Consider the following 72,089-nt stretch of genomic DNA (forward strand, 5'->3'; position numbering starts at 1 on the left):
TTGACTTGCGAGCTGGAAAAACCAAAATCTGGTCAGGCCAATCACATCGTGTATAGAGTCGGTGGGTGGGCTTATGGCTGCTGCTGCTGGGAACAGCGGTCTTCTGGAAGACTTGGAGTTCAGCTTTTCTTTAAGAAAAGAACAAAGAACGGCACTGAAGTCATTCTTAAAAAAGGAAGATGTGTTCGGAGTTTTGCCGACCGGATACGGCAAAAGTTTAAAGTTTAATCTTTCAACTAGCTTCGCTACCTTCTTCGTTGCTCTGCCTGGTTGTAGCGCTATCCTATTGTGTGCAGAGGGAATTTGAAAGACAACCGTTTACCCGCCCCGTCAACGGTGAGTTCCCAGACCCAACATCTTGATGTGGGTCTGGCTTGTCAGGCTACTCCTTTACTGCTTCTGTCATGCTATTATAGCTCTGACTTCCCAGTGCTTGTTAGCAGCTCATGCCTTAATGTGACCACAGCAAACTGTGTACGCAACGTGACTAAGGGGCGTTTTCACACCTGTAGTTACAGTAATTTGATCTGATCCTAATCAGTTAATGAGTTTTGTTTTCCCCTTGGTTTGGTTTCATTTCACACGGAGAAAAATCCAAGAGTAGCAAAATGCATCACTACCAGCGCTTATTGGTCAGATCTGTCTGGGGCGGGAGCAAGAAAGTAAATACAGGAAGAAGGGCCTGTGTTCTGGACCTGTGCATATTTCATACATCTCCGTGGTCAAACCGGCTCATTGTGATAAAATCATTTTCCAGACATTTTGCGAGCGACGTTACTACGTCTGCTCTGCTCACCGAGACTTTGCTCTGCCGGCGACTGAAACGTTCATTTTGTAACCCCACCCACGATCTTTTCCTAACCCTAACTGTCTCATTCTTGTGCCGCATGTCAATTAAATGTATATCCCAACCCAGAGTGTCAAAAAGTGACGGCAAGAGTCCAGAATGTGTGAAAAATCCGTGTGGCCACCACGGAAAACAATGCCAATGTAAAGTCAATGAGAAGATGACGTAGCATTAAGAGCGACTACGGTAGTGAGTAGTATGAAAGGCCGAAATTCCTTGTAAGGCGGTTGATTGGGGTGGTGGATGGGTCAAACACAGGTCTTTCACCCAGGAGACCGGGGTTTGTGTCCCACATGTCAAGTATCCTAAAGTCGCTTTCTTCTTTTGGTCCTGTTGTTCTCGCGTGTCACGGAACCGTAAGCCCACCCACGACCTTTTCCTTAACTTAAGGGGCCGTGTTTATTTAACGGAATTCTTCCGTGGGGCCCATCACAGAATGTTTTGCAATTCTGTGAAACTGCCACAGATTTTGAGTTAAGGGGCCGTGTTCATTTCAGGGAATTCTGTGAGATCAGGTTGACAAGGCAGGTGTGAAAACTGTCTTAGAATCTAGTTTCAGGCAAAGGAATAAAAACAGAGGTACAGATATCTCCCTATACATACATACTACATATAATATTATCCTACATAATCATCACCAAGTCTGTCAAGGGAGCTATTGAACCACACAAACACGCCTGTATGAAGAGATGAGCATTAAGGCGTCTCAGACCGGAAGAGACAACATACACAGCTCCATCTAGTCTCTATGGTGAATCCTGGTGTGTCTAGAGCTACTGTCAAGGCCATAAAGTACAAACGCTGCATTTACTGTATGTCACAGCAAGCCTCTGATTCACAGAGCGGAAATCATTTGATCATCTGATTATTATGGATCCCCAGTTCCTTTTAACGTATCATTTCAAGCGTGTGATATGTGACTCTTTGCCTGTTCACTGATAGCCTCGAATAATCAAAGAGAGGGGCTGGATGTAGACATGACTCACAGACACAGAATGGATGAGTTGCCTGGTTCTGCTTATGAACTGTCACTTTGGTTTTCTGTATACCAACGTTTTGAGATATCAGACATTTCTGCCACCACCCCATAGCAATGGGAGTACTTTCTAAAGAATAAAATAGTTCTTAAGAAAACTGTTGGCAGCACGCTCGGAGGATTTTCCAGAGAAATGTTGACATTGACGTTAATTTCATATTGTTGGGAGCACCACAAAATTAATATTGGGATGGAGGCCAAAATCTGACATCTCAAAACGAAAACTATCCGGGAAGCCAGAATCTCTTTTTCTCTTTTTGTACAACAAAAGAAAAATATGAAAATTTTTTGTTTAGAAATATAAAATAAAAGACCTAACAGCAATACAGACAAATATAAGTTATATTAAAATAATTGAAGGTGATATGTCATTTCTGATTACATATTACATATGATTTCAGACTGTGGTGGTGCAGCATTTCTTTCTTTTTACACAAATATAAAACAAGGTGTGTGTGTGTGTGTGTTTATAAACATTTAATATCTCAGTTTTTGCATGCCTGCTTAAATCTTTAACCTTTTGATGTACACATGATTAAAGATGTAGGAGACAATACTTGCTCAAAACTGCAAAGAACTTTAGAATTCTTCATTCCTTGTGCTTGTGCTCTATTTCTTCTGTTGTTTCTGATGGACGCTGGTTACTTCTGCCTCAGGCTAGATGCTTATTCGAGGTAGACAGCTCAAGATGAGTGACAAACGCTGGGGCAGAAACCTGATCATGAGGGCGAGGAGGGGAAGAACTAAATATACATCCTTCCTCAAAGTGAAAAATTGCGAATCACACACTGGTGGGAACCTCCACTGGCACACAAACATGGCTTTTAGCCAGCTTGTTTATCATTTATGTAATAGCCTCAAAACAGCTGAGAAAAATGAAGATGAAGGCTATAGATGAAACTAGAGCAGCCACGGAGTCATTTGCATTTGCATCTTTTGATTGGCTGTGTGATGGTAAGTACTGTATTCCAGAGGGTTGCACACACCCAGAGCACAAGAACACAGATGTAAACCAGAAAGATACAAATGAGCCAATTACTGTGGTCTGCTGGTTTTACTCTGAGATATTGTTTACTTTATGGATTTGGAAGAGGAACAAGAGCCAATTTGTTTTGTGAATAAGAATGAAGGGTTTAGAAATTATGGAAAATGGATGCAAAAAATACTGGTGAAAGTTGATGACTCATTAAAACTTTCTTTCCGATCTTTCTTTCGAAACACGTAGTGTTATGTCCTCCCCTTCTCACATAAACCAGGCAGCTTGCCTGCAGCACTGTGCTGGCTTGTTCAGAGCCTCGCGTGACAATTAGAGAGAACAGTTAGCCTTTACTGCCTCCCAGAACAGCTCTGCCCATCCATATGTTAATACACCACACATCTCGTAGGTTAATTGTAATTTAATATGCCCCTTTCAAATGTTGTGTAGACACTATAATTTCAGTAAATAAGAACAAGACTAGAGTGAGTGAAAGGTGGTTAACGAGAGGAAGAAGGACTTAGAAAGCAAGACGGAAGACGGTGGAAACAGAAAAGAAAGAGTGATGAAAGGATTGGCGTGATCTCACCACTGTATATTTTTCTGTAGGCTTTCCTTTGGCTGCCTAAGGAATTCAAGTCATGTTTCATCACTCTCTCTCCCACTCTCGCACACACACACACACACACACACACACACACACACACACACACACACACACACACACACACACACACACACACACACACACACACACACACACACTCCCTTTTTTCTGTCAAACAGCTCTGGCTTGCTCTGAACAGCTTCAAGTGCCTGAGGTCAAAAGAGCACACTTCAAACAGAAAAAACGATTGTCCCCTCCGCTCATACGAGCTACTGTGATGCAGATAATCACACAACTGCATGGATACACTCTTAAGAAAAATCCCCAAAAGGTAGGTGCTTCAATTGTATTTCAACTGAGTTTTTGTGCATTCATTTCACTGTCCAGGAAAATAAACACATGCATCCTCATGACAAATCACCACAGAGCTTTTAAAGGCATAACGTAACATGTAGGCATTAAAATGTCTTAACACGACTACACATGTTATGTATCTTGTTAAGTTGTGTACATACATTATTCCAACAATGTTCAAACCATAGACTGTAAAAAGAAAACTGACGGAGCTTCTGGCCCTGAAAAGTGCCTTAAACCATCCATCCACTTCAGTGGTTACAAAAAGAAGTCTGCTTGTATAGAAGTCCAAAGGAAAATTAGGAGTTTTTACTCCTCACGTGATTTATTACCTCAGTAAACATATTTATAATGGGTTTATTGCCTCAATCACTAGTTTCAAGTCTTCAATACAGCATGATGTTCATTTAGTAAATTATGGTCCCATTTATTTTTAAATTGAGGATGGCCATACACGTGTCAATCATTAGAGGCTTAGCAATGCAGATCCATTTAAATAGCCATGAACTTGCTTTTAGGTGTTTTCATCTTAAACTTTGACCCTCTCACTTTGTGTTTCCACTTCATCGAAGTTAATTGGAACATTTTGGTGCCATTGCAACCATACACGACACTGGCTTGGCCGCGTCATCCTCCCCAGCTCCATCATCCCCAGCTCCACCCTCTGGTCCAAAAATCGCCACCAACATCCAAAATGTCAAACTATTCTTTTAATCTCCATTAACTAAACTGATGTTTCTACGTGATAGGCAAGTCATGATTGTATGCATTTTAAGTCAAATCCACACTTCTGAATCTGACACCCAGCCAAGATTTTACATTAAAGCCACACATGAAAACATATACGTACACTACAGTAAACCATACAGTGCAGTAGCTAATCAACATATCAATAACCTGCTTGCTCAGGCAGATTTTCTATAGGCAACACTGGGATCAATTGTTTCCGCTCTCCAGTTTCCTCTCACGGTTTTCTGTTTGCGCCGTTAATGTGCAGAAACAGGGCTATAGATCCAAGGTATGATACATTATTGATGGCTTATTCATGAGGGACTTCATAACATGCAGTTCACTCAAATGAACATTGCTTGTATTGCTGCAAATGGTTAACTGTTGCCCACGTTGCTGTTGAAGCTGCAGCTGATCTGACCGATGGTTGAGTGAGAGGACATCAGGGCCGGAAAGAAAGTGCAAGAATAATGGAGAGAAAGCCAGCTCCCTTCTTCTCAATTTTCTGCTTCTTTCTTCTCCTGTCGCTTATTATTCCGCTTGTAGCTGACACGGCATCCTCTGCTCTCTCCCTCCACTCCTCACGTCTTGTTCTGGAGTGGGAATTTAGAAATGCTGTTTGAGCTCAGGATGGGAGCGAGCCTTACCGTTCTGGGTCTGACAGGGCTTCTTCACTTCTCTGTACTCTGAGCTCATTAGCCAGCCATTCCGAGAAAAATAACTAGACAAACATAAAGGTTGAGGATATATTCGTTGTCAATAACATCCATTTTTTTCCGACATACTATACTATGACTTTTTAATCACTTTTTTCAACGTACTATCCTCAGACTTTTTTCTACACACCCTATTATGACTTTTTTTCAACATACTTTAGTATGACTTTTTTCGACATACTATACTTTGACTTTTTTATCATTTCTTTTGAAATACTATACTGACTTTTTATCACTTTTTTTTGACATGCTATACTGACTTTTTTTCAACATACTGTACTGACTTTTTTATCACTTTTTTGACATACTATACTATGGCTTTTTATTTTTAAGATTTTTTTGGCATTTTTGACATACTACTGTATACTTACTTTTTTATGACTTTTTCAACATAATATACTATTTTTTTTTTTAGACATACCATCCTGACTTTCTATGACTTTTTTACCATTTTTGTCGACATACAAACTGGTTGTGTGTTCAAACCTTATGTTTTGCATTGAGTTTTGATGTCCAATATACAATGTGAAAAAGATAAATATGCCCAAAACATAAACTTGTATGTCAGGTCCGATAGCTCAGGGCGATAAGAGAATGTTTGGGAAACAGAATGTTGTGTTAATATTAATGCTGTTTTTCAACATACTATACTATGACTTTTTCACAGTGGCAGACTGACAGAAAGACAAACCCTGCTTTATTTATTAACCACGGTTTTAAATATTCCTTCATTCAGTGCAGCAACAAATGCAGCAGTTATACATGAATTGTGACATTTCCATCTCTCTCTGAGTTATTGAAAGTTGATTTGTATTCACTGCTTTCTGCCATTTTTTAAACTGTGGCTGGCTAGCCGAGCTGCATCATTTAAGAGCAGCTACAGCCTGATAATATTACTCAACACTGAGCTGTTGTAACGTTAAAAGCTGTTGTTAGTTTCTCTGCCTTTCATTTTCTTTACAATTCCTTTTTGGGGGCTTTTAGTCGTCAACCTGCTGAGTGTCCAATTGTTGTTGGCTGTCACCCAAGCACTTGTGGCCCAGACTAACAAGAAGAAAGCAGTCCAGATTGAGTCCAAATGACCAATGCACGTACAAGCTACAATATTGCCGAGCCTAAAACAGATGACAGGAACAATCTCCAAATTGCTTGTGTGGAAAAATGTTCTCTCCTCCTTTTCCTTTTAAAGTAATTTTAGACAACACAACTGAAGAGCCTAAGAATGGTTATAGGTAGCTATGAAAGCACTGACTGTAACTGAGCGTCACCACCTTCATCATGATTGTGATAACAGGGACGTTGGTGTTTCTGATGACTCACTTATTTAATCTTTCTTGCATCCTCAGATGCTGTACAGTAGGCGTTTATCAAATAGAAATACACAAGAAGTGTTGGAGACAGGTTGTTTGATAACAGCAAAATGCCTGGTTTCATTTTTACATTTTGTGTGAGAGCAAATGAAAGAGAAATGGGCAACAGTGGAGGGACAGACTGATAAGCTAGACAGAGTCATTGTTGTCACAGTGAGGCAGACTGCAGGCCAGCTAATCCATTTCAGTTGTGACTGAAAAATCAAATAAGGGAGAATTAGCAGGCCGGTGTGTGTGATTAGTCTCAGGGTAACCAGCCGTGGGCAAATGCTCCGCTGTAGGCCGCTGTGTAGTGATTGAGGGATTCAATAAGGCAAAACTGTCTCTGTCCTCGTCTACTGTTAGCACATAGAGCCCTCACTCCTTCTTCTTCTTCTATGTTTCTCCCTCTGTCATAGAGACTGATTGCCTGCATTTACCTCTGGGAGTGATAGTATTGCTACATTCTCTCATCACCCAGAAACCCAGGGGCAGTTAGGGTAAAAAATGACCACTCCTCATGCGTTATAGCATGCTGACATGTTTAGAGGGGATGCTCTGATTAACAATGAGGGCAGCTGACTCTAACTCACCAGGCTGCCCAGATCAAACAAGCAAAAGTGCAAACACACCACTGGCAAGACACAGCGGCACGCACCACTTTCACTGGCCAACATGCTGATACATTAGCATAACATGACATGTGCAGACAGAGAGGTGTTTATCCATTGACGTTTCACACTGAATAGGTCCATAGCAAAAAAAGACAGATGACCAATATGACCCGCTACAAGGGTCAGAGATTGTGACTACATCAATTCACAACCACAGATCCAACCCACTTTCTGCATGAAATTCTATTGTGATTTGACTATTTAAATAAAGTTGAATTGAATTAAATATTCCATAACTGTAAACATTGTTATATTAAATGCCGGTTTTACTCTAGGCAAATATTTAATGTCTGGCAGAACGTTTTGTGAGATCACTAAAATTGCCTGGTAAATGCACCTCACTGCTAGTCTAGCTATCACCAGACCATGCTCCATCTTTTAAGAATTGAACATTAGTCTGGGGAGTCTGCTCTAGATTTTCTACTGCACAAGAGGCGTGATCAACGGGCATAGTTCAAATGACTCTATACGCAATTGGATAGTCCTTCAACCAATCAGACCAACGATCCAGGTGACGTAGCAGCGACAGCGGCATCAACGGGTTGCTGCGCTTCGGTGGCCGGCTTGTTGAATGTAAACAAAAAGCTGCTTGGTCGCTTCTCTAACGTCATTGTGTTAAACCCGCCAATAGCGCGCCAGGTGGATAAGCCAGTTTGTGATTGGTTCCCGCAGATTTGTAACGGAAGCAGGATAGATAAATGTAAAGGTCTGAGCTTCAGGGCGAAATCAAATTGCCGGCAGATCGGGTTGGGTTTACCCAGTCTACCTCACTGCATGATAACTGGTTAAAAAAATAACTTTTTGACTTCCCCCCCCAAAGTTAGTGTAGTATAGGAACTGGATGTGACCCAATCTTAACCGATTTTCTACTGGGCACGTCTGTGCCCGTCCTCCGTCATGCGCCATACCACACCAGGAGCTTCTCAGAAGCCTTGCCTGCCCAAATTGCAGATTATATTGTCTCTACAACTACTTTACAGAACAACTAGTGTTTATTAACTAGTATCTACCTTCCACTCCAGGCACTCCTACAGTTAAATTCCATGCCTTCTCTTTTCTGGCGTTGATCAAAAGATTTGTGATATCTTATTATTTTTTTCCCCCCTCCGAGATGAATCTCTTGTCGTCCATGGTGTTTGTAGAAAAGTCATATACAATATTGGGGGTTGTCATTTGGTAAATTGACGTGATACTCTCGCTATTTCCCTTCCTGCTCGGCTGTCCAAATGGCACACGTGAAAAGCAGCGAGCCGCTTCACGCACTTCGTGACGCAGCTGAGACGTGCCCAGTGGAAAATAGGGGTAAGAGTAACATACGCTGGAGAGTGCGGAGGTCACAGATGGAAGTTAGCCTGTAGCTATCCATTGAAAAGATTCGACAGGTCTACTGTGTACAACGTTGTCTCCAAAACGTGTATTGGTATCAAAGAAGTGGTGGTTACACCACAAACTACTTGCTACCCATGTGAGCTGACAGTAAAGTTACTGAGAGGAGCAGTCAACACAAGGCAAGTAGTCCTAGCATTAGCAGCTAATGCTACTTCCAAACGGGCTCAACTACTCCATCAGCAATGTGCTGTTTTATTTTATTTATTCATTTACTTACAGGAAAGCATGCCAGGCGCCAGCATGAAGTTACTGGACGGGGCTGTTAAAACTTGTGAGGGGGCAATGTTTTTCACTAAATAAAATTCTGCCTCACTTTGGAGCGTTTTACCCCCCTTGGTTGGTGGATTCCTTTAGTTGACTAGTTTTATATGATACCAACATATTTACATTAGCTTTACAACTGAGCCCGCACAGCTTCTTAAAGACAGTATGTCGATGGGTCGTCAAATCGCTACTAGGTAAAATGAAACCTAGTGGCACCGGTCCTGCAGGGAAATGTGTCCATACTGCTTTGTTAAAAATACCAAATTCAGAAGGATGACACTACCCAGGAACTGCGGTAACCATTATCTAGTCAGCTGCATTTTAATGTAAAATTCACCTTCTTTAGGGGTGTTTCTGATTGAGTATTTAAAACGGAATTCTATGAAATAGAATTATTTCAGTCACAATTCTATTAAAAAATAAAAAATTCTAATCCAATAGCTGAATCCAATTGTATGGGTTTGGCTTTGAATATATAGATCGTAAAAAATTCATCTGTGTTGTTTTTGTTTCAGATCCCACGGCGCGATACTGTGTATTCTGTTACTCGTAATAAGAAAGAGGAGAGAAGCATACCTGAGTGAGAACTTGAGAGTGTAATGAGAGTCAGCAAGGATTGAGTTTCTAACCACTTCTAACCACAAATGTGGGCAGTGGGATGGAACACACCTGGTAACCTGCGACCAGTCTGATTAAAGCTATAGTGCGTAGTTTCTGCCGCGCCCATGAGGAATTCTATGTAATGACAATAAAACTGTCGGTGCGTCCATATGATACAAGCCTTCCGTGACCGCGCAGAATGAGATAATTTATCTCACTTGGCGGTACAGATTTCTTTTTTCTTTTTTTTTTTTTTTTTACAATTTTTACATCTCTTTTGGGTGATGGCAGCTCCCTTTATGCCTTGCCTCAGTAAATAGTTCCTCACATCTTTTGTGCTTGTATAAAATGCAGCAGGTAAGCTTTTAGCTAAAAGCTGAGACACAAATTGAGTCTTCTTAAAGCTACCCGGCTTCTGAGAGAAAAAGAGTGGGAAGTGAAGACTTGGGATGGGTTGCTTAATATATTTCCATTTATTATAAGTGGATGTAAATGGGCCAGTACCACCATGCAGCACAGTTAAAGATAGTGGCTTAAGTTTGAATCTAAGTTATGCCATACAGAAACACATTTGAATCAATATAAGTAAATAAGTGACATAAATCCAGAAGAAGAGGTACAAAAGTATGTAAAACATGATTTTTGAAATAGATAGGATGGAACTAGGATAAAAAGAAGAAATTCAAAAAGAAACAGATAAGCAGACCACGTAGTAGTCTGCAGCCTGCTGTATTGGATTGCCTTTGCTGAAAGTGATTTTGAAGTCAGCGGGGAGCCTTGTTGATAAGCTGTGAACCTGCTTTGAATATGAATTATTATAGCAGCAAATACAACGCTGGCACATTTGGATTGATTTAGCCCATTGAAGGGCATGCAGTTTTGAATATTTTTACATTGACAATACCCATTTGGATTCTGTAAATCAACCATCGCTCATCATTATAAAGACTGAGGTTACTGATGATTATTCATCTGAATACTGCAATCCTAGCTCCAGTTCAGTTTTATCCAGTTTAAACTCAGCAATAGCCAACCAACTCTCCAGAATAAAACATCGATATTGGATCATTCTGCAAACCCAGGATTTCGTCCAAATATACTTGATTCAGATTGGCTGTAGGGTGTTCATTAAAATGTGATAAAGGAGACCTACGAGTGTAAGCGATAAAAAAACCATCTGAAATCTTATTTCTAACACTGAGTGGCAGAGATTGGAGTAAGTCACACATGGGCAAGTCACAAGCAAGTCTCAAGTCTTAACCTTCAAGTCTCAAACAAGTCCAAGACATTTTTTGTGACAATCAAGCAAGTCAAGTCAAGTCATAGCTTTGGTCAAGCAAGTCACAAGTCAAGTCATACCAAAGTTTCCATTTTTAACAAGCTAAAGACAGTGATTATGAACTGCTGGAGTTTTATTTGCATTTTTTCCTACTCAATATTCAAAAGACATTGCGTCCACATACATCTGAAGAGTTTAAATTAACACAGATAAAAAAGCACAGCCTAAAACTTATATTAGGCCAACAATAAATCAACATTGTTCAATATGCCCCAAACATGACATCAAATCATGAAATTCCTTCAAACAATTCAAGTATAATGGTTCCTAAGTCAAATAATATTCTTCAAACATGCCTCACTTTTATGAGACAGAAACACATCCTTTAACCTTTCCTTCTCTTAAAGAACAAAACACATTCTTTAAGAGTAGCTGAATCCCACCACCTTTGCTTATCACATGGAATGGAAAGTATATGTTGATATTTGTCAGTGTATTTGTGAGTGAATGTGTGCGTGTTTGAGGGAGAGTGAGTGAAAAGTTATTAATATTGGTGAGTGAATGTGCATGTGCGTGTGTGTGAGAGTGCAGAGTGTGTTGTATGTGTGCCTAGCTTTATTCACATACTTACGTCTGCATGTGTGTGTGTGTGTTTGTGTGTGTGTGTGTGTGTGAGAGAGAGAGAGAGAGAGAGAGAGAGAGAGAGAGAGAGAGAGAGAAAGAGAGAGCAGTTTGTGTTGTGTGTGTATGTGTGCCTAGTTTTATTCACTCTTACCGCCACCTTGAACAAACAGGGGAGGGTGTGCTTATTCATGACCAAAAACTGAAGGGAGTTCTGTCCATCACAAACGTCCAAATAGTGGTTCAGCTGAATATGGAGACTGGAACCCAAATCTCTCCCGGTTTGAAGTGTCTGATTAAATTCGACGTCGGAAATTTTTGTACTGCAGACCTTGCAAACTGCCGTTCGTTTCTTCTTTGCCTGGTCAGATGTGTAATCCTTATAGCCAAACTTTATTATTTTCTGTGCAGAGGGCTCCATGACGTTAAGTTACTAGCCATAGCCAGTGTCGTTTACTGCAGGTCTGCCGCTGCGCGCCGCGTCATCATACCTGCGCATGGAACAGCACTAAAATCGTAAAGTTAACTCCTCCTCAATATCAGAGGGGAAAAAAATATATTTATTAAACAGAAAATCAAGTCATTTCAAGTCATTTGACTCAAGTCTAAGTCAAGTCTCAAGTCATGAATATCAAGTCAAAGTCAAGTCGAGTCTTTTATGAATGTTTATCAAGCAAGTCTCAAGTCCTAAAATTTGCGACTCGAGTCTAACTCGAGTCAAGTCATGTGACTCGAGTCCCCCATTCCTGCTGAGTGTAACGTTAGTACTTCAGTGCCGTGTCCTCTGAACACTACAGGATGGCACCTGAAACACACAAGCTGTAGGTAAGTAACACTGCCCCTCTGAACTTAATTTGGATTACAGCGATCATGTCATCCCTTTCGCTGTTCAACTCGCTACTCCAGACTGCGGTTGACAGACTGCTGGTGCAGAATTGTTCCGTGGAAGTCTTGATTTTGATTTGTGGACAATGACATGGCTGGATAGCTAGCTTGTCTTGTTGTGTAACATACTTTCATATTATTTTTCAATGTTTGTCAACCGTACACAATGTTATTGACTGAATCTTGCTAACATAACGTTAGCTTTCTTGTATGTAGTTGGGATTCTATAAACTAAGCAGACTAGAAATACTGGCTCTCCTGTTGCTAGGTCGTTTCTAAGGTTCTTCCTATTTACTGGAGCAGTGAACAATGTTTCTATTGCATAAGAACCTTATGGGATGGTAATGATTGTTCCAGGTATTAGTAAAACCTTAAGGAAACGGAGTCAATGTTTGAAAAAACTTTTTGATTTTGATTGCAAGATATATATATATTTATTAAATTATTAAATTATTTGGCAATTAAAGGTGCCAAGATCCAGGACTTAGCCAAAAAATGTGAACATCGACAACTTCTCTTTTCTGCTAAAGCCCAAAACGGTCTCCTAAGCCCCTCCCTCCACAAGGGAGAATTAATGCGTGTGCATGAGCAGTGATTGACACGCAGTTAGACACGCCCCCTGGCCCTGATTGGTGCATGTGAACAGGGAGCGGTGGATTTTTGCAAATCGCACTACAGGATGTAGGTGGTGCCAGAGGAGCTGGATTTTTATTTTATTTATTTAAATAAAAAAATAAAAAAATGTTTTTACCTGCTTCATGTAGTTCTACTCAAACATAGGGTCAGTTTCAGCAAATATGACAGAAAGTTAGTTTTATAAGGCTTACCTATTGCACCTTAAACCATGGTATAAATGGGTTGATCAATGGACTGCAGCGGAGGCAACCGTCACATGCCCAGCCTCCCCGTCGTCTATTAATTCCTGATAATGGACACCTCGTAGGGCATTAAACCTAACATACAGTATGAACCATAAATTATGGAACAAAGCATGAAAAAGGCAGTGGCATTAAAGTTTTAAAGAAAGCATATTTCTGTGCATTGTCATGCCACCTCTGCTGGAGCCAAGTATGAGTTAAATCTATTCTTGTTTCCACATGCCAATTAGTAATACTTAATACTTACTTGCTCTACGTCCTTCAACAAATCTCTAATCTAACTTGGCAGGACAGGCAAACATGAGGAATGGTGGCATCTGGCTACGTGGAAAACATTAAAACAGGAGTTGAGTACTGTACTCTGCCTGAGCATTAACTGATTTCTTTGTTACGCTTACAACACATAGTCAAAAGTTTATCTAAAGCTAACATGAAGCTTCAGCTGTCTGAGAAAAGAAGTGTGTCTCTTCTAAATGTAGTCCATTTTTTCTTTTCTTTTTCTCCCGGAGGGACATTGACATCCACGATATGTTGTAAGAGCTGACTTTTTACTCTCTGGTAAAGGTGATTACGAATTCGATATGACTCTATAAACTCTCCAGACTATGAAAGCCATGAAACACAGAAGAACTATCAGGCAACAAGACAAAAAAATACATCCTCTTCTCCATTTGTCCATCCCTTTGACTTGATTTTCTAAGATCTTCACCTGCTTTTCCATTTGAACAATTCTAGCAGCCATGGCCCGGTCCTTCCACGGCCTGATGCTCAACAAGATGCAGACGCACCCGAGGCACAGCAGTCTAAATACCATGGTTTTTGGGTCGACACTGTCGTCTTTCAGGATTAGTCCAAAGCAGGCCAAAGCCACTCCCACTTTAAGCAGCCACCACAGCTTCCTCAGAAATAAGGTGACCAATACAAATGCAAGGGCGATCACACCGTAGCATATGAGAAGCAGAAAAACCCACTGGGCAACAAAGATGACCCCTTCTGGTGTCACTGTGTTGACAGGAAGGCCATCTGTGGAGACATGGGGGATGTTCATATTATTAGCTGGAATGAAAACAGGATGTCAAGTAAAGTAAAAAGGTGTACTGTTATGATTTGCAATAAATCCATGACCAAACTCTACCGACCTGCAGTGAACCTGGGGTTTTAGGGTCCATTGGGGTCTAAAGACGCTTCTGTAAACTCAAATAGAAAATATATCCCAATGCCGCTTGCACGTTGGGTCGACTTAAAGTCACTCAAGTTGGTTGAGCACACTGTGTGTGGTGCCGGGGAAATAAAATTGCCCACCACCACAGCGAAATGGACTCAATCACATCAAGCAGTGGAGCTTGTGGCAGGCCATGTACAAGGATGAAGTGACTGAGGGTGCTGTTAGAAATTGCGAGGGGGCAATTTCTTTTTGGAAATAAAATGCAACCATGCAATAGCTTAATATAATACAAAATTAAACAGTACATTTATTAATCAGAGCACTCAGATAAGAATGTAGCACTTCCAAAGCGCTCACATATTTTTGGAACCCATTCTCTGTTAAAATCAGCAGTGGGAGGCACGTAGAAACAGCTGCTTATAGCCCTCTCTTGTTGACTGTCCCTTAATTTCCTTCTTTCATTTCACTTCCATTTTCCTTTTGTCTGTGGATCGCTATGGTGGTAAAATGAAAGTAGGGCTGACAGTTCTATTTAAAACCACACACAACCATAAAACACGCAGGCTAAGAAAAAACTACGTGATGTGTTGTGTCTCCACGTAAAACACAGTGGGAGCGAGTTAGCGGTCCTGTTTGCCATGCGTTCCTGTTTGATGATATTGTATATTATATAGGTATGTAAATCACATAACTATGATAGGCTAAATATCAATAATACACATCACTTTTACAATATTTGTGTCACTTGCGCTTATCCTCCTGAGACCCAGCCCATTGACTTATGTCCACTGTAGTGGACATTTGAGTTTCATTCCTCTCCTTGGAATCTTTTGTACAAGTCTCTTAATTCCTGCTGTACTGTACAGAGGACATCCTGGGCTTTTCAGTGATGTGTTATTTGATTGGCTGGGAAGCCGAGAACTGCCTCTGTCTTTCAATCCAAAATGGACGGCATAGAAACAAGCACATTTTATGGAAAGATAAGAGATGAGTCAAATATTGTTTGTCTATGGTTATGTTACTATGATAATCATATATTTTCTTGTTCATTAAGGTGTTAGGAATCATATATTGAGTTCTGATAGCAAATACATTATGTATCTTTTGAAATATTTGCCATTTTATGAATGTCAATCATAGTGGACATCAGGACTATCTTCATGTAAATAATGACTCCACATCTACCAAATGTGTCTGTTTTTTGTACACCAATGATCCTGTTGTCCACTACAGTGGACATGCTGTAAATAAATAAAAATCAAAAATTTTTAATTGTAGGATGTTTTTTTAACCTTAAACAGGTATGGAATCACAAAAAATATGATTAGGAAAAAATTTATTTTCCTTGGTTCTGGTAGTGGAACTGTAATGTACTTTACCGGTGAACTGCATCTGTTATGATGGAAACTGTTACATTTACACATTTTATGATTGGAATCATTTCTAAATTAGCTTTACCTTGGATTCCAGTAGCCTGCAGGAAGTGTGTGACATACTGTAAGAGCCCATTCAGACCACTCGCCAAACTTCCTGCCACAACATTCGGAACCTGAAATAAAGCCTGGGAGATGGTTTCGTGGGGTTAGGTGCACAGATATGGAAACTTGATTTAATAGAGTGGAGTGCTTTACCTGTGGAATTATCAGATTGAAGTGAATATGAACCAGGAAGTCACTCATCATATTTCAAATGTTTTCTCTTTACTTTTGCACTGAAATAGCAAGCTTTCCCAGACCTTTACATATAATGTTTTCAGCCTTATAGGGACTACTGAAACATCACAGACACAATGCACACACACACACACACACACACACACACATGCTAATATTTTATGAAAATATACGTGGTAAATCACATTAAAAACAACATATATGTAAATAGTGTAAGTGCTAAATTTTTCTTTTTTTTTTTTACTAAAAAACCCCTCCCATAAATTTTTGGTAGAAAAACAAAGTCTATATAAAGAGGTAACACAACCTTTTTTAAACAAAAAAATTTAAATGCTACATTTCAAATGTTTAGAATCCATCACTTAATTCATTAGTATTAGTATAGTTATTTTAAGAATTATGCGTGACATATTTTTAAATTAGCATTTTTGCAAAAATGTCACGTACCTCCTGCAGTACTCTAAAGTACCCCTAGGGGTACACGTACCCCCATTTGAGAAACACTGTGCTAATATCCTAGGAGACGGCATATTGACACATTCCTTGGTTTCTGTATCATATAATTACATTACAGTAAGTGCAAAAGCAAGTGTAACATACTATATGGGATTTATTTACTACTTATATTGTAAAAGTTACATAATCAAACATACATTTTTTCTTGTATTTTGAGTTACAGTAATACATTAAATTGTTAGGTATATCTGCAAAAACCAATTCATATTCTGTGTAAAGATGAGTCTATTTTCTGTCTCTCACCTGTTTCATGTAGAGCTGCATCTGCTTCCTGCTCTCCTCTGCTGCCTCCTTGTCCTCAAACAATTGGATCAGTGAAATTATTATTGTCATGAGCAATAAGTCGAACGAGCCAACACTGCATACCAAGACGGGATTGCTCAGGTACGGGTTCACGTACACGTACAGCCACATTAGAAGCCATCATGATGAGAATTTTTGATCACAGGTATGCACGACATTCTTCTATATAAAAGTATAAAAGTTAATGAACACAGGCTGAATTGCCAGGTTTCCTTTATGTTGGTAACGTCATTAAAAATGAGCCGTCCTCACTATTTACAACACCCAGTGACTCATGATAGGATTAGGACCCAACTGATATGTCAGCAGGCCAATATTATCAGATCAAATTGGTTTATCACGGATATAGAAGTAGAGCAAATATTCATAATGACACTGATTAAGTTAATTTAATAGTGATTAAGTTATTTGTTTGTCATTTTCTCCCCCTCTCTGGGGAGCTAGTTGGGGGTTGGATTTTCACTATTTCACACAAAGTAGGTTGTGTTGTAATATGATTTAAGCTGTCTGACAGACTGGTTTTATTCCACATGAGTCACAGGCAGGGGCATCGGACTGTGGTTTAAAGGGGGACTGAGCATACCGGGTCCTCATGTGTGGAGGAGGGCACCACAAAGGTACTAGAATGAATAGCCATGGATGCAGCGAGGGGTCCATAGAGAATACCTATGTACAGAGTCGAGAATGTTGTGCTATACGCCCCTGGTCACAGGCAAATCATTTAAACAGATTTATGTGAATAAGATCAACAGTTGGTATAGATCTTTGCCCATAATTTGGCACTATATAAGGACTTCAGACAATAGCGGGTATAAAACATGGATCAACTCCAATCTGGGAAATGCAGAAAGATCTGTATCCGTCTCATCGATCTAATGAGTCATGTTAATAAACTCAGCAGTCTGACATGCAGCAACAAGTTAAGACAATAAGAGTGCAAAATCTGCGAAACATGTTGTGCGTGGGAGGAAAACTGTCAGCTGACGCATCTGAGATATCCATGAAGTGGTTCTGTAAGTCACTATGCTAGGCTAGATATGATAGAAACACACTGCGTATGACATGACAATAAATCTCCTTTGATTTTTATTATAAAAAGTCAGTCCACCGATTTGGTCCTGGCTGAAACATCTCAAATACTATCGGATGGATGGCCGTGACAATTTTAACAGGCATTCATGGTCCCCAGAATTTTCACTTTTGCTGTGGATTGGCACAAAATCTGGCACAGATTTCCATGGTGTCCCGGCAAAATACAGTATCCCATTCATCTTGGTGATCCCCTGACTTTTTCTCAAACACCACCATGAGCTTGATATTTTTCGTGTTTTAATAATATATTAGTGAGTAATATATATATTACAGTGTCCGATTTGCCGGGGGATGCGTGGAATTTCCCCCTTTCTGGTCTAGATATGTCTGCCTCTGCTGAATAATTTTTTATCCCTGGTGGGGACAAAATATACCCCCCCCCTTAAAGTGATCAATGCTATTTCACCAATAGACCATTCTATACTTAAAAAATTATTATTTTAAACTAAGTAAAGCGCTGTAACGTGAACGGTCTGTACTGCGATAGAACGATAAAATCAGAGCGCCAGTTGCTGGTTGTGTTTAGCCGCTACAGGGCTCCGGGACTCCGGCTACCAGCGGCAGTTGTTTAGCCGCCAATAGGTGACTGCGAGCCGGCTGAAGGCACCGCCAGATGACGGTCCTTTCAGGGGCCATGTCGTGGAGTTTAGCCAGAAAACGTTAGCGTCATGCATTTAAAACAGCAGCTATTGCATAAATTGTAATAAGTTTGAGCCTCTAATGTTTAATTAGATGTCCTAGATTGCGAATATGTTAATTAAACACTATAACTGCTAAACACTGACATGCAAGCATTATCATTGTGCGCATGTTTGCATGCCAATGTTAGCATGCAGCGTAAGGTTCTGGGGCCTCAGTGCACGCTATTATGGGCGGCCCTTTTATGTTTGAAAGCCAAGACTGCTTAGCCTGGCTGACACCAGACCCTTCTCAGGTGTAACTGAGAGTGGGTCTGGGAAAGCTTCATTGACAGTTCATTTCCAAAGGGGGCGTCACCAACGGATGCCACTCAAATGCCTCTGGGCGCAATTGGATAGTCCTTCAACCAATCAGACCAACGATCCGGGTGACGCTTTTCACATCCAATATCCAACTAAAAAAAAAGTGATTCTGGTTTTTGGTGTTGTCCCTCCACACCCTACTGTCTCCTTGCAGGTGTAGCATATTGCAAACTTGTTATCTTCTGTACACACGCTGAAGAATTTCCAAACAGCTGACATGTTGCGGGTTAATTCACGAGGTTCCCTGTGCAAGAATAGCGCGGACACGCGCTTCACACCGCGAACGGGTACGCACACACACACGGCGGAGAAGTTAAGAGAAAGGAAGAAGAGACAGAGTCCGTGTGTGTGCTGTGCGTCCTTGAGAAGAGAACTGTAACTCGTATAACTTCTGTTGTCAGTTAATTGTAGTATTGACCTGCATGGAATCGGCATATGTCAGACTGACCCGCGGGTCGCCGAGCACGTGAAGCACGGCTTCGGTAGCCGTCATGTTGAATGTAAACAAAAAGCTGCTCGCCGTCGCTGCGCTATCCTCGTTGCGTAAAGCCCGCCTCCACGCTTGTGATTGGTGTTAAGCGCGCCTCAGCGGTTGTGATTGGTGCCTCAATTTTGAGGACATTGGAAATGGGTTTGAATCATGGGCTCTTCGCCAGACTGACTTGCAGAGCAAATCTCAAATTTGCTGGAAGTTCGTCAGGGTTTACTCAAGGGGGTAAGCTTCGCTTCAGAACTCGAACCTCCGATGGCGCCATTTTGTTGTTTTTTTTACGTCACTTGACTGCGAATAACTTTACATCTGAAGCGTTTAAAGACTCCATTTGTCCATTGTTTAGTTCTAAAGAAACACAACAACGTATAAAAGGCTCCATTACCTTGTATCTCACGTTATGGCTTCGTAGCAGACGATTTTGTAAAAATAGGCTAACGATTGTGTCATAACCAAGCGACTTACTGTCGCACTGTAGAGGAATTATCGTATAGTACAGGAGAAGCTTGCAGGCAGTTTGGACTTACATTAGCTGTTTAGGTTTAATTACTAATGTTAACTATCATGTTAGTTAGCAATAATTAGCCTGTGCTTATGTTATCTCCTTACATATACCTACACTCTCCGTCTCTGTAAGATTGGGAATGATTGAGATTTCTCTTGGCACAGCTACCAGAAGACTTCACACTTTCAGACAGGTTGCTCACCTCACATTTACGTTGTCTGTCAGTTGGAGGCTGCACAGTAAAGCTAGTTATCACCAGAAAAGTGCTTCTAATAGCCTTCACTGGTCTCCGTCCAGAGCAACGGGCTCTATTGGTCCATTATATATATGTCAATGGGTTTACCCAGGCTAAAGACTGCTTGCTCGGATTGCGGATGTGATCATATGTAAGCATATAATATTATTATAAATTGCTACTGACTATTTCACAAAAATAAAATGAAAACCTTGACAGCCTTTTCGATGGGATATTTACTGTATAGCATATGGCCCCATTTTTAATTTAGCATGAATTTTTTTTAGCACAGTGTTCCCGCTTCACCATCTCTTCCTGCCCTCTACGAGATGTTTCCCTGCTGTCAACCTTTTATTCTCTTTTCCCTTTATTCCATTGTGCTGACTCTGATCATTCTCTGCCCTCTTTTTCTCTCAGCCCCTCTCCTTGCTCTTCATTCCATCCAGGACTCTGGTGGGTAAATCTGTGTCTTCCCATTGTCCTCTCAGAGAGCAATTAACTGGATCAAAACTTGCAAGTGCTGAGATCAAACACATTTCAGCAGGGGAGGGCGGTAAGAGAATCACACAGAGAGAAGAGGGACCGATAAATCAGAGGAGAGGCAGAAAGCCGAGTTTGGAGGTGAAAGGGAGGAAAAGTTGGAACCGACCATCAGGTGGGATCCTCATGTGGCCATCAGTGTGAAAGTGTTTGTTTCTTCTCCTGCATGCACCTCACACCACCGCTCATCGGACCTGGCTGCACACCAGCTGCTGCGATCTCATCTCAGCCCCTCTTGCCTGTGAGGGATTAAACTCTTAATCCGCCAGACTGAGGCTTGCTTGCTATTAGTACCGGCGTTTTTTTGCCTCATGTGTGCATGTGTGTGCTGGCATCGGGTTTATTGCACGGTGTGTGAGATGGCAGCTGCAGGTATTGAGTATGGGATTGTGTGAGATTATTAAAAAAAGAATGAGGCAGGGACACAGAGTGTGTGTGTGTGTGTGTGTGTGTGTGTGTTTTTTGGGGGTGGTTCAGTGTTGGAGGACCTAGGTGTTCCCTATCTACCACCTGTGCAAATATCCAGACTAAAAAACCTCTCAGTGGGTGTGTACCTTTTTCTTTCTGTGTCTATGTGTGTGTGTGTCTGTTTGTGATAAAGCATAAGAAAGTGACAGACAGAATTAAACAGAAATATTGCATTACTGTCTCAGTGGGGCAGATTGCAAGGCACCTAATCCATCCAGCTGTAACTGAAACGTCATGTCCTTTGTCAAAAGGAAAAAAAAGGACGACTGAGAACTAATAGCCCAGCGTGTGTGATTAGTCTCGTGTTGCATACGCTAACCAGCCTGGGCATATGCTGCACTGTGGGTTAATGATTGGGGGGATTCAATAAGCTGAACGTCTTTGTTCTTACACACATGCGCACACACACACCCACACACACACACACACACACACACACACACACACACACACACACACACACACACACACACACACACACACACACACACACACACACACACACACAGAGTTTCCATCTCTACCCTCACTAATGTGTTGTCTGCTCCGTTAGCAGCCATAAGGGCCTGGACAAAGTGTTTGCTTTTTTAGCAGTTACCTCAGGCACATGCCACCTAATGAGCTGCCTCTCAAGGACAAAGTGGGTGTGTGAGGCCAGCGACACAGACAAATTTGCAAGCATATTGATATTTTTTTTTCTTTGAACTTTCACCTTGTGCAAATTCCGGTTCCAGCGTTATAGAGGTTGACATACAGCAGGTGCTGATCTGGAAAAGTCAGTGTTTTCAAAGTCAGTACTGAACGCTGAGGTCTGTTTACTCAGGACACAGCCAAAAGTTCGGCCAGCTGTTCAATGTCACTTAGATATATCACTGCTACTTTCTACTTCTGTGGGACAGAGATCTATGCATACACATATATGTGTTTGTACTGTATATTTGGCATTCATTTAGTTTTTATTTCTGTGTCATGCCAAACACTCTCCCACATGACACAAGACGAGACATCACTATTGTACATAACATGCATCTTCCAGTAATATACAAAAACAAAAGGACAAAAAAAGAGCATCAGTTAGAACATAAATGTACTTCTATAGGCTTTCAAATAACATCTATGTGTAAAATTTACAGATGAACTGTACACTCAAAAGAACTGCTTTAAGCCTAAAGTTGACCCTGATGAAGGGGTTTCCCCCCTACATGTAAATATCCCAGGCTTTCTCCAAGTAAGAGGATAAGATAGAATAAGATGAGATAAAATAGGATAAGCCTGTATTGATCCCCAGAGAGGAGATGTGGGTGTTGCAGCAGCATGGGGAAAGAAATAAGCACAGATAAATAGAGAAAAGAAAAGAAAGAAAGAAATAATTAGAAATCAAAATAAAAAGATGCGAACAGTCTTTGAGCATTATATTGACAATATCAGTTTCAGTCTTTATCTTATTATTGTGCAAAAGGACATTCTAATTTCTATTCTGTATCGTTCAGACAGCACGTTGAACCAATCTGCTTTTCTTCATCCAGACTGCATACCGACCAGTTTCAATATTAAGGGGTAACAAAACCAGAAGTTAATTGAGCACATCTTTTCTTTTATATTTACATTGAGTGACATTATCCTACTTCATGGTGTTTTCTTTAATGACAGGATTTCACTATTTTCTGCCTCTTTTTCTTTGCATTGGCTTTGTTGTTAATAATGGCAGTGCTACGATATCAGACTCAAACTGTATGTAACATTGGTGCTTCCCAGCAGATTCGGAACCAACAGCTATCTGGGAGGCAAACGCGCCCCCTCAGGGCAGGAAACATAGTTAAGGGCATCTCCTCGGTGTCCTTGAATTTCACATTATCTATAAAAGGAAAAAGGGGGTGATGTCGTGGCAACACGGAGAGCCACACTCTCACTTACAGTTCTGCTAAAATGCCATCTCTGTCTAATCGGGAGCTCACATTCTCCTGGGCGTTATTGCGCCTGTCGTCACCTTTACGCATCTAGGTCTCCGCAAACTTGAACTTGGGTACCCGGAGTGAGTCTCCTCTGTTGCGCACCGCTCCGACTCCCCCTTCCCCTCCCCCCTGCTCCTCCTCCTCCTCCTCCTCCTGCTGCAGCAGCACCACCACTAACCGAGCAGTAACGGGACACTTTCAGCGCACCAAACCTTCACCATCTCTGCTATGTTCAGACTCTCTACGCGCCCTCCACCGGCTTGGATGATGCCGACGCCGGAAACATATTGCTGTTATAGTTATACCATTTGGCGGTTGGGCGTGATCGTTGACACCCTGGTTTGGTGTTGAATGATCGGAGGGACTGCAAGGGGATTCACAGCGAGCTGATTTGGCCGAGTGGACAGGAGAGCGGGGCTCAGGATGCTAAGCTGTAAGTTATACTGATGTCTGCGGGGCTTGGGTTTGTATCTGAATATTTGTCTGAAGTTGTAATGCTGTCATGTTACAATACTTAACATGAGGAATGCTGGGGTCTTTTCATCTCGTCAACACTGCAACATACAGTAGGATAAGATAAAAAAATAAAATAATAATAATAATAATAATAATAATGATGATAATTGTTACACAGTGTTTTTGATTCAGTAGGTGTTTATCAAAATGTGAAAGCAAAGTTGTTCCCATTTTACAGTGAAATGAATTGTTAAATAAGAAAGGGGTGTAATATTGCCCTTAAAACAACATTTGACTTTGACTTTGAAAGTCCCATTATTTGTATTTCTATTTCTATTTCAAAAAATCATCGAAACACAATTTGAAAAAAGGATGTAATTAATTGCCCAAGTAGTTAACCAAGCTTAATTAAAAGTCTCTGCTTGATTAGGGATGTGTGTGTGTGTGTTATATGCGTGCATACGAGAGAGAGAGAGAGAGAGAGAGAGAGAGAGAGAGAGAGAAAGAAAGAGAGAGATAGACAGAGAGAAAGTTGTCATATGCTACATTAAAGAAACCCAATCCATATGAGATGCTGGCAAATGCAGACACTGTTGACTTGCCCATGAATATAATATAAGCGCTCTGACTGAATGCTGAATACAGTATGACCCCAAAACAGGAAGAAAAAAAACAATATAAACAAAAATAAATTAAGAAAAGTATTGCTTTGACTTTACATGGCCAAATTTTTTTATCTAACTTTTAAAGTTGGTTTAGTTCAATACTTTGTGTTAACAGTGAATTCATCTTGCAAAAAAAGGTTAACCTTCACGTGTAATTACACTTCAATTAAGAATAAAAAAACAAACAAGTTGGCATTCCACTTTCTCCGATCTCCTCCTTGCTGTCGTGTCTGTCGCTTGTGTCCAGCGGAGAACAGGAGGTCGGGCAGAGCCAATAACACCGGTGGCAGTGTGCTGCTAAAAACTCCTCCTTCCTAACTTTTCCACCAAGAAAAAAAAAAACGGTCACATACAAATCGATTAATACATAGTTTATCATGCTCACTAGCAACGTGACACCAGTGATTTATTGGTTCCTCCAGTACAGGATCCTATCCTCCTGGATCTGAATTAGTGGCGCGTGTTGGAGCGGTCCAAGACTTCAATCTGTCAGTGCTGTCCAGTCACACATTCAATAAGCCTGTGGGCACTGTAGATTGATACTGAGCAGAATAATATCAATACTGATGATGATGTTCTTATTTTATATAGGCTGTAGTAAGTAAAATATGTAGTGCTACTGTGCATCTGACAAAGCCACAGGCCTGTAAGACTGTATGTCTGTATATGTTTTACAGGACACCATCGGGGCTGTGAGTCAGGGCTAGTCATGGTGAAAGATGAGTGTTGTATGTTGTACCTACATGTGTGTTTAGAAATGGGTAAAGACATCTGGAATTGCCCTTAGAGATTCTGGCTTACCTAAATTGCAGTGGCATGTGTAGAAAATATAATAAAGTTTTATATTCCCAACAAAAGCTGGCAGGAGAAAGGTGAAGGGCAGCCACCCACATGTAAGTCAGCTTTATTGTAAGTAGCTGGATACAAGAAGCAATATAACAGTAAGTCTCCAAAGATAATTCCAGCTGTTTCAACCTGGGCCTTATTATTTCATCATTTGCCGCCATAGCACTTAATACTTAAACTCTCTCAGCCACTGCCTTAACCGGTCTAGTGGCTTTTATCTGGAAAGTTTGTGGAGCTGGTTGAATGTATATCCTATATGTCACTGGTAAAATGTATAAAATCTATGTACAAAACACACCTTCGAAAAAACAATAATAAAACATTTTGAATTATGCAATTTTTAAAGGACAATTCCGGTGCAAAATGAACCTAGGGGTTAATAACACACGTGTACCAAGTCGACCGTTCTCTGGGATATGTTTTGATGGTAATCAAATGTGTCTCTAGCATAAAACAAGCTAGCACGAACAGCTGATTAGCTTAATGCTAGGCTTTCAGGGCACTGGTAGAGTAAAAATAAGTCGCTATTTTATACCACTAACAAGGCTCAAAATAGCACCACGCTTCTACGGTAGCATAATGAGGGTCCCTACATGTAAACCCAAGTATTTACAACTTTGTAAGTGTACAGACAGTTTCTTAAAAAGATAGATTATAAAGACATTACCTTCGGGTATACAGGCAGGCGCCATCTTGGGAATACAATCATGACCAGTCGAACGCCCTGCTAGAGCTATACTGGTTACTGGTTGCACGGCGTTCGGATTACCATCAAAACATATCCCAGAGAACGGTTGACTCTGTTGTATTAACCCCTAGGTTCACTTTGCGCCGGAATTGTACTTTAATATGACATAAGTGACTAGAAAAAGGAAATTAAAATACTTTTTTCACGCACACATTTTGACATAGCGACAATGCGATAACAAGTGCCTGAACTAATTGGCTAGAATACATCCTGTGCTCTTTCTTGCAATGATTGTCAAAAAAGTCAAATTGTCAGCTGTGAAAAACCTTTATTCAAAGATTTTCCACCCCTGCTGACAGTCTTTCTGACTTTTCCATCTGCTAATTGACCACATCTTTGTATGTATGGCATTAAGTAAAGAAAATAGACGAACTGTAAGTTAGTCGCAATGACTATGACGAATAATTTGAAAATAGGACCCAGTGCGAAATTAACCACAACTATTTAAGGCTTTGATACACAGTGAACCATTCTGGGCAACTGTGACACCTTACTGTGCCAATAAGTTTCAGGGCATTTGCATTGCCAAGAAAACCATTTTGGACCCTGCGTTTCACTGTCTGTTGTTAGGATTGCTGCCCATCTAACACACTCAGAGTGTGAATAACACCACGGACCTGAATGTTCTTTTCTACTTATTCCTTGAATTTTCTCACACTCATATTAAGTAAACCAGCCAGGCCATCCTTATTGGATGTTGTTGTGAGTGTAAATTCCTTTGCTATGTGGTCAAGTCCTGCTCTGACCACACTGGCCATTTATAGCAGCAGAGCTGATGTGTCTGTCTGACTTGTTTCTCACTGAAAGGAAGTGAAAGAGGAGGGTGCAGCCTACGTTTTATTGAGGTGTGCTGTATCTGTCTCTTCCTCACCCCTTCTCTGTCTTCACATACGTCTCTTTCCTCGTCTTTGCCCATTCTTTCTCTGTATTGTGACACCAGCCTTAATCTCAGTCCATCCTAGCTCCATTCTGACATTTCTCTTTCTCTCTCAGTGACTGCGTGATTCCTCCACATCTCTAGGCCCTCCCTAATCCTGATGCAGCGACACAGAGGATCCCCCTCAGTCCCAGGACACCTCCTGGACTCATCCGGCTCAACCTCTGCAGCTATCAGCCACTGATCAATCCTAACCCACTCTCTCTATTGGGCCTTTCTTTTTCCAGACTGTCGCTTCAAACCGGGATTACTCACTGATCTCATGCTGAATCCTGATATGTCAACTGAGTCTTCTGTGGACCTCTGAAGGAAATGTCAAAACTCACCCACATTCAGATGTGACAACAGGACTCCTGGTACTCCTTATTCCTCTCCTTTCTGGGTTTGTTCTCTGTCAGTTGGAAGCCAAAGCCATAGCTCGTCTGCCGTTGAGAAAGAGCTCCTTGTTATGAGGGGTTCTGAGGCCAAAAAGACAAAAATCGACAGCCATTTTTATGCTCCGCTTGTCTACAATGGACCTGGGCTGTGGCAGGAAAGCTTTTGTCATGTGCAAGCTTTAACATAATTTGTTGGAGGCTGAGAAAGGACTGCTGTGTCCTGGGACCGACGAGTTGAGCCTGGCGCAATCTGTATACGTTTCCTGCCTTCGATACCTGGCCTGAGCTGCCCAGTCCGCGGCAGCGTGCTTTCCAGATGCTGCCATGCCCATCATCAGCAACGCCAACCATGACTTCAGCAACCTGTCCGTCAGCGATGACAGCAGTCTCGACCGCATCTTCACAGAGATCCCCGAGACTGAGACCATCAAGGTATGAATGAGGTTGTCACTAAAGTGAAAAAAGTTAAAGGACTACGTCCAATAATAATATCAAATAGTGATCAGGTTAGGCTATTCATTCATTTTTTTTATTCATCCACTGAAACTCAAAACACTTGTTTTTCAATCTCCAGGGTGCGTACTACAAGAGGGCTCAGTTCATCCGTCGGCCAGAGGACCTGGTGTCCGTCGACCACACCCTGCTGGCGGTGATCAACGTTGGGGGAAATCGCTACACCTTCCCCTGGAGCACCCTGGAGCAGTTCCCCCTCACACGACTTGGCCGCCTCTGCGGCTGCCGGTCCCCCGAGGACATCGCCAGCGTCTGCGACGACTACGACGAAGCCCACAAGGAGTTCTTCTTCGACCGCTCGCCATCCGCCTTCAGGGTCATCCTCAACTTCCTGGCCGCGGGGAAACTGCGCATGCTGCGGGAGATGTGCGTGCTCTCCCTGCACGACGAGCTGACCTACTGGGGCGTGGAGATGACGTACATGGAGCGCTGCTGTAAGAGGAAGATGTACACACGCATCGAGGAGGTGAATGAGCTGGAGCGGCGCGAGGAGGAGCGCAGGCAGAGAAACGCCATGCAGCACGTGCCGGTGGAGGAGACGCAGTACCAAAAGGTGATGAACTGGCTGAGAGATATGGTGGAGAATCCGCAGTCCGGCTTACCGGGGAAGATCTTTGCGTGCCTGTCGGTGATCATGGTTGCGGTGACTGTCATCAGCTTGTGTATCAGCACCATGCCAGACCTCAGAGAGGAAGAGGGGAGGGTGAGTGAACCAGTGTGTTTGCATGTTGTGAATGGCAGCGCAGGGCCCCTGAACCAAAGTCAAACTGATACTAAATAATAAATTATAATACTTAAACTTATAGGGCCCATAAATTCAAGTTTTGTAGTAAGAGGTGTACAGCGACTGTCAGTGAGATTTATCATGAGTGGTGTGAGTGATTACAGCTGTCTCTTGTCACAGTTTTTCCCCTGCTCAAAGACACAGTCACCATGACGTAACAAAGCTGCTCATAACTTAACATGACAAACTGGACGCTCATTCTCTCCAACACTAACTTTGTTTCCTGGAAACTAACGTTGAATTGTAACACCCTCGTGTGCCTACAGTGTGTGTTTATAAATGAGACAAAACAGATGTGTTTTATTCATTTCAGATGGAGGTAGACATTGTGATGCTGCAAAAAGTCTGGCTTCCAAATTCGCAAATTCGTCGTCACACCCTCTTAAATATCCCTGTGGGATGCTGCCCTGTGTGTGTGTGTGTGTGTTTGTGTGTGTTGTCGTCGTACATGTCCTGTGATCTGTGTCTACCCATAGCAGCGTGAGAGAATGAAGCCAGCGCTGCTCACTGAGGCCTGTCCAGTAAACACTGGGGTATAATAAAATGGGCTTACTGCATCTCACACAAAAGACATGCGCACGCACACAAATGTGCACATCAGTAGACACACTCACAGTTGCACATATATGCATGCGTAAAAACACAAACACACTGTACATGAACTTGCAGTCACATGCCTACACACACACACACACACACACACACACACACACACACACACACGGTCACATGCACATACATTAGTAATGAACTCATCCACTGTAACCGATACGGCTCTCTCTATATTTTGCACACATTTACTCTCGAGTCGTCTCTTCCCTTCTAACTAAAATCTTACTGCAGCATATCCACGGTTCATTTATCAGTTTTCTGATTACATATACATTTTCACCAGCAGCCGAAGATTGTATCCTTCTTGATATTTTCAGCAACTATCCCCTGTCTGTCAATATCTGCATCAGGAAAAAGTTGCCCATCTTATCCCGAGGTGCCCTTACGTAAGAAATAGTCTATGTGTGTGCGTCCTGTGTGTGTGCATAAACTGGCTGCCGCACGAAAACTCGACACACCTGTTCAACAGCTGTTGAGAAGTCATCAACTACAGCGCCCCTGTATTGATTTTGATGTGAGCGCTCGCAGGCAGCCAAAGGATCAAGTGCAGGAGGGTGTGATACCGGAGAATTAAGGGATGCAGAGGAGAGCGCCGGTTGCAGAATGCTCAATGAGTTGAGAAGGCTTCCAGTGGAGTCGGTGTAGTCATAAGAACACAGATGGACGGGGCTGGACGGGGTCCCTTGGTCTGAGTTCTGTAAACCTGCGTGACTGGGTGGTGCCTTTGATATGGACCTTGTACAGCACATGATAGGACAAATATGTAATCCTTAGTCTATACGCAACAAAGCACAGTGGCGTCACATGCTACTGAAGATTTATCTTCTGTACACAGACAGCAGTGACAAGGTCTACAACAAAAGAATCACATATACAGCAGGAAACAGAAAGCAAGCAGATACTCAGGCAGCAGAAGCAGAGACACAATAAATGTAAATGGACTGTTTTTATATAGCACTTTTCTAGTCTTAACAACTACTCAAAGCGCTTTAACATAGTACAGGAACCATTCACACACTGTGGCCGAGGCTGCTGTACAAGTTGCCACCTGCTCATCAGGTAAACACTCACACACATTTACACTCCGATGCACAGCATCGGGGGTAACTCGGGGTTCAGTGTCTTGCCCAAGGACACTTTGACATGGGTCTGCAAGGCCAGGGATCAAACCACCAACCTTCCAATTGGAAGGCGACCACTCTACCACTGAGCCACAGCCACCCAAATACAATTGTTGCTAATAGAAAAAATATAAACGTTGGAGGCCATTAATCGGTGTGCAAAGTCCTTGAAATCTATTCTGCAGTTAGCATCTTATAGCCATGGCAAAAAGAAAACAAGTGGGCTCTTCCAAAGGCCACGGTATAGTTTGAACACTGTGAGGAAACGGTGGGTTGTAAGGACATTTTAGGTAATAGTTTCAAACTATTCTTGTGTGTTCAACTACTGAACCCCCTCCATACTGTCCGGCTTGCCTGCCCAGGCAGGAGCATCGGGACTCTTATCATCTTTAATTCACATGGCCCTGCTTTTTGTCTCTGTCTCTGGTCTGCTTTGTGCTGGAGTGGGCCAAAATTCCCTCGTCTACTCATCATTCATCCTTCTCCTCTCCTTGCCTCGGTTTGGGTTAGGAGTGTGAAAGGACAGATTGAATAAGTGGAAGATGGAGGAAAAGAACAAATACAGGATACTTCAGAGAGTGGGAGAGAAGGAGATATAGAGTGCAAGAATATGCTTAGGTGAGAACGGATGAGAGTGAGATTCTGTTGGGGGGGAAAAAAACAAGAGATAAACAGTGCTTCAGTTTCCCCTCACCCTGCTTCCCTCTGTCTCTGCCTGTTATTTGTGTCTGCCTGTCCTCAGTTGATCCCCTTTATCAAACAGTATATCACTATGAACCAAATGCTTTGGGAGGGGCCTTTATCTCACTGCTTAGTTTCAAGACCCCTGATAATAACCACTCCGTCATTCCTCCAAACCCTGCTGTTGGTGTGTATCTCTCCACTGTATAAGTGCTCTGCTCTTTATGTAAAAACTCTCCATATAATTCTGGAGACATTATTATTCCATCCGGCTGTGTACAGTTGCAACATTTTGACGAGAAGCACAACCTCCCCTGATGTGTTTCAGAAATGCAGATACTGTAGATGCATGAAATATTAATATACAGCATAAGATCTTGAAGTTGTCAAACAAGTAGTGGCGTTTTAGACCAAGCTGACAGAAAGATTAGACTGCTAGAAGACATTTTAGACAGTGTTGCCAAGTCCGCTTATTATAAGCTTTGGGCTTGTTTTTCCTGTAACGTCGCTTACAAATATTGGTAGTCGCGGGTCACGGTTTTTTTGGGCTTGTTTCTAAAGTGTAGATGCTTAATTGGACTTGTTCCCAGCTCCATAATAAGTTGTCAAGCAGATATTTTCTATATGTTATTTAAACGTAGGAGTTTGTCTTGCCTGTTCCCTCTGTCCCTCCCCTTTCCCCATACACACAGGAAACAGCAGAGTTTTTTCCACCCACATCCTGCTTCTAATTGGCTCTGACCCAGATGGCAGCGAGTACTAGCCAATCAGAGGCAGAGCAGGGCAATCTGTTTTTCTATTTAGGGAAACGTCAGTGAGTGATGAGAAAGCTAATGGTGGTGTTATTCTTCATATATATGAGGCTAAAGTGATGTTTTAGACCAAGCCTCACCCTCACCTGTTTAAATGGTTTTGACTGGAATGGTTTTTAAACCAGTTTAGTTTATTTAAGTCTTTTTTAATTCACTCATTTGTTTATCAGAGCAGGAGCCACTTTATTGCTGCACACTAAGATTATCAATAATTTATCCTGTTTCTGGGTTATAGTTATTTAAAAATGGGATCTTCTGCAGTCCCTGCAATTTGTGAATTCAGGATGATATTTATTTGTGTGTGCACATTTTAATGATCAGAGGTATACTTTGTATATAATGTACTTGGTACATCAGTCTATATTTGAGTTTTCTAATGTTAAATAATGTTAAAAGGTGGTTTAACTCCCTCTTGTGATCATTGTCCTGAAGCTCAGGGGGGGAGAAAAATAAATAAACTACCGTGTGTACAGTTTTGCAAAACTGCGCACAGTTTACCAATCCGTCCACATGGATGTAAATTGACAATCTGTACCCACAGTTTAAAATCCGTCCCCACGGATTTTAAAAACCGTGCACACAGTTTATTTATTTTTCTCTTCCCGGAACCTAGGGGGGCTCCGTAGAAAAAGTCGCTTGTTTTGGACTAGTTTTCACAGGCCTGGTTGCTTATTTGTCTCGCAAGATCTGGCAACACTGGTTTAAGAGCTGCAGTGTTTCAAGTTAAAATGTAGTCTTTTATCATTATGGACATTTGTGAACATTTTGGAGGGCATGATTAGCTTAAAGTAAGAAAGTGGACTAGAGTAGTACTTCTGGAGTCTGGAAGTGTGTTACCCAACCTAAAATGTCCAAGGCCATTATGAGAACATCACATGTGCCAACAGCACGATTTGGACATTTTGTTTACACTGTTTGTCAGGTGATATGCTGGCTTAAGTGTTAAGTGCACAGAAGTTAAAAAAAAAAAAACTGCTCTGATCTGATGCTGTGTTAATTGACAGCTGTTTCGCCAATTAGAGAAACAGTTGACCAATCAGAGCTTTGTTGGCGAGATTAAGAATGGGGATGTCATCTTCCTGCATAGCTAAAAAGCTACCTGGCTATATTTTTAACAAATAGTAATAGAAATATTGCAAAAAGCATGGATGAGACTACAGTAACACAGCAGTGCAGGCTGTTTTAAGCACACATACAGAAGTAACATCTTTTCAATCTACATACTTTTTTTGATCAGTGGGAAAAACAAGTAAACTGCTCTCAGCAACAGCAATAGCTGCCTCCGTGTTGACTGAAAATGACATCTGCGAAATAGATACCTGCTGCCGTTAGGGCAAAATAAAACAAAATGACCCACAAAAAGTGAATTCGGTCTGATTATAAGGTTACTAAAAACTCTTGTGTTTTTATTGTGGAAAACATCTTTGCGTGGCATCAGTAACCAAGATGACCAGATTTAAAGAAATATGTTTGCAACTATTCACTGCTGTGAAGACAGCGATCTTGCTTTCACTAATTCAATGTCGACTTAACTATTCTCTTTCCAGTCTTTGGCTCCTTAATATAATCCCTCCGTAGAAAGTGCACGTATGTTTCCTTTACCTCTTCCATCAACATCACACATAACGGTGGGCATATTCAACCAATTCTCACACCCATCGCGTAAAATATGGATGCTTGGTCAGGTGCCTTTGGCGTTGTTATTGACGCTAAAAGTCTCCTTTAGCGTCATATAACGCGCTTGGTTGGGACTATTGGCGTCCCTTTTGACGCAGTTAGGTTAAGGAAAAGGTGGTGGGTGGGCTTATGTTTCCATGACATGCAGGAAGAACTGGACGGTTGGGTTCAGGAAAAGAAGAACGGATGGTTGGGTTTAGTAATAGAAGAAAGCAACGGTTGGGTTTAGGAAACGTGACACGCGGGACACGATCCCCAGTCTCCTGGGTGAAAGTCCTGTGTTTGACCCATCCACCCCCCAAACCAACATCCCTACGCGGACTTTCGGCCTTTCATACTACTCGCTACCGAGTACTTAGTGCTATGTCATCTTCAAACACTGTGTAGCTGCTGCTCTCCTGAAGGGCACTTTTTGCGTCGCTTCAGACGCTGACAGCCACTGTCCAAACGGCATTTTATGAATTTGGAGTGAGAACGGGTTGGTATTTTACCGTAAGTAGTTAATGACAAACATGTCCACTCTGACTACTGGGCCTAACCCAGCCAGACCCCAGCACTCTCTGGCAGAATAGCAACGGAGTTTAGATTGAAAAGAACAGGGTGTACGAGGTTTTTAAATCTCTCTGGGAAGCAGCAGGTCTCAGCACACATCGGTAACCTGCCTGAGTTTACATCTCGCTGCCGTTCAAATATCAAACATCTTTGCACATATTTCCGTGTAAAACTTTCTCCTCGTTAATTTTCATACATTTCTTGATATACACACACACACACACACAAGTGTTTTACTCTCAGTGAGTATCGCTCAGATTTATGCCTTTAATATGCTCACCACGAGATGGAGTATTTTCGGACAGCCTGATCATATTTGCTCTCCTTTTCCTAATTCAGTCGTATTCTGGCCTGGGGAGTAATTGAAGTCGCCGTTTTATGTCCTTAATGCCATGAATTTGAGTGGGATTTGCTGTTCAATAATTACATCCCAGGACATCAATCACAAGTGTCTGGAGAGAGAGGGACAGAGGGAGTGATGAAGAGAGAAAGAGACATCTGAGTAGCTGACTGCATGACTTAAGCTTCAGACTGTGGGTTTTGACACGTTTTCCCATTGACTATCCCCTTGTTCTCAAGCAGAGACTTGTCAATAATCTTATTGGACCATCGAAGCTGTCTGGACAAGTGATTTTAGAAAGGGCAGAAGGCTGTGTGATTTCTCATTCTATGAAGAGACAAAGAAGAAAGAGAAAGAGACACTGAGTGAGACGGAGATAATGTATCTGGTGACGCCTGAAGCGAAGATAAGGTGATTCTTTACGTAAAAGAGTGGAGGGATGAAACGGAGAAGTCGGTCATAGAGAAAGAGTGGAAGATAACAAGAGCACAAAGGAAGAGGGCACGTAAACACTAAATCAGCCATGAAGCCACCTTTCTCTCCTTCCTGTCCCTCCATCTTTCCTCCCAGAGGAGCTGTTTAAAAGACTGTCTGAGACGCATCGATATTACCTGGGTACATAAAGATGGAGGGGACACACATAAGCAGAGCACACACACTCTCAGGACATGCACATGCATTCACGGCTTACTTTAGAACATAGTAAAAAATTGCTTCTTCTTTTTTCATTAAAGAGTGCAATCCAACAGAATCATTTTTGAATGGTTACTGTATAAAGGACTTAATATAAATTAAAAAGAATAAAAAACTTTAACACATAAAGCCTGTAGACTGTTACTGTTAGTGGGCATGAGGAAAAAATAGATTAATAACATTTGTGGTCTCTTGGGAAGAACAAACTGTCCTAAAAAATAAAATTGAGCAATGTTGCAGAAGGCCAGAAAGAAAAATGATTGTTTTCATATTTCTCTCAAAATCCCTTTTTTTCTGATCTGAACGAATGAATAAATGCTTAGCAAAGGTTCTCTCTTCATCACAAGGACACAAGTTTTAATTCTGTGATCTCAACAAGCTGCAAAAACAACCTTTGTTGTGCTCACATCCTTTCGTGATGACTGGAAAACAACGTTTCTCGTGTCAGGATAAGACCTCCTGCACACTGCCTGCGTGGCGCCTGCGTGGCGTTTTCTATGTCTTTGCACACCAGAAACATGTCTGACGTGGCGCTGCTGCTGCTGGCCTTGTCTGTACACATGTACTGTAGGTGGGGAACAGGACCTACCTTTCGTCTTCTGCATTCTCCTTACCCTTGTCTCTTGTTCTTCCCTCAGACTCATCCCCCAGAAACAGTCCCTCGGACCCAGCCCCAAACCCCATCTCTGCAATAATAATTAATAAAGGCTGGTTTAAAGTACTTCTTCCCGCCTCTATGTAGTAATGCTCATGGGTAGCCTAAATGGCTTCCATTCAGACCTTAACATTAAGTCTTTTACTGTTATATGTCAACAAGATCAACAATACATTTTCACCTGGCTATACCCAATGTTTAGATCTGTTGTGGTATTTATGCAAATTAACACATAAGTAATTAGATTATGCACCGTTTGCCCATGTTAACAAACATATTAAAAAAAACTTGTAATACAAGTTTTGTTTGTCTTGATGTAAGTAATCAACTCAGTAATTTTCATGGTGATATCTAAAGGTTAAAATGATTACCCTATTCACGTGAGAAATATGAATAGGCGTATGAATAGGCGTAGAGTTTGCTTCTGTTGCAATTTGTTGTACCTTTTTTCATAAAATGACTGGACAATTTATTAAATGTATTCGTGTCATAATGACATATAAACATCTTTTCATATTCTATTTTGCCTGGAAACGCTTCCAACACGCTGGTGTGTCACGTGAAAAATAGGCGTCAGTTCTATTTCTAGCATGCACGCGTTTTTGGCACGGCTCGACGTGCGTGTCACGCAGGCAGTGTGCAAGCTCTAACCTGTTACCATGGGAGCCGAAATAAAAACGGACACGCCACGCAGCCGACACGCTCACGCCACGCAGCCAGTGTGCAGCAGGCCTAAGACAAAGCGTGAGATACTACATGCATGTTTTCTGCGGCTCTCTATGCTACATGAACATTAGGAAAGTGTAAAAGTGATGTGTGACAGCGACAGGGCATTTGTTGCAGAAGCTAAAATGGATTTTCAGAGATTAATTGCCTATAGCACAGCTTGCACCATTTTACACTACAAACGCTAATGTCATTAAGATAAAGTCAGTTTGTTTGATAGCGTGTAATCCCACTGAGTCTGTTAAATGACCTTCCATTCTGGTCATGTTCAACAGAGCTGTGGTAATGGAATATGAATATTACAGCCTGGAATAATAACCTAAAACCAATCACTGTCTGGAATCCTTTTCTGAGTGTAATTTACATGCAACATGAAAAGGTTAGTCATTAATAATATGATCAAGGACCTTCTTTCAAGGATGGGTGTTTGACTGTTTTTTTTTTTTTTTTTTATCTTGTAGCCTGAACTTCACATGTGCAGCATATTTTCATGGAGATCTATCCTTGTTGGGCCCCATATTAGTTCACTAACAGTACATACTCATGTCTTTTTGAGACAGGCTGTACAGCTCTTTAAGGATAAGGGGAAACTAGGGTTACCATGGAGTTTTCTGATTGTCAGTAAGGGCTGTATACAGTATTTTGGTTAAGCAGAGACAATTGAAAAGAATAAGAAAATTGATGCCCAGGAGGGAGATATTTTGCCATTATAGCTCTGCTTGCCATATCTCCCAACAGCCAGAAACAGCCTGAGTTTATTCTCTTATCTGTTATTTTTGCACTGGCTCTATTCAGAATCATTTTGAAAAGATCAGCGTTGGCTGTGATAAAATCTCAGAAGAATTTCTGCTTATGCGTGTACGCCTGCTGCTTCTCAACTGTGCCGAAGTGCATTATGTGAATCAACAAAGCAACGTTCCAATTGTTTTGTCTGTGAGGGGGAGTTGTGATTCGGCATCCAACATTTTTGACTGCCTGGACTTGAAAGCATGAATGAATGTCTACTGTAGCTCAAAGCAACACAGCCATCAGTCTGATGTGCAAAAAATAAAAGTATATTCTATGAAGTTAGGGTAACACAATTGTAGGCATTCCCAGCATATCATTTCATTCCAGGTAATTCAATACCAGACCTGAGACGTGAAACACATACTTTAACAGGAGATGCAAGAAACTGACGTAAGCCTGACGCTGTGTGTGTGTGTGTGTGTGTGTATACTGTCCTGCTGAGCCTTTAGAAGACAAAGCATCGTCATCAATCATGAGCCTTGTTCGAGTGCATAACAACAACAGGGGCACAACATTAAGAATGCATTCTTCATGTACCACATTTTTTATCTTCTTCTCTTCATAATTTCAACCCCATTAAATGAACACGAAGGGAGCATAAATAAATGTCCGAGTCTGTAAACTTTGTTGGCTCAGCAGGGTGGGACTGAGGCTGGCAGTCGGTCAGAGCGACTATAAGTCAAAGAGAGTAAATAAAACTTGATGGAGGGGGAGAGAGAGAGAGAGAGAGAGAGAGAGAGAGAGAGAGAGAGAGAGAGAGAAAGTATAAGGGAGAGGAAAGAAAAAGAAAAATTAAGCAGATGCAGAACAGAAGAGACATTGTATGCCACTGGGTTATTCATAATGTCTCACACACATACATAATCAGAGGGAGATGACCTGCAGGTGAACTTAATCAGAAATGTGAAAAAGACAATTTAAGGGGATAAAGAACAATGAAAAAAGCAGTGTCCTGCTACTTTAAAAGTCTGCTCGGTCATCGACAGTATAGCCATGATACCGTCTATCTCAATCTTAAACACCCTCGAACCACAAGAGGATCTGGGAATATTTGTATGATTGAACTTTATGCAAATTACCAAACTCCATTAAAGCACTGACAAAATGTGTGTGTGTGTGTGTGTGTGTGTGTGTGTGTGTGTGTGTGTGTGTGAGAATGTACATGATAATTAGCATGCACATGCATTTCCTATGTGTTTATATCTGCGGGCCGTTTGGCTGTATCAGTGTGGAGCAGATTGCATGCCTATCGCAGCCTATCTGGTTATGAGCTGTATTCCCTCTGCCTGACGTGCTGCGAGGCTGCCAAGAGGGATTATGGGAGAGAACAGCAAAGTATGAGGTGTTTATCCTGTCCGTGCCAGGATGGGATTGTACAGCACATACAACACAGCATAGAGGAGTACAGCACAACGGAGAAGAGCCGCCTAGTTTTGGATGTTGAGAGATTGTTGTTGATAGCTAATGTCACAGTGAAATAGTGATTTCACAGTCTAAATTTGGCTATTTTAAATGCTTGACAATGCTAACAAAAGTTGACTTTTCTTTAAAGTTACTTTGTGCTTATTCTTGTGATGGTCTTTAAAACCAAAATTTGATATTTATCAAGGACACAAGTGCCATAAATGTCAGGCAATTTCACAGTTGTGCAGTTCTGCCAAAAAGGACAGGAAGATGTTCATTTACATGGTCTACGAAGTGTGTCCTTCTAAGGACTGAAGGCCAGTGGGGTGAATCTGTACCTTATTGGTGAGGCCTGAATAAGACTCACCAGACCACAACTACAGTAATGGTGCGTCAGTCAACAAGACAAGTCAGAAATTTCAATACTAATGAAAAACTTAGGAATGTTTGAGAATAAAATGTACAAAGTCAATAACCATTGCGTACCTAGTAAATATTACCTGGTTACCTCCTTTACCAGATGATGACGAACACCTGAATGCACCATAAAACAGCTGGACTGTGGGAAAGGAAACGCGGTCGGTGTCCTCCAGATGTTCTGCAGAAGAAGGCTGTAGAGTTCTTGTCCTCTTTGGAGGAGCCTTGTGATTGTAGCTAGCTTGTTGACCCATTACAGTGTATTTTCTCTTAAATTGCAGACTTTGAAAAAAGATGTCATCTGAATTGGGACACAACAGATTATCCTCTTTGAGTATGTACAGTATGTAGATATTGCTTGCTTCTTAAGGGAAAACAGACAAACAATGAAAAAAATGAATGAGCTTTAGAATTAACTAATTAGTCTGCGGGGCGGATTATTTTCAGAGATGCTTTCCATCCAGAAAGCTTAAAAGCACTTGTACACACAAGTTGTTTTCAGACAGTGTGTCAAATCTTTGACGCTCAAAATCTCCAATTTGACTTGGAACCTTATCATTTGAAGCCCTTTTTGCCTAAATACTATGCAAGAAGATATAATTCCTGAATGGTCATATTTCATCAAAGTAAGTGCAATTCAGTTGTAAGGTGACCTCCCCTAAGTAAGACCTACATATGCATCTTTCATGTTATCTCAGTTCACAGTTGGTCTCAACATGTAGATACAAATACAGCAGATATGTTTGTTTACTTGGATGAGATAAATGAGGCAAACAGTTTGAGGCAGGTCAGCAGAACGGAGTATAAAACGAGCAGGTACCGTGTTTATCGGAATTTCGTCCACACGTCACAAAATAGCTTCGTGAAATAGGGACTACTTGCAGGGCTTATATGTAGGGTTGGGCATCGAGAACCGATTCGTACATGGAATCGTTTAAAAAATTACGATTCCATGGGAAACGTTTCTTTATTGGAATCGTTTGGAGGATTTGGTTTCAAATCTGATCATAGGTTCCAAATTTTACATGCGCAAGTTTTGGTTTCCATAGCGGCCAGGCGCTGGTTGTGTTGCAGCCGTGGAGCACAGTAAGCAGCGCTCTAGCGTGGCTTTATTTTACATTGTAAAAGCCCCGTCAAACTTTGACCTATTTTGAATTAAAATAAAACTTTCCTCTTATTTGTGAAATAAGCATGTGACCCGTTTCAACTCCACCACTCAAAGAATTGGAATCGAGAATCGATAAGAACCGGAATCGAAAGGAAGAATCGGAATTGGAATCAGAATCGTTAATATCCAAACGATGCCCAGCCCTACTTATATGTAAGTGAACTACTGCAGCTGGCCACTAACACGCTAACCAGCTGGGAAAATGCTTGCGCTAGTCAGTCACGATATCTGACAGTTTGTAAGCTAGCTAGCTAGCTTTGTTGCTAATGGGATGCTAAGTCCCTACAGTTCATTTAAAGAAACACATTTATCCCATGTCTCCTGTGTCATAACTTTCTGCAAACCATTTCTCTTTTGTGGAGCAGTTTTTACTCAGACATAAAAGTGCATTGTGCAACACAGCCAATAATCCTTCTCTTTTTGTCCTTCCGGCTCAATCAAGAATATTCCAATATTCCATTATATTTGTATTTAGTTTGCCACTAGCCAGTGAGGGAATACACTAATCAATTCCAGCAAATTCCTTTGAAATAAAATAAATTGATTGATTGATTTCACAAAACTTGCTACAAAAAAAATGCTGAAACGGCCGAACCTTTTGAGGAGCAGAAAGAAATGTTGCAGCAAGGCAACAGACAGTCTGGTACCAACGAATGCAACAGCTCTTTCTTTGGCAATCAGACACTAATTGTTGATTAGGAGCAGATGTGGAGGCAGCAACAGATCCGGGCTGATTAACGATGAACCACAGGTGTGCTGATTAACAATGAACCACAGGTGTGCAGGGCAGGACAGCACACTGGGGACACCTATAAACCTTTTCACAGCAGACATGTTGACATGTCATAATAGGAAAAGCACAGGTGTATTGAAAACCATTAATGATGGCTGTATTCCACTTAGGAGAGGTCCTGGTATTGTGCATGCTGACTCACTGAAATAGCTTACTGGGACACTTGATGGAATTGAGCCATCGTTAAGGTTATCAATTTCAGCTGTGCTTTTCCTACTATGACAAGTCAAAAATGTCTGCTGTGAAAAAGCTCCTTTGGGCAGGTGAGGAATCACACACGCAGGTAAAACAGAAACATCGTAGAAAGAGAGAAGAACGGAGGGCAGATGAGGATGGAGAGAAGGACACCTGTGGCCAACGCAATACACAAAACACACACGTGCAAACACAACACACCAGCAGCTCTATTCCCCCGAGGTTATATACTGAGCAGCAGGTGTCCACCCCTGCACAGTTGCCCTCTCTGATCACTGCAGCACATCAGAATCTTATTCGAGCTACACTAAAATCAAACACCCCCTTCGCACTGCAGCTCCAGCCTGTCATAACCAATGTCAAACGCACCCTTTGCAATGTGCCACTGCATTCCTACGTGCAGCCTGCAGAGCCAGCAGCTGGTGTGTGTGTGTGTGTGTGTGTGTGTTCTTGTTTAACTATATTTGTGGGGTCCAAAAACCGGGAGTCCAGTATACTTTAAAGGGCAATTGTTAATACTTGGTTTTAGGATTAGGGATAGAATTAGGTTATAGTTAGGGTAAGGGTTAAGGTTAGGCATTTATTAGGGTAAGGGGCTAGGGAATGCATTATGTCAATGACGGGTCCCCACAAAGATAGTGCCACAAACCTGTGTGTGTGTGTGTGTGTGTGTACACACTCTTCTCATCGCTGATGCACTTATAACATCTTGAATTTGATGAGACACTAAATGCTTTAGAACATTGGATGATAAACTAACAACATAACAACACTGAATTGCTTTTACAGAATTTTGTAGAGGAAACTGTAGGCCCCTTGTGTGTCCTCCCTTGTGTGTGGATGCTATGTTAAGCAATTTATTGTTCAATCCCATTTTTTGAGTTTTTAACAATACACCACCTTCATTTTCATAATATATTTGATGAAACACTCCTGGAAGCGAGACCCTATCAAACTTGAAAGCGAAAACCTCATTTGCTCGTGTGTGTGTGTGTGTGTGTGTGTGTGTGTGTGTGTAGCATGCTGACAGATGGAGAATAGAGACTTATGTGGTGTGAAGGGAACACTATGTTTCAGACATCAGCTCATCTTTTCCTCATCAACTGATCTTGTAATCCCTTTCTCCTGTATCCTTCTACACCGTTTAGCCACCTACTCTTCCTCCATCTACTGTCCTCTTTTCTCTGTTCTATCTATCTATCCTCAGTCAGTGGACAGCATGTCTTGGGAGGCTGGGCGGCTGTTTGATGCTCTTTTATCATCATACATATCAAGGTTTCTTGCAAATGAATAGGTGCAATCTCAGCTCTATAATGCATCCTGTGTGCATTTGTGCATACATGCAGGTATCAGGTTACAGGACACCTGCCCGATGATGGATAGAGGTGTCGTAACCCCTTAAATAACCCATGTTTAGGGAACATAGGCCTTGATGTGCAGAATTTCAGCGAAGGCCAGGGCTGTGGCTTTCTTTCTCTGTGTCTTTTCTGTCTCTGTGGTGGCCTTCCGTCCCTTCCCTCCTCTCTTCTCCTCTTTCTTCTAGAAGCTTTAAAAAGTGAGTGCAAGGTCAGTACAGCAGCATTGAGAAACAGCGTTCAGTGGTGGCAAAGTATGTTCGAGGTCTGCTGCCAGGTGAAGCCGATCGATGGGCCGTATCCTTTCTTTTGTTCCCTATTATGCTCAAACCCGTGGAATTTGGTAGGATTATCAAGGGGGGCTTTTTTTTTTTTACCTCATTGGGAGGGAGATGAAGAGATGGCTGCAGAGTTAGAGACGTGCTGTGACGGAGGCGGAGAATGAAATTAAAAGTTAGAATAAAACACCAGGGAGCACTCCTAAGGGTGATAACCAAATTTTAAACACGCTGAGAGTTTTTTTAGTCATGCTCTATATCATCCATGCAAAAGTATTACAGCTGTATGTAGTGAGAGTCGTCCTAATTACCATCTGGAGACAGTGAAACTTAGAGCTTTATCTGATCTACAAGTAGAAGGAAAACACATTCATAATTCAGAGCTATAGAAGCTTTCTCTTGTCTGACAATCAAGAGGCGCATTTACACTTCAAACCCGACTGACCCTGCTGAGGAGGCATCCGGTAGCTGTCTCAAAGCACACTGATGGGTCACTCGCAGGCAGAGGCTGTCAACAAGAATGTAAAACTCAATTGGTGCTGGCAAAACAGCAAGATGCAGCCAGTAGTATTCATGATATGCTTACATGATAATAATTTAAAGACAGCACAAATTAACATCATGTGTTTTCCTCCCTTCAGGAAGGTGTGTGTGTGTGTATGTGTGTGTGTGTGTGTGTGTGTGTGTGTGTGTGTGTGTGTGTGTAGCATCCTGACAGATGGAGAATAGAGACTTATGTGGTGTGAAGGGAACCCTATGTTTCAGATGTCAGCTCATCTTTTCCTCATCAACTGATCTTGTAATCCCTTTCTCCTGTATCCTTCTACACCGTTTAGCCACCTATTCTTCCTCCATCTACTGTCCTCTTTGCTCTGTTCTATCTATCTATCCTCCCCACTATACCTCCGTCATTTTTCTCCATCAGGGTGTTTGTGTTAAAGTGCCCATATTATGAAAAAATCACTTTTTCTGGGATTTGGGGTGTTATTTTGTGTCTCTGGTGCTTCCACCCGCATACAAACGTGGGAAAAAAAACATCCATGCTGTTTTGAGTGAGATATGGGTTTCTGAATGTGTCCTGCCTTCAGTCTCCGGGTGAGCTGGTCAAAATCGGCAGGGCCGTCTACATCATCGGCCGAAACATGTGGTGTGTGCTAATCACTTTAGCTAATACAACATCAGCTAGCTGTTTCTCCAACTTTGGTCAGTACAAGGCAGGATTAGCCGGGAGACTTCTTCTAAACAAGGGCGCACTTCCAACTTTGCGTGGAATACCTGCAGACGAGGGACATGTAGTTCTATAGAGTTGTAGCAGTGTTTTGCCATTGAGAACGAGGTGGCTAACCGCTAGCAGCGCTAGCTTCTAGCTAGTAGCGCAGTACCTAGCTACTGCGCATGTGCGACTCCCAACAAAGATGGGATAGAAGTGTGATGTCTCACTCTGCAGCTAAAGAGGAGAGCTCAACACACAGCATGAAAAGAGGAGCTGCAGCAATGTGCAGTACAACAAAAATATGCTGTTTTTTGAAAAGTAAACCATGAAAACCTATTCTGGTACAACCTCAAAATACTATTATGAACCTGAACATGAGCATAATATGGGCGCTTTAAGCTGTAGGTCTGTGTCAGTTATAGGACACTCAGCAGCCTTTACAGCAGCCTCATATGGGGGTAAAACCAATTAACCCAAAACCATTAACCCACACAACCTGATAATTATTACAAGTTATACAGTTTGTATTACATTACATTACATATCATGCATGCCATAAATGCCAGACGTTTAATCAGAGAGGTGACTGCAAAAACCAACCAATTACACTGCAGAGTCAGAGCCAACTCTAGCTTGTCATTATAAGGATCATCCAGTATAGGCTGCAATAGGGCAAACTGTCTTCATATTCTAGGACATTAGATATTGAGGCATTTCCCTCTAAAATCAGCATCAATAATCACATTGCACCCAGCTATTTATCTTTTTCTCCTCCCAAGAACAAAAATGTCGAAGTTACATAAAGATCTATTCCCTTTCCAGCTCGAAATGCCTCAAATCAATTCCCCCCATCTCTGACTGACTGTCAGTGTGGCTAAATGTAGCTGTCAAAAAACAAACATAATATTTTTGTCTTGTTTTAGCGGGTAGTAGAAAAGTTCCACCGGTCAATATATAATCACCACTTAAGAAACCTATAAGTTATGATCATATTTTTTTCGTTTTTTTTCTCAATGACAAGACACACAACATCACAATTGTGGTTGGCTTAGGTGGTTACAGTCAAAATGTAGACACAAACAGCAGGTCTGATCAGATATCATACTGGAAGATGAGTGGGCTTACCGTTTGAATGAAAAGAGCAAAAGAGTCAGTCCTAACCAGCCTCATGACACTACTTCAGATAGTCTTTTTAAATTGCCTTATAGACTAAAGGGAATAACTTCAACCATATGTTATTAGTTTTCCCTTTGAAATGATCCTCATTTAGGCAATTCAGACAAATCATGTGTGTGAGTAGGTCTACAATAAAGCTTTTGATGACAATGTAACAGAATCTCTCACATAGTCATGATCTCATCCATCCCCCAAAACCTACTGGAAAGACATTTTAAAATGTCACACACTGTACAATTACCACTTGCTCAATGTTCGCTCATAACAAAGTGCCAATATCCCTCACACATACTTTGATTGTGGATGAAGGACATGTAATTCTGTAACTAATGGACAAAAGAAGATACATAATGAAAAGCAGTTCAAATGTAGCAGAAGGTGCTCAAGTCGCATTTTACAAGTCACCTGCTTCATTTAAGTATTCATGGCTATTGACTAACCCTTGTGAAAAGATGACACTGTATGGTGTCCCTTGGGTTTGAGATTTCTTCTACAGTGCATGTGCTTCAGTTTATTGTAGACTGACCACCTTCCTCTCTGTGGGATTCTGTGGGGGTGGTTTTCGGCATGTGGTAACTTCAGATGTCCCTGTCCCTAGAATGCCTTGGACAATGATTCCCCCTCGCTGCACTCTTTGAGACGTGTTAATACAGAAGGATCATGTGAAACACCGTGTGAGACAGCTGCTGGGGTGAACAATGTCTGTGCTGAAATGAGTACGAGAGTCGTACAGAAGAGATAAGGTCAGGGAGATAGGGTATTGTGTGTGAAAGTGTGTATTTGAAAGAGAGAGAGAGACTGCTGTAACAAATGGCCTATCAAGCAGAGGGTGAGAACAGTGCCGCGAAGCCCTGATAGGCCTAATGTCAGCGCGCGCGAGAGAGAAAGAGCGGCGAGGAAGGATGAAATGAGAATAAATGAGAGGGAGAGAGTGCACGTGAGAGACATAACGTGAGCTGTGGGGAGAACATTTATGAAAGATTGATACAGGACAGCCAGCCAAGCAGAAATCTCAGCGGGACTGGACATCAGATGGAGAAAACACAAGGAATGCAGGTTGTAGTAGAGAGGAAGAGAGTAAAGGTTAATATGTAGTCAGCGATTTATTGAAGCGGTAATTTAGTCAGTCCTTCAGATTCTCTGGAGGGAGGAGTCATGGACTGTTCAGATGAAGCCATTATTTATAATGTGAAAGGTCCCCAAAGACAATTTGACTCTGCCGGTCCCTTCAGCTTTGCATTGAGCCATTTTTAGCTCATCGTTCTGCTGTTATAAACCTTGTTTCCAGGTGCAACCAGCAACCTTGCACCAAACTGCAGACAGATAAAGACATTAGCTTAATGGCGGACATAGTGGAGCATTTACGTTTGTAGCAGCCAAACAGGCAGATATTTCCCTCAGGAGTCAGTGGATGCCAAAAGAGTTGAAAGGAGAGTAAAAGGGAGTAGACGTTCATATGTCAGGTAGTCAGAAACACGACTTCCCAGGAATGCTAACGTTGCTTTCTATCTGCTGAGTCTGTAATACGCAACTGTTCACTAAAACTTCATTAAGTTATTATATGTCAAATGTTGTGTGTTTCTGTCCTGGCTGCTTCCCTGAAGTGAAACCTTCTGTAGCCATAACACACTGGCCAGGGTTCTTTTTTACATAAGATTTTAATTTGACATGAAACTGTCTATCAATAGCAAACATTCCAAGTGTAAGGACTTTAAAGCCATTTACAATTGTTCATTTTTGATTGATTATGCTGTAATAATGTTCAGAAACATTTTGAAGTGGTGACGATTCATGACACATTTTGTAGTTTCCTAACAGCACATAACATTCCCAAAATTTAGAAAACCATTTGGTGCAATAAGGATTATGGAAAGGCTGATATCAACTTATTTGCAAGTCTTTAACATTGGATTTACAGCATACTTAGGGGGAAAAAAATACAACCCTCCTAAAGCTGAATTGATCTTTAGTATTACCAGAACGTTTTTATTACCGCTTAAAGTCATAACACGGCACTTGGATTATTATCTGACAAAAATGTACTGTCACTTTGGAGACATGCCACTGAACATTCGCTGTTATGTTATCGTGTGCCAGTCAATTCAAACTCATGCTGCGCAGCCAAATATTGTTCAAACTCACAGAACTGTAATTGAAATACTTCACTTTTGAAATTATTTGAAGATCAAAATAGTTCCAAAAACATGACGTTTGTCAGGCTGAATAATTGCAGCCATAGAAAACATGTCTTGTGTTTGAATATTTCACTTATGTAGCCTCAATGTGGATTTAGAACAAGTTAATGCATCCTGTTAATAAGACTAGAAGATGAGGATTTTTTTTCCCACTTTAAAGCCACATAAAGCTGTTCTAAAATGTATTTGAAATGTATTAAATATGGATCAAAATGCCTACCGGAAACACGAAAGGCCTCGCTCATAGTGACAAAACCCACAGAGAATTATCACCTGACTCTGCAGTTCCTCTCAGCACGACAGAGCATTCTGGCGTCCTTCAGATGGATCATTTACTCTCACCGCTCTCGTCGACTGTTTCCAGATGCAGCAGGCAGACTGACAACGTTAGCAACTAGCTGGTGACTGAGCAGAGTATTTAGCAGCTAAAGAGCTAGTTATTTCCCGCAGGAGTTGGTGGAGAGCAAAACCGAGCTAAAAGCAGGGTGAATATTGGATTCAGATCAGATGGTCAGAAACACATCTCCAATAAATGCTAATGTTGCACTTTGTCTGTGTAAATAAGCAATTGTTTGCTAGAAAGTTTGCCATCTCCGCTTTATAAGGTGATTATATAGCTTGCACTACTTCAAATACAATTTGGAGGAACAAGAGGGGCCCATTAACAGTTTGCTAATGGGCTCAAATGATATAGGCTGCTGTAGTTCTAACAAAAGATGGATGTAGAATATATACAGCCTAGGGCTTCTACTATTATCACTATTACCAGAATCACTGTGAATTTACAGTGTAAAAAAGTGATTGGTTTTTGAATGGATGCACGAAGGGAAATGTTCAACCTGATCTCACAGAATTCCGTGAAATGAACACGGCCCATTAACTCAAAATCTGTGGCAGTTTCACGGAATCGCAAAAAATTCCGTGATGGGCCCACGGAAGAATTCCGTCAAACACAGCCCCTTAAGTTAAGGAAAAGGTCGTGGGTGAGCTTACGTTTCCATGACACGCGGGACAACAACGGGATGGTTGGGTTTAGGAAAACAATAACGGGTTTAGGAAACCTGACATGCGGGACACGATCCTCGGTCTCCTGGGTGAAAGTCCTGTGTTTGACCCATCCACCACCCCAACAATCCTCCCTACGCGGATTTTCGGGCTTTCACACTACTTGCTACCGTAATAATAATAATGCTACGTCATCTTCTCATTGACTTTACACTGGCATTGTTTTCCGTGGTGGCCACACAGAATGTTCACACATTCCGTGCCACCACCACGTAATGTAGTGTTAACAGTTCGTGATCATTTCACGGAATTCTGTGAGACCAGGCTGGAAATGTTCTAAAGTCAAAATGTAATTGACTGTACAACACTAGGAATTACACATACTCACATCACTCTGTAGGAATGAAGTGAAAGGCCAAGAGTCACACTGGGAGGAGAATCATTGAGAAAGACAGAGAGGACACGGGTGATAAATGAGAGAGGGAGGAATGGGACACGTGTGTAAAGGATGCATCATGCGTAGAGGAACAGTGGAGGGAGTTGCGTTTCACTTAGAGGAACACTGAATGAATGATGGCATTAAAACAGAAAGATAGTGGTGTGAGGGAACAGAGAATGAAGGATGAGAGGGAGGGAGTCCAGAGAGGGTGATGAAGGAGGAAACAGAATGAGTGATGAGAAGGTGGAGACAGAGGCAGGACGAGAAAAGAAAGGGTGGCAGAGAGAGAATAGAAGGGTGAGAGGGAAGAAAAATAGATGAGACACACAATGGCGGAGAGATAAACGATGAGCGTGAACGATGAGAAAAGTGGGAGAAAATGGGGAAAGCTAATAGGCCGAGAGAACACACAAATAATGTCCACCTTAATGATATATATCAAGTCACATTGTCATATTAGGTGTGAAAACAAGTAAAGAATTCTGATGCAGTTTAACTTTATAGAAATGCAAAAAGACGTAAGAGCATCTTGATCTGTCTGAGGAACATGCATACTGTGCAAAAAGATGCATGTCAGCTACGTCAGACCGAAAATACAAGACCAGGGCGTTGCCTGAGGAGAGTCTTACCGAGAAAAACGACATTCAGTTGTTTGAGCAATAATTAAAGGAATATTTCACCGCTGGAAAGCTGAATATATCTTTAAATTGGGTCACTTATGTAGTAGAAATGTGAAAAAAAAATTGAAATTGGTGCCTTCTAGGCCGAGAAAAGCCAGAATATGTGTTTTGGTCTTATATGGATGAAAAACACCAAATCCCAGAATGCACCTGCTTCGTTGCTTTGAGTCCACTCCTAAGCCACGGCTACCGCTTGACAGACCGACAGAGGCATTCAACTCAACTCAAGCGTGTTTTACTGTCATTTCAACCATATACACGAAACAACGTTTCATCGTGACTCAAGTGGTGTTACACATTTAACATATATAAAAACGACATTATATAAAAACGACATACGAAACAGGCTACATTTAGTACACACACTTTATAGGCTCCGTAAAGTTCAGCTAACGCATACTAGCATTAGCGCTTGGTGGGCTGTAAACACCGAGCATAAAGACAGCCGTGAATTAGTGTGTAATGTAGAATGGTCGGCATTTAACAGTCACAAACTCCACCAGCAGTTAGCAGTTAAATGGATACAAATCACCACATTTCTGCGCCACTCGGTGTTAACACAGCCCACCTCTTTTACCTGGCGACAGAGCATCTCTAGCTCGGAGGGCTAGCAGGCCTGGTAGCTGGACAGTCCGGTACACTATTCAGGCAGGTTTCCACAACAACAAAAACACGGCAGTCTCTGAACTCACGTTGGGAGTGTTGTTGAAGTTGGATGTAGTCCAGTTTGTGGTCTAAATGAGCGGACACTTGCAAGCAGGATCCGTAGAAGTTCAGCTAACCGTATACTAGCATTGGTGTAGCTAAACACAGAGTATAAACACAGCCGTGAATTAGCGTGGAATGTCGAATGGTCGGCATTTAACAGTCACAAGCTCCACCAGCAGTTAGCAGTAGCTAGTTGGATTTTATTTCTACACCAGTCCGTTTAACACAGCCCACCTCCACGGGCCGGCGAGAGCAGCCTGGTAGCTGGATAGTCCCGGTTCCGGTACACTGTTGTTCAGGCATGTTTCCACAACAACAAAAACACAGCAGTCACTGAACTCACGTTGGGATTTTCGTTGAAGGAGGATGTAGTCCAGCTTGTTGTTTAATGAGCAGACACTTGCAAGCAGGATGGCTGGGACAGGTGGACAGCTAGCGTTAGCTTTCCACCTAGCCGATGAGGATGTCCCCTAGCCGGCTAGCGGCATTGAGCGACACCGCTGGTCTCCGTGCGAAGCGGGCTCACGTAGTGTGCCGATTATTGCGTCTATAATACGCGTTTCCTCCATATTCTCCGATCTGTACCGATGTATCCCGGTGGTACACACGTCCGGTAGTTTGAATGCAGATAATTGTTGTAAATGTTTTCTGCTGAAAACCCGAAAGCCTGTTTAGCGAAGATTCAAGATGGCTGACAGTCGTTTTCATTCGGAATACCTCGGCCAGACTCGGAAGTCCAACCCCCTGTGGGCGTGTTGAAAACATACGGAAGTAGATCCTACTACTGGCTGTAGTCCTTTGCCTCTGGCCCAAAAATCTTCCAATGACGCAAAAATCGTCATTTTTCCAGGCCCCAAATGCAGAAATCTCTTGTCTCAATGGGACATGAGGGAGGGAGGCACGGTCATTCAGAAATACTATCGGGTTTCTACTGATACAAAGCTGAATGCTAAATCGGTGAAGTATCCCTTTAAATATAGGAAATGGCTGGAGCAAGAGAGGGGGAAAAGAATGTGGTCGGGTGGAGGGATGGGTCAAACGGTTTAATCTGCAGTGATATATAACAGTTTTACAAAACACTGACAAATGATGTCGTACTGCTGATCGGGGCATCAGATTACAAAGGGGTTTATATGTGTTGCTCTGGAGGCAATTGGGGAAAAAAAAGTGTAATTTGGAGGTCTTGTTGAGTGTCCCTAAAGGCGTTGACACACCAACAAGATAAGACAAGGTCGGTGACTCAAGTCTGTTCAGTGTGTTCCGTGCCATCATCAGTCGGAGGAGCCGTCAGAGTTCATTTTGGCCGATTTGACGTGTTGAATCAGCAAGTGGGCAGTCGGACTCAATGACCAATCTGATTGGTGGAGTGCTAGCCCTTGACTAGCGACTCAGTGCACGAGAAAACCGGAGCTGACAACGCCAGTATCTTCTTATTACTAGCCATCGTATTTTCTTCCGTTCAGCGAGTCATGACAACAACGATCCTTCTTGACTACTATCAACGCTCTCTGATGAAAACATTGACAGACGACAGCGTGTGTTCCGTCATTTCCGGTTTTCATTTTTTGGGCGACAATACAGATTAGCGCCACCTGCTGTTATGGAGACGTATTACGTCTCGCGCAGAACGTACGCTCAAGTCGGCGTCGCTTCGGTGTGTTTCAAGGCACTTTTTTGACCTCGGGGAGACTGATCAGTCCGACTGCCTTTTCTGCCGACAGTCGGCCGTCAGGTTGACAAAGAAGTGGCAACCACCATGGCTAACTGTGATAGGCTAAAAGCATCAGTATGCTTCAAAGTGCTTGTTGGGTGGTTGAACAGCGTATAAAAAACCCTGCCCCCCAAACATTTTGGATAGTGGAATTGGGAAGGCTGCATGCACGCGACTATCTGAAACAGACAATCAATGGCCTTCACATCGCTACTTCTGTCACACCTTTAACCCATTTATACAATTAATCGCGCCCCTATCCCTGTCTCTGATGGCAGGCTTTTAGATAGATAGATAGATAGATAGATAGATAGATAGATAGATTTTTATTGATCATTGAAAAATGGGAAATAACGGTGTTATGCAGCAGCAAAATATCAGACACACAGCACACATACAGAGTATACATTAAATAATAGGAAACAATATACATGAAATAATACTGAAAACTACACGGGCAATATTTAAAATATATACAATTTGGAAATAAAATGTTTCAATATATATAGATAAACTTAATGTGCAAGTTGGGGAGCAAAAATGTACAACTGTTTAGCCCCGCCTTCCAGTGAGGTCATTTGTAACGGCTATAAACACTTTTGCCTACAGACTTGTTAAACAACAAAGCCAGTTGCATCAAGCATACCCCGGCCTTACTGTAAGAAAAACAGTTTACTTCGGCACACTTTTTTCATTAAACTTTCACCTCTTCTAATGTTAAGTATTCCTCTCACGGAATGCAAATTAAATATGTACAACAATAGACACATTAGAGAGAATAAATTTGCCAACTCGTCATGGAAATTCATTCATTAGTGGTTAATGAATTCAAAACTTGTTATTTGGAGCCATCATTAGTGGAAATGTATCATTTTGTATTGGCGTATTGGTGAAAATAAATCTTCCTCTTTTTCTTAAGTATGAAAAAAGACTCAATAATACATTAAGAGGTTGCAAATATTTTCTGCAGCAGGATTTGGATGTGTGAGGAGGTGGAATACAGGCTAATTTGTAGATAAAGGGAAAGTGACAGTCGGATAGGTTAGTTTTTATTATTGCTTTTCCTTGCTACTGTAGTTAGAGGGCACGCTAACCTGAGTGCTTTCTGTCACCACTCCCACTGTGTCACATTAATATTTGAAACCTTCCCTAATAAAATAATTTATTGATTGTGTCACCGCATTATCTATCAGTGGTGCTGGAGTAGCTTTAGCATACTGAGGGACTGCAGCTCATGATTTATGAATGATTACCGAGGGTGATTATCTGACCTCAGGACTTTTGTCTTCTCTCCATCTCACCCCATCTGTCTTGCTCCCTGTCAAACTCCTGCTCCTCTCATCCTCAATCTCTCTGTCTCTCTGTCTCTCTGTCTCTCTCTCTCGCTCCCCCCAACCCCTCGCTTTCCCTCTCTCCCTCAGGGTGAGTGTTCCTCTAAGTGCCACAACATGTTCATCATAGAGACGGTGTGCGTGGCCTGGTTCTCCCTGGAGTTCCTGCTTCGGTTCATTCAGGCCGACAGCAAGCTGGACTTCCTCCGCGGGCCGCTCAACATCATCGACGCCATGGCCATCCTTCCCTACTACGTCTCCCTGGTGGTGTCAGAGGAGGACCCAGAACTGGAGCACGAGAGGCCAGGAGGAGGTAAGGGCTACTTGGACAAGCTGGGCCTGGTGTTGAGGATCCTGCGGGCGCTGAGGATTCTCTACGTGATGCGGCTGGCTCGCCACTCTCTTGGCCTGCAGACGCTGGGGCTGACGGTCAGGCGCAGCACTCGGGAGTTTGGCCTCCTCTTGCTTTTTCTCTGCGTGGCCGTCACCCTCTTCTCGCCGCTGGTCCACTTGGCCGAGAGCGAGCTCACGGGCACCCATGACTTCAGCAGCATCCCCGCCTCCTACTGGTGGGCCATTATCTCTATGACGACCGTGGGCTACGGCGACATGGTGCCCAGGTCCATCCCAGGACAGGTTGTGGCGCTGAGCAGCATCCTCAGCGGCATCCTTATCATGGCCTTCCCTGCTACCTCCATCTTCCACATGTTCTCCCGCTCCTACCAAGAGCTCAAGATGGAGCATGACAGGCTGTTCAAAGAGGAGTGCGCGGCAGCTGCGGCTGCTGCCGCCGGGGAAGTGCAGGATGCGGGAGGTGAAGGAGGGGGGGAGAACTCAGCCCCACCTGGGCTGGGATCACATCTGGACAAGAGTAGTGTGCACTCACTGGAGTCTCTTGCTCTGTTAGGGAAAGGTGGTGACGCTGCAGGAAATAACAACCACAGCCTGCCACCAGCAGCTTTCTGAACAGTACTCACACCGATTGACTCAATCCTAAACTTCTAAGAAGATATAAGTCCACTAATCGCTGTGTTGCACACAATAAGTACTGCAAATGATTAATGCTCCAAAGGCCTCACCCCCCACACGGTTGTGAAGGTTATTTGTGTTGCATTGGATAAAAGGAGATTAAACAGACAGCATTTATTTTTGCTCTTTGGTCTGCTGATAAGGAGTGCACAATGTAGACTGCACAGAAACTGAAAGACTTTAAACCCTTTAAATTAGACGGTCCAGTTTGTCTGACCAGAAAGCCTCTGCAGCAATATTAGTAACCGGCTGCTTCCATAAACATGCAATATTCAATCCAAAGTTGCTTTTCCTTCCACTGTGAAAATACTTATAAGCTTAACTGCAACTTTAAGTTTTATTCTTATTACTTTTCAATATGTTGCCTACAGTATGACCGGGAATGTCTCTCATACTGAATACTCTACTTTTCTGTAATGAATTCAAAGAAGTGCTCCTCTAAGTTTATTTTTGAGAAGCTTGAAGCCATGTTCTAAGAAGAAATATAAACAAACAAACCGCTAGTTTGGCCTATATATGATATATGATATATATCCATCTCTCTCTCATTCATTTATGTTTGTACGCTTGGACTCAAAGAGGTGATGGTTTCTACACCCTCCACCGTGAACTCCAGGTAAACTGTGTGAAAATATTGCAGAAGTTATGATCCAAATTGTTGTTTTAAAGGATGGGGAGAAAGAAGGAGGGTTTGTGTGAGAGATTGAGCACTAACAGCCATGACGTGTAGTTTGCAATGCTCCAAATAAAAGCTCTCCTAGTAATCTGAGAGAAATCCATTTTTTGGACTGCAGTTTTTTCTGGGTATGACGGTCTAATCTCCTTGGCTAGCCCAGGAATCAGTGTCCTGCCGGTGAACATTTCTGAGAGAAGAAACAGCTGTCTGAGCCAAACGCACAGATAAGTACTCTGTGAACAATGATTCTATCACAATCCCCTTCTTACATCACCTCCTTGTTTTCATGTGCAAAGTTACACCACTCTGGCAGGGTGCCATGTCTCTTTACAAAACGTAGTAATGGAAGTTAACGTTACATCTTCAGTTCTGGGATATACCAATCCTCTCATTCTCGCCATCCTGGGGTAGCCTCCAAAACGGGCGGGGTTATCCTCCTTTTTCTGAGAAGAGTGGTTAGCCGCTTGGGGTCCAAGAAGGATGTGTAGGCACGCAAGGACATGCCAGATGTGGATGTAATCTAGATTAAAGTTTGGATTAAAAACTCCACAGGCGGGGTTGCTGTCTGAAACTAAACTTTATCTAGTTGCTTGGAATTTGATTTTGCTTTTTTTCCTCCACAAAATCCCAGGAATTCCAATGCAATCGCTTGTGTGGCATCTCTCTCCCATATGCATCCCATTTCACCAGCTCTAGCTCTAGTGAGATTTAGAGTTACAGTGACATTTGTAATTGGAGCTGCTGCAGTAACATATGGCCCAAAATATATCTATGTTGTTTAGAACAATCTAAATGAGGCAATTCAACTTTGCATGATAAGACATGAAGGATTACACACAAGTTAAGGCTATTGTCCATCTGTATACTTAATAGTTTAAGAGACTCTAAAAACAGTTATGGGAATAATGTGTCCTGATATGATTAATAAAGATGCTCATCAGGTAATAAATATATTTTTAGATGTTCTGATGGGTCAATGGGGCTCAGTAGGTTTATTGTTGAAAGGAAAGGGTCAGTCACAACAAGTCATCGCTAGTGCTGATGTAAAAGTGAACTCCCAAAACACCCTTTTCTTGACACTCAAGTGAAGTGAAGTGGCACAAAGAATACCATATTATATGGCATTTTTGGAACTCCTTCAAGGACATTTGCTTTTTAATGGCAAAATTTTAGAATGCAATTAGCTTAATTTAGCTTAGCTTAATTTATCTTGAAGACTGAGAGCAGGGGGAAGCAACTTGCCTGTCAGTTGAATGTTCAAAATATCCCTACTAGCACCTCTAAAACTTACAGAGGATCACATTGTATCTCATCTGTTTACAAAGAGTAATGTAAAAAAAGTTGCGTGTTTTTCTGCCCCAAGGCTGTGGAAAGTTGTGTGGATGGATGAACATTTATATTTGCATAATTTATTAATATTTATTTTGCTAACATTAGATATTTATACAGCTAAAAGCTATATTAAGCATCACAAAAATGTTTGTTTGTTGTCATCTGTGTTGCTCAATCTTGTGAGTCTGTTCCTAAAACAGAAACAGGTCTTCAGAAATTTCTCCTATTGGAATCAACCCAATTAGGACCTGCCACTATTTTCCTAAAGAGGCGTGGCAGTGACAAAACCCAAAGGACACAAATACAGGAAATTACTCTGAGTCACACCGTTTCACATCTAAACCGTCTCTGATACCACTCTCATATTTGTATGGTAAATATAAAGGCACACAGCAGCTGTTTAGCTTACTAGCCGTTGCTGGTGATCCCCAAGTGGAGTCAGAAGACAAAATCATTTTGGATCTGGCACTAACTCAGTTCATATGCCTCATTTTCAGATGGCTCTCAGTTCTTCTAAATATATATATTTATTTTTACATTATTATGGGTGAAATTTTCCAAAAAGGAACTTGCACATACTACCATTAATGCTGGTTTTAAATTGACAAAAAAAGGTCATGTGTAAGCCAAACTTAATCATGGACCATAATAATAGACAAAGCAAACATTTCTTTAAATACAGAATAACTCAGTTTCTATATTTCTCTGTTTCTATATGTGAACTACACTGTGAGAGCAGCGTTAAAGCGGAGTTTAAAAATGACTTTTACCCACTGGAATATTTTCAGTTTCTGATTCAAACTATCCAACAAGTACCTCATCATGTGTGAAATTGAAGACAGCCGTGATCGACCTTCTGCACCCAAAATGGGAATTCATTCCTATATTCTCACGAGACATCATGCCTGATTCAGAATGTGTACAGTACATGCCATTTCAGTCACAAACCTCTTTCCTTCATGTAACACTTATAAAAGACAATTTAGTTATTACAATGTATGTATTGTACTGTACTGTACAATATGAGATTCTTAGTCACAATCGTTTCCACACAAAGCTCTCATTGTATTTAGGCTTGATAAATGACTCACATTACTTCTGTTAATTGACTAGCCTTTAACTGCAGCCACTGGAGATAGATTGAGATGAGTGTTTTTAGGGCACTCTCTCTAAACAAATGGGGGTTATACTGCAGCAGTGATGAGGCTATTAAGTGTTATCCAAATTACAAAAACACTTGAACCACCAAGAAGAGCCGGTAAATGTTTTTCAATTGAAACAAGGGTAATTATCTTTTCTTTGTTTCTTACAGTCTTTCTTTTTTCTTTTTTCATTATCCTTTTTTTTAAATTTTGTTTTATGATTTTTTCTTTCCAGCTTCTCTTTGTCTTTGTCTTATCAATTATTAACCCTTGACCTAATTTACATGACTGCTCTGCTAAACATTATGTCCAAGCCATTAAATATACACTATATATTATCATCTTATGTTTTTTTGCCCAGCAGTTTTCCTTGGATTAGGGTGGCAAATCATGGTTGCAACTGTTGCCGTGGTCCTGCTCCACGCCCTGCTATGCCCTGCTACACCCTGCTATGCCCTGCTACACCCTGCTACGCTCTGCAGTGCCCTGCTACGCCTTGCTACGTCCTGCTACGCCCTGCTATGCCCTGCAGTGCCCTGCTACGCCTTTCTACGTCCTGCTACGCCCTGCTATGTCCTGCTATGTCTTGCTATGCCCTGCAGTGCACTGCTATGCCCTTCAGTGCCCTACTACATCCTGCTACGCCCTGCTATGCCCTGCAGTGCCCTGCTACACCCTGTAACACCCTGCAGTGCCCTGCTACGCCATGAACTACTACAACTAATATTTCTAGTCATAGTTCCATTATCTTTATTGTGACTATTACCCAACTGTTCATCACACCCCCAACCGGCACCATCAGACACCTCCTACCAAGAGCCTGGGTCTGTCCCTGGTTTCTCCCTAAAAGGGAGTTTATCCTCGCCACTGTCGCACTAAATGCATGCTCTTGGGGGAATCACTGAAATTGTTGGGTCTTTGTAAATTATAGAGTGTTGTCTAGACCTACTCTATCTGTAAAGTGTCTTGAGATAACTCTTGTTATGATTTGATACTATAAATAAAATTGAATTGAATTATTCAGAAAGTCAATATCTAATTTATTCAAAAGCTAAAACATGTAAACTATACATCAAAAGTTAGTAAAAGCCTCTCTCTCTCTCTCTCTCTTCCACATACACACAGACAAATGCTCTCTCGTACACACCTACTCACATAGAGACTGAGGTTTTAGTGGGAGTTTTTCTCGCTCATTGAGAGTCTATAGGTCGAAGAGGTCACCGTGTGCATTCATTGTTCCCATAATGTGGGCGCTGGGAAGCCCTTTGAGACTGTAACTGTGATTTAGAAAGCTGCACACATAAACTTAACTTGCAAATGCGTGTCTCTTGCTGGTAAGTAAGGATGGAGGTGCCGGGGGCTTGCGTGGAAGAGTGCGAAGTTTTTTGATGTGAGGGCATGATGGAGACTCAGACACAGCAGATGTACCGACTGTCATGTGTGTCATCTGATTCCCTCCTTGCACTGTGATGTTAAAAAAAAAAAAAATCCTGGCAAATGCTTATTACAGTTGGAACAAGGGGGAAAACAGACAGATTGATGGTATTCTTAAATTCTCCTTCTTTCTTAACTCCACGCTTCTCTGATTCCACACTAAATGATCCAGCTTTGGGGAAAGTTTTTTAAGAGCCACTAAGTGACTCAGTTCTGTTGTTTCACATTTAAAAAAAGGATTTCAGTATTATTAAAAATGTCCATCTTTGAGGAGTCCTGGGGCCACAGAAAGACTGATGTGAGTAAGAGACTGTACGCATAATACAAATGAGTAAAGGTGCATGTATTAATAAAAACAATCAGCAATATTACTGTTAAACGAAAAGACCTGAGAAAAAATATATATACAGTGTATTGTACATGTTCTTGAAAATTTGGCTAATACTGGTGAGCCATAAGAAGAAGAAGACTTAAGAAGCAGCTGGAAAGAAGGAATGGAGGAGGGTTATTTAAAATTCATAGCCAGCTTTACTTTCATCCTATATTCATATAGTCCACTGATGACAGCACAGTTAAGTGGCTGTGGGGTCGTCCCAGCTGAGGGCTGGTTTGCAAGAAATCCTGTTTTTTCATAGTGAAGCCACCACTTGACTTTCAGTGTTCAACCATTAACTGATAAAGGTGTGATAAAGCAGTGTGAGGTGTAATAAAGGAGTGTGTGTGTGTGTGTGCGCATGCGTGTATGTATAGGGACAAGTAAAGAGGAGCGCTTGATTTTGGCCTACGTGCTCATGGTAGACTTTATCACTATCACTTTTTGCACTCTGTCCCATTACTGCAGGTCTTGTGTTGAAGGGCATACTGGAAAATACCACTATATAGCATTTCCTTCTTTGTTATACCAAATGTCGCCATGAATTCCTTCTTTGTCATTAGATTTGATGAGTCTGTGTTTGCTCCTCGCTGCTCGCGTCAAGGTGGATGCACACCACAAGATTTCTGATAAGACGTGGATCCAATTAAACCACACAGATGGAGAATATCAGGATAGAAAACCCCTATAGAGGCCGTATCCCACCATCTAGATTGAGAGCCCATGGCTCAGACTGCAAATGTAGAATTTAATCAGCTGAACGAGTTGTGAAGTAGTCCCGGAGTGTCTTCTCTCCCTAATTTAAAAGACTGAAATGGAAAGGTGAAGAAAATTTGAACTGCCAAAACTGCCTCACTGTAGGGGCACTGGAACCAATTTATTAAATAACATAACATTTGTACGTCAATGAAAAGGGAAAGAAAATTTGTTTTGCTAGATTTCATTCTCATACGAAATGTGGAAGTTAGTTTAGCAGAGCGGAGAGGAGAAATCCAAAGAGTGTGGCGTATTTGATGTAAAAACTAGAAACTTCTAGAAAACAGAAACCTTTTTGGATGACAAAAATGAGGAGAGACAGATGAACAGCAAGTGGTAAGATATCAAAAAGAGAAAGGGGGCGGACGGAGAGAAAGAGAGTCTCTTGCTCTGCCTTTTTAGCTGAAGGCGAGCACATTTTTCAGCTTCATAATGAGCAGGCCTATGTGCTCGGACTCGGAATCAGCCATTTATTTGGTGTCAACTTCACTCCTCCTTAAAAAAAACATCTATGGGGCGACCGCAGGCTCACCCGGTAGAGTGTGTGCCCCATGTAGGCTAGTCCTTGGCAGCGGCCCAGGTTTGAATCTGACCTGTCATCCCCTCTCTCTCTCCACCCTTTCCTCTGTATCTCCACTATCTAATAAAATATAAAGCACACAGATAGTAAACACCCTAACGCAGGGGTCCTGAATGTTTTTTAAACCAAGCATCCCTTAACTGAAAGAGAGATGGAGCAGGGACCCCCTACTATATATATTGTATAAAATGAAGTTGCATTTTAAACTCTGCCTACTTAAACAATATTACACTCAAGTATTATACAAAATAAAAGTTATAATCAAAGTGTGTTCATATTGTGGGGCAATTCACTTTCAAAATAAAAAAATAAAAGCAAGAGAGACGATGTCTAGTCCCTCCTTACGCTAAGCTCTCTTGTGGAAAGTATGATTCATGTGTAGAATGGGCACACAAGCACAGGAAAGTTGCAGGAGTGTGTGTATGCCGATGTCTTTTATCTCCTGGATGAAAATTATACTCTTTCCCATTCATTTCCTATGGCGGTCATTTTTGCCAGTAAACAAAAAAAGTGTTACCAAGTTGAATAAATCACTCAAAATTCAAAGAAAGTACTCACAATGAATTGTATGTGTTCAAATGCCTTTTGTGAAGGATAGCATAAGGTCTTGAAGCAATCTGATGAAAAATGCCATATTTATGGTACAGGTACAGGTATGTGTAAATCGCTCATTTTTTAAAGGAACAGTGTTAAATGGTTAACTCAAAATCTGTGGCAGTTTCATGGAATCGCCGAAAATTCCGTGATGGGCCCATGGAAGAATTCCGTGAAATGAACACGGCCCTTTAAGTTAAGGAAAAGGTCGTGGGTGGGCTTACGTTTCGGTGGGCTTAACGGGACGGTTGTTTTTAGGAAAAGAAGAAAGGGACGGTTGGGTTTAGTAAAAGAACAACAGCTAGGCATGTAGCCCACGGTTATACAAAACATCACAACATAGCGTTCATGGGAAATGTAGGATTAGTACTACAAGCAGTGCTGCCAGATAAAGATTAAGTTTCTGAGCAAAACACACAAACAACCGCCAAAGTTCTTGGCGGACCAATCTGGAAACACTGCTAAATCTTTTTCTGCATCCTACCACATTTGGCGGGTTGGCATGTGTCAATTTAAAGCCTTGGTTATATTACAGTACATTTTTAGTCTGTTATTCCCTGCTATTCTAGAAACCACATACACTCCAAGTGTAAACCTCCATAGCCTTCTAGTAAAGACAAAAAGTCCTTTAGTGTATTCTATCAAATACACTGCAGTAAGCTTTTGGTTTCAGTCCACAGGAATAAAATATCTTGTCTATTGAGTCATGACTTTGCCCGGACATTAAACAATTTTGCAGCAGATGCAGATATACCAATTTCTACAATAATAATAGATAAAAAGAGTCACTATAAATTGCCTTCTTGCTCAGACTGCCATTATTAGCAATGTTGCTCTTGTTTGCATCTTGTTTTCATGATGTTTTAGATTCAAAAATGTTTTCTCTGTTTCTCTTGAACCCCAATTACAATTACAACACCCAATTAAGTAAGGATAAAGACATGAGCATGCTTGTAATGCTATTTAGGTGATGGTGCGGTGATACAGTCAGATGACATGTTTATACATTGTATCAAATGTTGTAACCCTAACCATGATATGCATTTCAGGTAATCCATGAAAAAAAACAAAACATAAATCTAATCTAATTTAAATCTAAAGATAGTCAATGAAAACCAAATTGGTTTCTTTATCTTATACATCTGATGTTTCTGTTGATGAAGCCCACACTCAGACTTTTCCCTCTCTTACTGTCTTTCCCTTCTGTCCTCCTTGTTCCTTTCTCTCAGTTCCGTTCATCAGCTATCCCTTCATTTTAAACCCAGCAAATTGACGCACCCACCGAAAATAATATGAGACCAAACTCAGTGTTCTGGGATTGCTTGTTGATTTATGAAGGAATAGCAGCATCTTGATATTGTTATATCAAGACTGAGGTGACATCTGTCAGCTGCAGCATATCCTTCTGTTGATAATACAAAACCCTTTGTTGCGGCTGTAAGCAGTCCAACAAAGTGCTGCCGCGAGGGACTAAACACTGAGAGATGCATAAACACACTGTGACGCGCTTGAGATTGTATTGTACTGATTTATTCCTATTAATTTGTGAGCTGAAATAAGTGCATTAGAGCGGCGGTCAACAGAAAGTCTTCACTCCCAGGCTCAGGTGAAGCAAACAAATATGTTATCACTTCCGCTCAAGCCGCGATGAACACGCCCACCACCTACAATACAAGTGCACAATATAATAATCAATAAATAATATAAATGAGACCATAAACAACATAGAGTATGTGGCTCCTACACCCTTCATCATCAATATAAACCATTGTTTACTACATTATTTTTGCTTACCAATTCAGGAAAGGGGGGGATGCTAACAAACTCAAGAGAGCTATTCCCTTGTGAGATCTTTAGTTTCAAAGAAATGCTCAGCAGCAGCTGATCCCACTCATTAAGCCCCAGCTCTTCCTCCCTCTTGGATCTACCTGTAAACACCTTCGCATTTCCCGAAAACAGCCTCCTGACTCAACACACCTTTCACCTGGAGACCAGAGCTCGACATCAAAAGGTGAGATAAATCATTTCCACATACGCATAATCCTGTTTGTGCTATATGTTCTACTCTTTTTTCCCTGCACAGGGAAACACAATTGTCCATAATTGCGTGTGTGTGTGTGTGTGTGTGTGTGTGTGTGTGGTTTTGGACAAAGAGAGGCTGTAATGGTTTCACTAGCGCTGCTCTTGTTTGCTGGTGTTACCGTGACTGGAGGACCAAACAGGGATATATCTCAATTTGGCAGCCATTGATCTGGAACCAATATTGTGTCTGTCAGTGTTTAACAAGGGCATTAGACATCCAGCAATATCAGCACTTGTGGATTCCTTTAATTATTGCTGATTTAGATGACTGAGCAAAGGAGATCTCTACTGGTTATAAAACCGGCGACTCCAGAAAGTCCAGCACATAACCCACTGTAAAAAACAATGGCACACTTTCACACTCTTCATGCTAAGCTATGACGACCACCTGCTCTAGCTTCATATTGCGCACGCACTAATGAATATGTTGTATCTTATTTGCTCAATCTGTACACAGAGAGGAATGTAAACGTGTGGTTTTGGGGCTGGGTGCAGCTGTTTCCCTCTGCTGCAGTCTTTATGCTAAGCTAAGCAATTTCCCCCCCATGGCTCCACAGCCATACGTAATGTACAGATATGAGAGATGTATCGCCCTTCTCATCTACCAATCTTTCTTGTTTTTCATTACTTTAAAATGTTTAAATGCACGATAAATCCCACGGCAATTATTGTCCCTGATATGATTCTACTCTGTGAGGTACAGCTCAGATTGTGTTGGTTTCTCGTCCTCACTAGTAAAGATTTGTTTACCCACACATTCATGGAAACACTGATTGATGTAATTTTTTTTTTTTAGCTAGTGTTAAAAAAATGTTTCACATTGCCGGTGGATGGCCCGCATGCAATCAGCTAGTTGGCTGCCTCCCCTCTGCATCAGCAACACTGCCATCTGGGTAAGCCCACACACACCTGTGCTTTCTGGGAGTGTGCCACAGAGAGGCAAGCAAAGGCTGAAGCGCTGAAGCAGAGGTCACGCAAAGAGAGACTGAACATCAAATTATCCTTACAGAGTTTAAGGCAAGACACGGCACGCAAAAACATCGTTTTTCATGCACGGGTCGATGTGACGATCTATTTTGCTTCCATATCATATCTTCTTTCAGACTAGTGAAAAGGTAACAACCAAACTACATTTACAATGTTCAGATTTCTGTTCTGGTAATGTATGCAGATTTGCATATATTTAACAAGATAATGCCTCATTTGCATATTTAAACATAAAATATTAGAGAACTTGAAATGCAAACAATACTTGTCTTAATGTAAGTAATCAACTGGGGACGTTTCATGGTGATATCTATGAGTTAGAAGTTTTACCCTATTCACCCATAGTGCAGCCCGGTCTCATGGCAGTTCGTGATATGGTCACGTTATTGAATCTATTGAGTCGTGGACAGGACACGATAACGTTTTTTTTTTGTTGACTACGAATTTTAAATCAATGTATTTCAATGGGAAGCATATTTCGTGATCACAGAGCGATGACGGTAGCGAGTAGTATTGATAAGGCGAAAGTCTGTGCAGGGAGGTTGGTCGGGGGGGGGGTGGATGGGTCAAACAACACAGGAATTTCACCACGGAGACCGGAGAACGCGTCCCGTGTGATGCAGTTCCTTTCCTCGTTATTCTCTTCCTAACCACAACCGTCCCGCTGTTGTTGGCGTGTCCCGCGTGTGACGGTTCCTTTCCCCGTTCTTCTTTTCCTAACCACAACCGTCCCGTTGTGGCGTTTCATTTCCCCGTTGTGGCGTTTCGTTTCCCCGTTGCTGTGTGTCCCTGCGCCCGGGGATCGCGTCCCGCGAGTGGCGGGCCGTCACCGTTGTTGTGGCCGGCGTGTGGCGTTTCATTTCCCCGTTGTTGCGTCCCCCAGAGCAGGTTCAAAAATCGCGACCTGTAAACGTATCAAGAAATCAAAATAACGTGACTATTTCACGACCTGGAGTGTCTTGCTTTAAAACAGATCATAAAGCCACTGTTAAGAGAAGAAGTCACTCCTGTAAATGATTGTAAGATTTATTTATTTGATTAGGACAATGCACATTAATCAAAAGTTCTGTAAATGTGCTAGTGTTATCCAAAGAGCTCATTTTCAACTGTAGTCCTAGTTACCTAGCATGCATGTCTTTATGGTGGGAATAAACCGGAGCAATCGGAGGAAACCCACGCAAACACGGGGAGAACGTGCAAACTCCACACAGAATCGACCCAGATCGGTGATCGAACTGTGCAGTGCCAACTTGCTGTGAGGCAGAAGTGCTAACCACTGAGCCACCGCAGAACAGTGGCTCAGTGGTGAATGCCTGTCTGTCTGTCTTTGTCTGCGGTGAATGCTTCAATCAATAGTTAAGAGTAAGTATTTAGAAGGCAAGAAAGATGTATACAAATAGGTTAAATATAGAGTGAGTAGCGAAAAAATAGATGGAATATGATATAATATAAATATTCTGCTTTCCCCAAGTAGTTTAAATTCCTCCTCACTCGAACAGTACATTTAATTCCCTTGGATAACTAGAGGGAAACTGATGTCACACATTAATCTATTTTGTCTGCATCATTTTTTACAAATGTAGCTTGGAGAAAAGAGGAGGAGGGGTTAGCGACGCACCTGTTCCCTCGCCACACACACAGTGCAACCTGATCCATGGATTAATGGTTATGCACGTCAAAAAGGTCAAATCTATTCCCCCCTGCAGAAAGTGTTGGCTGAGTTTGCTTGTGTCTGCAGAATTTCTGACAAGGCTGTTAGTTGCCCTCCGGAGGAAGCCTGCTCCACATCACTCTTCTCTGCTCTTCTATTCATTCACCAGAATTATTCACACTCAGCTAAAAACAAAGCTGACCGCCGAACATTCTTGGGGGCTGAGGAAAGTGTAGAGATGGATGAAAGGATAGCTGCAAGCTACAGGGGTGTGCAGATGTGGAGTGTGTGCTGCAGTGCAGGAGCAACAGAGTTTGTGTGTGAGTGATGGAACGTACATGCTTTGGTTTTAAAGCAGGGTTGAATCCTAAATGATTATTGACTAAGCCGTTTTTCGGAGAAGACAGAATGGGAAAGGTGCCGGGGGCCAGTTTTACAGAACCTGACTAGCCTAAAAATTAGCTCACAAAAACGTCTTTAAACGTTCCCTAACTCAGAGCCAGCTGTGCATGGTTTACAACCTCACAGTTCTTCTGATTAACTGATCATGAGAGGCCAATCAATCCGTCATGGTGTATATATTTGAATATGTATTATGGCTTTAAAAATCACATTTCTTACTGTTTCTGGATAGCTAAACGAACATTGTCATTGTATGCAAACCTGATGAGATAAACAAAATACCAAACTGAATTAAAGCTGCAGTTGCACAGGCAATGCATACACAGAACAGCCAATAGGAACTCTCTCTCTCTCTCCTGTCACGGATGGATTATCCAAAGCCTGGAAACAGAGGCAAGAGGAGGTGATTAAGTCTAGTTTTCTCTCAGACCACTTATGCTGAAAGATTATTGTGAAAGTTTTGCCCAATGACGCCAAAGTAAAGTGCCTACCAAAGCTTTGAACTAAGAATCAAATCCTGTGTGTGTGTGTGTGTGTGTGTGTGTTTGTGTGTGTGTGTGTGCGTGTGTGTGTGTCATCATTCCTGCAGGATCTGAGATAAGACTCGTCTTTTGTCGCAGGCAAACACATAGAAATGACTTGTTATAAACTGTTGTCGGACCTTTGGCTCCACCACTAATTATGCCAGCGCACTCCCTCCCTGTATGGTTACCACCGCATTGTTCTTTTATAATGACCTTGGCTCATCACACAATCAAGTGTCTGATTGTATCACACACACACACAGACACACACACACAACTGGCTTGTTAGCTTTTGCAGCAATTACTGGTTAGTGTGTGAGTAGCTGTTGGACACATTTAGGGCGCATCACTCTGTAGTCACCTCTCCATCAGCTCTGCAGAGTTTATGCAGAATTATCTATTTTACTCATTTTAGTTTTGCCTTATTTGTTTGCCGTTGGACAGTGATGTGGCAATGGGCCCCTCATCAGCATCGGGAACTACGTAGACAACCAAGACCATCTCTGCGTCCATCTCTACAGAGAGGGGGCACAGGCAAGCGTGGAGGAATTGAACACTGACTGTGATCTTCTCTGCTGGGCATCCTGCTAGCCAGTGTGCAGGCGGGAGCTGTGTGTCCTTTTGCTGAGCCATTCAACCAGGTGACTCTTTTTCTGTGTGCCGATCTGACGGCCACATTCTGCTTCATGGTGAATCATGCACAGGGTGTAGGAGCTGATAACATTTCACTAGAGTTGTATCTCGTACAATTTCATGTGACAAACAGAAAATGAAATTGATTGGTAATGAAAGAAGTTCTGTCTTGTGTAACACTTGTGTTGCTTTGTGCTGGTTACATCCACAAATCGGTCTTGTCGTAAACACAAATCTGACACCTCACTATTCACTACTATTCGCACGACTGGAGGCCAGTGTTTCTTCAATTGGATGGCTATTTGTTATGAATACAAGCCGTTTATTTTCACTTTCTTTCAAAATGGGGCTTATTTTGAGCCCCATATGGACCTTATGAGGAGTTGAAGCACTTGTAACATAATCAGCACTTAACTACAAATATTGAGCCAGCTCTGTTTTCCTTCAAAGACATGGAGTATGTATTTCGGAGTTATTGCATCACTAACTTGCTGAATTGCTGAAGCTTTCCGAATTTAAAAATCATGCAATAAACATCAACAAAGGTTTAGTCAGCAATGTTTCCTCAAAAATTGGTATGCTGAAATTCTCAGAAATAGCATTATTTTTTTTGTCTTCTCCTTTTTATAGTATATCCTTGAAAAATACTCATTAATGAAGGCAATACTGCCAATGTGGTTGTGCAACATGAACCCTGATACATATTTAATGATCTTGGGGAAGAGATTACCTGATCTCAGCACTATGTTGTTTTTTCTTCACACGCTGCAGGGTTACTATGGACAGCACTTGCATGCATAAAGAGCTGAGACATGTGTATGAAAGGCAGTGTAACAGTATTTCTTTAAGGCTTGTGTGGTGACCTTTAGGAGCAGCCTTTACAGACAAACAAGTCCCCCCTGCAGCTACAATTCAGACATGAAACCAGAAACAGAGAAACAAGTGAATAAAAATAACTCAATAAATTCAGTTTCCTCTGGAATCACAGCTAACGCTTCCCTCTGTCCCCACTATGTCAGGCCTCTCCAGCACTTATATGTATTATTCAGAGGGTGTTCCTCTCCATCTATACCATTGCTCTACTCTTCCCAGTCATCCCCACCGTAGATTTATAATTTATCACCCATGCCTATAAATCTTTAATTGTTTATAGAACACCGGTTCGGGATGTATAATTCAATGATCTGTGCACCACGAGCAAGCTTTTTCCATGAAAATAAAATTACAGAAGATCTTCTGCAAAAGGCATGGACAATTCTCCCCCTGATACAATGTCACACAAAACTGTCCTGGAGATCTAGCCCCTTCTGAATTATGGTCTGGGTGTGGGTCTGGGGAACGTTCATTCACAGACCATTTCCAAAGGGGCGTCACCAACGGACGCCGCTCAAATGCCTCTGGGCGCAATTGGATAGACCTTCAACCAATCGGACCAACGATCCAGGGGACGCAGCAGCGACAGCGGCATCAACGGGTTGCTGTGCTTCGGTGGCCGTCATGTTGAATGTAAACAGAAAGCTGCTCGCCGTCGCTGCGCTATCGTCATCGTGTAAAGCCCGCCTCAACGGTTGTGATTGGTGCCTCGATTTGGAAAAATTGGAAATGGGCTAGAATGGGCTCTTGGCCAGACTGACTTGCAGAGCAAATTTAAAATTTGCCGGAAGTTCGTCAGGGTTTTCCCGGGCTACCACTGAGAGGCAGTTAACGCTCATTTACGAGACATTTGTCTGAGCTGTTGGTGTGGGAAAATGAAGCCATCTGACTGTAAAAAGTCTCATCACATTTTCGATTACGTCCATCTTCCTCTGTTTGTTAATGAGTCAATGGTAAAGAGTAATGAATCCGATCATGCCAATTTACAGCCATTTGAAAACGTTCAAAATGCATCTCACGCCTCTCAAAGCACAAGAACTTCAGAGTTAAAACCATTTTAATAGCATTTCTTAGTTATTTCATGACCATTAGACAGCATCATGTCTGGGCTTCATCCCATTTAAAAAAATGTTTTTTTTACTCTAGACACTTAGCATCTTGCTGGTTTTGCTTTAGTTTGTGACACATTCTGACACAATAATCATCAGAGGATTCATGTTAGCTGCCTGTGAGGCATTGGGTAAACGAGAACATGGGGAAGCTTATCACACATGAAAGGACTTGCTGGGCACCCCACTGTGTTGACTTGCCCCATGCAGCACACTGTCTGAGCCTGTAGATTGATCGCCGCATGAAGGTGTTTATCATGTGCCAATTAATATTGTCTGACTTAATTCTTTATTTTTATGGAAATGCTGCCACTTCATGCTGGGACATTATAGATGCAACGATTGCAACTGTTCTCAATTTTTAAATCAACACGGCCCGAATGTTGCACAAAAAAATATTATTTTGAAAATCTTGCATTTCTGAATGCAGAGAACAATGCCACAGTGAACAGAATATAGCCTGTCATTGTATCATGCTATTCAGGCAGTCCCTCCAAGATTTCACTACCTTTTTTTTCTGATTTCTGACTGATTTTGTGGCAGCTTTTGTAAACAATTGCGATAAAAGTTGCGATGTCTTATTTATTTATGTCTAATAGTATTTAAATTTCTTTTTTAAGAAAAATAACTTGTTTCAGGAAGAATAAAACTACTCTGAGCCAAGTAGACAATACAGAACACAATACAGTTATGTGAGCTATTTAAAGGGGTGATAGAATGATTATATAGGGTATTTCACTGTTCCTTATGGTCTCCTAATGGGGTATGTAACATTGGTTGGTCTGAAAATGGCCTGGTTGATATTTTACTGGCCCTTATGCATCCCTGTGTTTTGGCCCTATTTGTAACAAGAGCTTTTCTTCCAAATATGGTATGGTCATGAATATTTAGATGAGCTGCGCGCTGTTTGGTTGAGCGACTTGCCATATAGTACATAATAGACGCGCTGATTGGTTGAGCGAATCCCCAATACACATACATTAGAGAAGCGACAGAATCTCATATTCCAGACACTGCAATGTTTCATTACCAAATTCACTTCTGAGACTTTTTTAAGCGAGAAATCAACTATATAAAGCTGAAATATGGGCCGTTTTACAAAATTTGATGGCTAATTGCAAATTTGGTCGGACTTTAGGAGCTCCACACAGTCTGACGAGAAAGCGGCAGCCTGCTGGGCTCCATACCCAGGGCAAAGTCACCCTTTGTGGATACTGCACTACGGGGCTCCGCGGCCAGTTGCCGGCATAACTATAATATATTTACGGTTTGAATTTCGTCACGCCACTTTGATTTTAAGGCATTTTATATTTAATGGGGAAATACCGCAGCTAGCTAGCTACACTGTCGCCATAACTAAATTATATTTACAGTTTGAATTTCGTCACGCCACTTATATAACATCATTCCCCAATTAGTGTATAAAGCTAACCGTTGTGTCCGATTTGATTTTAAGGCATTTTTATGAACGCAAGGCGTCTTTGTAGGACGAGCAGCTGCTTGCTATATGTCCCATTCATTACAATGGGGAAATATCGCAGCTTGCTCACTTTCGCATAACTAAAGTATATTTACAGTTTGAATTTCGTCACGGCATGAATATTACAGGTTCCTCAAGGTCTTACAAAGCTTAGCTAACACTTGTCCAATTTCGGATATCAATTGAATGTATTTTTGTGAATGTCAGAGTTAGGAGGAGGCTAGCTAGCTCTCATTGATGGACTCCATCTCACCGCGGCTCTATCAATGAGACTCGCGGACAAGAGGCTTTATTTCCCCGATTGTTTGTTTAAATAACTCAACACACATACCCATTATAAGATTTACTGGAACCTGCGGGCTGCGGTAAAAGATTGCGGGCGTAACAAGCTCGCTGACACTGCGGTCAGGGCGGCGATGTAGCAACCCAGGCAGCACCAACACCGGCACTAAACTCCGACAAACAGTCGGAGAAAATTTGCAATTAGCCATCCTTTTCGGGAAGCGGCCCATATTTGAGCTTTATATGGTTGATTTCGCGATAAAAAAGTTTCAGAAGTGAATTTTGTAATGGAATAGCAGAGATCTGCGTGACCTAGCTAGATTCAGAAGACTACCTGAACTTAGGTCAGTTGTGTAGCCTATGTAAATATTGGGGCGTGACTGTTCTCTTAAGGTTCCGGATTTTGAGACGCTTGCGTAAGCAACTCAGCTTTGTTGGGATTCGCCCGTTTTCAGAGGCAGTTTCAAAATATGAGATTTTCATAGTAAAGGGGTGTCAGTGGGACTTTGAGCTTCTATGTATGTCCTATTTACCCACGAACTGTCGTTATTCAACTATGACAGGGTAAAATCGGTTTTGCATTCTATCACCCCTTTAAATTAGCTGGATACATGGTTAAACATAATTTGCTCTTATCAATGTATAGCCATGTGTACTTCGTCCATAGCAATCCCCATAAATTGGTTCCAAAAAGTCCCAGTTAGATTAGGGTGACCAGATTTCCCGGAACTAAAACCAGGACACTTTGCCTGTGATCGCACATGCATTTTAACGTGACCATGTGCCAGCCCAGGTCAGACATAGACACAGAGAGATTAGACACAATTTTGCCAACAGCACACGTAGGCCTACTGCTCACAACATAATGGGGTATCTCAGTTAATATTCATGAATTTTCTTGGTATGTAGTCTACATATGAGTTTTGTGGGGGACCAACTTTATTTTTCAGAATT

The 72,089-nt window shown here is 41.8% G+C and overlaps 1 protein-coding gene across 1 annotated transcript; it reads left to right on the plus strand.

Moving 5' to 3' along the window:
* The first annotated feature begins 23,276 nt into the window (after positions 1-23,276).
* Positions 23,277-55,005, plus strand: kcng4a (potassium voltage-gated channel, subfamily G, member 4a). The gene is made up of 4 exons (XM_039809417.1): positions 23,277-23,577; positions 26,853-27,605; positions 27,748-28,389; positions 53,287-55,005. Exons 2-4 carry the CDS (start codon positions 27,498-27,500, stop codon positions 54,160-54,162), a joined length of 1,626 nt encoding a protein of 541 aa, XP_039665351.1. The 5' UTR covers positions 23,277-23,577; positions 26,853-27,497; the 3' UTR covers positions 54,163-55,005.
* Positions 55,006-72,089: the final 17,084 nt, after the last annotated feature.

Source organism: Perca fluviatilis, chromosome 8 (genome assembly GCF_010015445.1).
Source record: "Perca fluviatilis chromosome 8, GENO_Pfluv_1.0, whole genome shotgun sequence".
NCBI classification, from domain to species: Eukaryota; Metazoa; Chordata; class Actinopteri; order Perciformes; family Percidae; genus Perca; species Perca fluviatilis.

What these genes read in the sequence shown, in the direction of transcription:
- kcng4a (XM_039809417.1), top strand. Translation starts at nt 27,498, where the DNA reads ATGCCCATCATCAGCAACGCCAACCATGACTTCAGCAACCTGTCCGTC. An exon ending in CCGAGACTGAGACCATCAAG is followed by an intron (nt 27,606 to 27,747) that starts GTATGAATGAGG and finishes TTCAATCTCCAG; the next exon opens with GGTGCGTACTACAAGAGGGC. An exon ending in TCAGAGAGGAAGAGGGGAGG is followed by an intron (nt 28,390 to 53,286) that starts GTGAGTGAACCA and finishes TCTCTCCCTCAG; the next exon opens with GGTGAGTGTTCCTCTAAGTG.